Source organism: Schistocerca americana, chromosome 5 (assembly GCF_021461395.2).
Source record: "Schistocerca americana isolate TAMUIC-IGC-003095 chromosome 5, iqSchAmer2.1, whole genome shotgun sequence".
Lineage (NCBI taxonomy): Eukaryota > Metazoa > Arthropoda > Insecta > Orthoptera > Acrididae > Schistocerca > Schistocerca americana.
In genome coordinates, this window is record NC_060123.1 from 694,902,164 (window position 1) to 694,974,252 (window position 72,089).

Sequence of the window (72,089 nt, forward strand, 5' to 3'; positions counted from 1 at the left end):
ACTGGACTCACAGGAGAGGTTCAAATTATAGAATGAAAGAGTGTCAGTCGTCTTGTACTTATGTCGGCATTGTGCTTTTGTATTAAATTCGGATGCAATTTCTGTGTTTCATCGTCAATAAGAAGGTCCAAGTATACAGTAAACCCTAAGCGAAGCATCGGAATCTAAAACTGTTCTCACAGGGGAGGTTCAAATCATAGAAAGTTAGAGTGTTAGTCCTCTTGTACTTAAGTCGGCATTGTGTCTTTTGTATTAAATTCGGATGCAATTTCGGTGATTCATCGAGACAAAGTATGTCCAAGGGATACAGTAAACCTGATGTGAAGCATCGGAGTCTGAAACTGGACCCACAGGAGAGGTTCAAATCATAGAAGGAAAGAGTGTCAGTCCTTTTGTACTTAAGTCGGCATTGTGCTTTTTGTTTAAATTCGGATGCAATTTCTGTGTTTCATCGTCAACAAGAAGGTCCAAGGGATACAGTAAACCTGAAGTGAAGCATCGGAATCTAAAACTGGACTCACAGGAGAGGTTCAAATCATAGAAAGTTAGAGTGTCAGTCATCTTGTATTTATGTTGGCATTGTGCCTTTTGTATTAAATTCGGATGCAATTTCTGATTTTCATCGACAACTAGAAGGTCCAAGGGATACAGTAAACCTGAAGTGAAACATCGGAATCTAAAACTGGACTCACAGGAGAGGTTCAAATCATAGAAAGTTAGAGTGTCAGTCCTCTAGTACTTAAGTGGGCATTGTGCCTTTTGTATTAAAATCGGATGCAATTTCTGTGTTGCATCGTCAATAAGAAGGTCCAAGGGATACAGTAAACCTGAAATGAAGCATCGGAAACTAAAACTGGACTCACAGTTGAGGTTCAAATCATAGAAACTTAGAGTATCAGTCCTCTTGTACTTCAGTCGGCATTGTGCCTTTTGTGAAACATTCGGATGAAATTTCTGTGTTTGATCGTCAATAAGATGGTCCAAGGTGTACAGTACACCTGAAGTGAAGCATCGGATTCTAAAACTGGACTCACAGGACGGGTTCAAATCATAGAAAGTTAGAGTGTCAGTCCTCATGTACTTAATTTGGCATTGTGCCTTTTGTATCAAATTCGGATGCTATTTCTGTGTTTCATCGTCAATAAGAAGGTCCAAGGGATACAGTAAACCTGAAGTGAAGCATCGGAAACTAAAACTGGACTCACAGGAGAGGTTCAAATCATAGAAAGTTAGAGTGTCAGTCCTCTAGTACTTAAGTCGGCATTGTGCCTTTTGAATTACATTCAGATGGAATTTCTTTGATTCATCGTCAATTAGTAGGTCCAAGGGATACAGTAAACCTGAAGTGAAGCATCGGAATCGAAACTTGAATCACAGGAGAGGTTCAAATCATAGATAGATAGAGTGTCAGTCCTCTTGTACATAAGTCGGCATTGTGTATTTTGTATTAAATTCGGATGCAATTTCTGTGTTTCATTGTCACTAAGAAGGTCCAAGGGATACAATTAACCTGAAGTGAAGCGTCGCAAACTAAAACTGGACTCACAGGAGAGGTTAAAATCATAGAAAATAAGAGTGTCAGTCCTCTTGTACGTAAGTCGGCATTGAGCCTTTTGTATTAAATTCGGATGCAATATCTGTGTATCATCGTCAATAAGAAGGTCCAAGGGATACAGTAAACCTGAAGTGAAGCATCGGAATCGAAAACTGGACTCACAGGAGAGGTTCAAATCATAGATAGTTAGTGTGTCAGTCCTCTTGTACATAAGTCGCCATTGTGCCTTTGTATAAAATTTGCATGCAATTTCTGTGTTTTATCGTCAATGAGAAGGTCCAAGGGATACAGTAAAACTGAAGTGAAGAATCTTAATCGACAACTGGACTCACAGGAGAGGTTCAAATCATAGAAATTTAGAGTGTCACTCCTCTTGTACATGAGTCGTCATTGAGCCTTTTGTATAAAGATTGGGAGGCAATTTCTGTGTATCATCGTCAATAAGAAGGTCCAAGGGATACAGCAAACCTGAAGTGAAGCATCGGAATCTACAACTGGACTCACAGGAATTGTGCAAATCATAGAAAGTTAGAGTGTCAGTCCTCTTGCACTTAAGTCGGCTTTGTGCCTTTTGTATTAAATTCAGATGGAATTTCTGTGTTCCATCGTCAATAAGGAGGTCCAAGGAATACACTAAACCTGAAGTGAAGCATCGGAATCGATAATGGACTCACAGGAGTGGTTCAAATTATAGAAAGTACGAGTGTCAGTCCTCTTGTACTTAAGTCGGCATTGTGCCTTTCGTATTAAATAAGGATGCAATTTCTGTTTTTCATCGACAATAAGAAGGTCCAAGGGATACACTAAACCTGACGGGAAGCATCGGAATCGATACTGGACTCACAGGAGTGGTTCAAATTATAGAAAGTAAGATTGTCAGTCCTCTTGTACTTAAGTCGGCATTGTGCCTTTTGTATTAAATTCAGATGTAATTTCTGTGTTTCATCGTCAATAAGAATGTCCAAGGGATATAGTAAAGCTGAAGAGAAACATAGGAACCTAAAACTGGACTCACAGGAGATGTTCAAATCATAGAAAGTTAGAGTGTCAGTCCTCTTGTACTTAAGTCGGCATTGTGCTTTTTGTATTAAATTCAGATGGAATTTCTGTGTTTCATCGTCAATAAGGAGATCGAAGGGATACAGTAAAACTGAAGTGAAGCATCGGAATCGATACTGGACTCACGGGAGTGTTTCAAATCATAGAAAGTTAGAGTGTCAGTCCTCTTGTACTTAAGTCGGCATTGTGCCTTTGGTATTAAATTCAGATGGAATTTCTGTGTTTCATCGTCAATAATGAGGTCCAAGGGATACAGTAAACCTGAAGTGAAGCATCGGAAACTAAAACTGGACTCACAGGAGAGGTTCAAATTATAGAATGAAAGAGTGTCAATCGTCCTGTACTTATGTCGGCATTGGGCCTTTTGTATTAAATTTGCATGCAATTTCTGTGTTTCATTGTCAATAAGAAGGTCCAAGGGATACAGTAAATCTGAAGTGAAGCATCGGAATCTAAAACTGGACTCACAGGAGAGGTTCAAATCATAGAAAGTTAGAGTGTCGGGCGTCTTGTCCTTAAGACGGCATTGTGCTTTTGTATTAAATTCGGATGCAATTTCTGTGTTTCATCGTCAATAAGAAGGTCCAAGGTATACAGTAAACCCTAAGCGAAGCATCGGAATCTAAAACTGTTCTCACAGGAGAGGTTCAAATCATAGAAAGTTAGAGTGTTAGTCCTCTTGTACTTAAGTCGGCATTGTGCCTTTTGTATTAAATTCGGATGCAATTTCGGTGATTCATCGAGACTAAGTAGGTCCAAGGGATACAGTAAACCTGATGTGAAGCATCGGAATCTAAAACTGGACCCACAGGAGAGGTTCAAATCATAGAAGGAAAGAGTGTCAGTCCTTTTGTACTTAAGTCGGCATTGTGCCTTTTGTTTAAATTCGGATGCAATTTCTGTGTTTCATCGTCAATAAGAAGGTCCAAGGGATACAGTAAACCTGAAGTGAAGCATCGGAATCTAAAACTGGACTCACAGGAGAGGTTCAAATCATAGAAAGTTAGAGTGTCAGTCATCTTGTATTTATGTCGGCATTGTGCCTTTTGTATTAAATTCGGATGCAATTTCTGTTTTTCATCGACAACTAGAAGGTCCAAGGGATACAGTAAACCTGAAGTGAAACATCGGAATCTAAAACTGGACTCACAGGAGAGGTTCAAATCATAGAAAGTTAGAGTGTCAGTCCTCTAGTACTTAAGTGGGCATTGTGCCTTTTGTATTAAAATCGGATGCAATTTCTGTGTTGCATCGTCAATAAGAAGGTCCAAGGGATACAATAAACCTGAAGTGAAGCATCGGAAACTAAAACTGGACTCACAGTTGAGGTTCAAATCATAGAAACATAGAGTTTCAGTCCTCTTGTACTTAAGACGGCATTGTGCCTTTTGTGAAAAATTCGGATGGTATTTCTGTGTTTGATCGTCAATAAGATGGTCCAAGGTGTACAGTACACCTGAAGTGAAGCATCGGATTCTAAAACTGGACTCACAGGAGGGGTCCAAATCATAGAAAGTTAGAGTGTCAGTCCTCATGTACTTAATTTGGCATTGTGCCTTTTGTAACAAATTCGGATGCTATGTCTGTGTTTCATCGTCAATAAGAAGGTCCAAGGGATACAGTAAACCTGAAGTGAAGCATCGGAAACTAAAACTGGACTCACAGGAGAGGTTCAAATCATAGAAAGTTAGAGTGTCAGTCCTCTAGTACCTAAGTCGGCATTGTGCCTTTTGAATTACATTCAGATGGAATTTCTGTGATTCATCGTCAATTAGTAGGTCCAAGGGATACAGTAAACCTGAAGTGAAGCATCGGAATCGAAAACTGGACTCACAGGAGAGGTTCAAATCATAGATAGTTAGAGTGTCACTCCTCTTGTACATAAGTCGCCATTGTGCCTTTGTATAAAATTCGCATGCAATTTCTGTGTTTTATCGTCAATGAGTAGGTCCAAGGGATACAGTAAAACTGAAGTGAAGAATCTTAATCGAAAACTGGACTCACAGGAGAGGTTCAAATCATAGAAAGTTAGAGTGTCAGTCCTCTTATACATGAGTCGTCATTGAGCCTTTTGTATAAAGATTGGGAGGCAATTTCTGTGTATCATCGTCAATAAGAAGGTCCAAGGGATACAGCAAACCTGAAGTGAAGCATCGGAATCTAAAACTGGACTCACAGGAATTGTGCAAATCATAGAAAGTTAGAGTGTCAGTCCTCTTGCACTTCAGTCGGCTTTGTGCCTTTTGTATTAAATTCAGATGGAATTTCTGTGTTCCATCGTCAATAAGGAGGTCCAAGGAATACACTAAACCTGAAGTGAAGCATCGGAATCGATACTGGACTCACAGGAGTGGTTCAAATTATAGAAAGTAAGAGTGTCAGTCCTCTTGTACTTAAGTCGGCATTGTGCCTTTCGTATTAAATTAGGATGCAATTTCTGTTTTTCATCGACAATAAGAAGGTCCAAGGGATACACTAAACCTGATGGGAAGCATCGGAATCGATACTGGACTCACAGGAGTGGTTCAAGTTATAGAAAGTAAGAGTGTCAGTCCTCTTGTACTTAAGTCGGCATTGTGCCTTTTGTATTAAATTCAGATTGAATTTCTGTGTTTCATCGTCAATAAGAATGTCCAAGGGATATAGTAAAGCTGAAGTGAAACATAGGAACCTAAAACTGGACTCACAGGAGATGTTCAAATCATTGAAAGTTAGAGTGTCAGTCCTCTTGTACTTATGTCGGCATTGAATCCTTTGTATTAATTTCGGATGCAATTTCTGTAGTTCATCGCCAATAAGAAGGTCCAAGGGATACAGTAAACCTGAAGTGAAGCATCGGAATCTAAAACTGGACTCACAGGAGAGGTTCAAATCATAGAAAGTTAGAGGGTCAGTCCTCTTGTACTTAAGTCGGCATTGTGCCTTTCGTATAGAATTCGGATGCAATTTCTGTGTTTCATCTTTAAAAAGAAGGTCCAAGGGATACAGCAAACCTGAAGTGAAGCATCGGAATCTAAAACTGGACTCACAGGAGTGGTTCAAATAATAGAAAGAAAGAGAGTCAGTCCTCTTGTACGTAAGTCGGCATTGTGCCTTTTGTGTTAAATTTGGATGCAATTTCTGTGTTTCATCGTCAATAAGAAGGTCCAAGGGATACAGTAAATCTGAAGTGAAGCATCGGAATCTAAAACTGGACTCACAGGAGAGGTTCAAATCATAGAAAGTTAGAGTGTTAGTCCTCTTGTACTTAAGACGGCATTGTGCCTTTTGTATTAAATTCGGATGCAATTTCGGTGATTCATCGACACTAAGTAGGTCCAAGGGATACAGTAAACCTGAAGTGAAGCATCGGAATCAAAAACTGGACACACAAGAGAGGTTCAAATCATAGAAGGAAAGAGTGTCAGTCCTCTTGTACTTAAGTCGGCATTGTGCCTTTTGTATTAAATTCGGATGCAATTTCTGAGTTTCATCGTCAATAATATGGTCCAAGGGATACAGTAAACCTGAAGTAAATCATCGGAATCTAAAACTGGACTCACAGGAGAGGTTCAAATCATAGAAAGTTAGAGTGTCAGTCCTCTAGTACTTAAGTCGGCATTGTGCATTTTGTATTAAATTCGGATGCAATTTCTGTGTTGCATCGTCAATAGGAAGGTCCAAGGTATACAGTAATCCTGAAGTGAAGCATCGGAAACTAAAACTGGACTCACAGGAGAGGTTCAAATCATAGAAACTTAGAGTGTCAGTCCTCTTGTACTTATGTCGGCATTGTGCCCTTTGTATTAAATTCGGATGCAATTTCTGTGGTTCATCGTCAATAAGAAGGTCCAATGGATACAGTAAACCTGAAGTGAAGCATCGGAATCTGAAACTGGACTCACAGGAGAGGTTCAAATCATAGAAAGTTAGAGGGTCAGCCCGCTTGTACTCAAGTCGGCATTGTGCCTTTTGTTTTAGATTTGGACGAAATTTCTGTGATTCATCGTCAATAAGAAGGTCCAAGGGATGAAGTAAATCTGAAGTGAACCATCGGAATCTAAAACTGGACTCACAGGAGAGGTTCATATCATAGAAAGTTAGAGTGTCGGGCCTCTTGTCCCTAAGAGGGCAGTGTGCCTTTTGTATTAAATTCGGATGCAATTTCTGTGTTTCATCATCAATAAGAAGGTCCAAGGTATACAGTAAACCCTAAGCAAAGCATCGCAAACTAAAACTGTTCTCACAGGAGAGGTTCAAATCATAGAAAGTTAAATTGTTAGTCCTCTTGTACTTAAGTCGGCATTGTGCCTTTTGTATTAAATTCGGATGCTATTTCGGTGATTCATCGACACTAAGTAGGTCCAAGGGATACAGTAAACCTGAAGTGAAGCTTCGGAATCTAAAACGGGACTCACAGGAGAGGTTCAAAACATAGAAGGGAAGAGTGTCAGTCCTCTTGTACTTAAGTCGGCATTGTGCCTTTTGTATTAAATTCGGATGCAATTTCTGTGTTTCATCGTCAATAAGAAGGTCCAAGGGATACAGTAAACCTGAAGTGAAGCATCGGAATCTAAAACTGGACTCACAGGAGGGGTTCAAATCATAGAAAGTTAGAGTGTCAGTGCTCTTGTATTTATGTCCGCATTGTGCCTTTTGTATTAAATTCGGATGCAATTTCTGTTTTTCATCGACAATTAGAAGGTCCAAGGGATACAGTTAACCTGAAGTAAAACATCGGAATCTAAAACTGTACTCACAGGAGTGGATCAAATCATAGAAAGTTAGAGTGTCAGTCCTCTAGTACTTAAGTCGGCATTGTACCTTTTGTATTAAATTCGGATGCAATTTATGTGTTGCATCGTCAATAAGAAGGTCCAAGGGATACAGTAAACCTGAAGTGAAGCATCGGAAACTAAAACTGGACTCACAGGAGTGGTTCAAATAATAGAAAGTTAGAGTGTCAGTCATCTTGTACTTAAGTCGGCATTGTGCCTTTTGTATTAAATTCGGATGCAATTTCTGTGTTTTATCGACAATTAGAAGGTCCAAGGGATACAGTAAACCTGTAGTGAAACATCGGAATCTAAAACTGGACTCACAGGAGTGGTTCAAATCATAGAAAGATAGAGTGTCAGTCCTCTTGTACATAAGTCGGCATTGGTCCTTTTGTATTAAATTCGGATGCAGTTTCAGTGTTTCATCGTCAATAAGAAGGTCCAAGGGATACAGTAAACCTGAAGTGAAGCATCGGAAACTGAAACTGGACTCACAGGAGAGGTTCAATTCATAGAAAGTTAGAGTGTCAGTCCTCTAGTACTTAAGTCGGCATTGTGCTTTTGTATTAAATTCGAATGCAATTTCTGTGTTGCATCGTCAATAAGAAGGTCCAAGGGATACAGTAAACCTGAAGTGAAGCATCGGAAACTAAAACTGGACTCACAGGAGAGGTTAAATCATAGAAAGTTAGAGTGTCAGTCCTCTTGTACTTAAGTCGGCATTGTGCCTTTTGAATTACATTCAGATGGAATTTCTGTGATTCATCGTCAATTAGTAGGTCCAAGGGATACAGTAAACCTGAAGTGAAGCATCGGAATCGAAAACTGGACTCACAGGAGAGGTTCAAATCATAGATAGTTAGAGTGTCAGTCCTCTTGTACATAAGTCGCCATTGTGCCTTTGTATAAAATTCGCATGCAATTTCTGTGTTTTATCGTCAATGAGAAGGTCCAAGGGATACAGTAAAACTGAAGTGAAGAATCTTAATCGAAAACTGGACTCACAGGAGAGGTTCAAATCATAGAAAGTTAGAGTGTCAGTCCTCTTGTACATGAGTCGTCATTGAGCCTTTTGTATAAAGATTGGGAGGCAATCTCTGTGTATCATCGTCAATAAGAAGGTCCAAGGGATACAGCAAACCTGAAGTGAAGCATCGGAATCTAAAACTGGACTCACAGGAATTGTGCAAATCATAGAAAGTTAGAGTGTCAGTCTTCTTGCACTTAAGTCGGCTTTGTGCCTTTTGTATTAAATTCAGATGGAATTTCTGTGTTCCATCGTCAATAAGGAGGTCCAAGGAATACACTAAACCTGAAGTGAAGCATCGGAATCGATACTGGACTCACAGGAGTGGGTTAAATTATAGAAAGTAAGAGTGTCAGTCCTCTTGTACTTAAGTCGGCATTGTGCCTTTCGTATTAAATTAGGATGCAATATCTGTTTTTCATCGTCAATAAGAAGGTCCAAGGGATACAGTAAACCTGAAGTGAAGCATCGGAATCTAAAACTGGACTCACAGGAGAGGTTCAAATCATAGAAAGTTAGAGGGTCGGTCCTCTTGTACTTAAGTCGGCATTGTGCCTTTCGTATAGAATTCGGATACAATTTCTGTGTTTCATCGTTAAAAAGAAGGTCCAAGGGATACAGCAAACCTGAAGTGAAGCATCGGAATCTAAAACTGGACTCACAGGAGTGGTTCAAATAATAGAAAGAAAGAGTGTCAGTCCTCTTGTACTTAAGTCGGCATTGTGCCTTTTGTGTTAAATTTGGATGCAATTTCTGTGTTTCATCGTCAATAAGAAGGTCCAAGGGATACAGTAAATCTGAAGTGAAGCATCGGAATCTAAAACTGGACTCACAGGAGAGGTTCAAATCATAGAAAGTTAGAGTGTTAGTCCTCTTGTACTTAAGACGGCATTGTGCCTTTTGTATTAAATTCGGATGCAATTTCGGTGATTCATCGACACTAAGTAGGTCTAAGGGATGCAGTAAACCTGAAGTGAAGCATCGGAATCAAAAACTGGTTTCACAGGAGAGGTTCAAATCATAGAAGGAAAGAGTGTCCGTCCTCTTGTACTTAAGTCGGCATTGTGCCTTTTGTATTAAATTTGGATGCAATTTCTGTGTTTCATCGTCAATAAAAAGGTCCAAGGGATACAGTAAACCAGAAGTAAAACATCGGAATCTAAAACTGGACTCACAGGAGAGGATCAAATCATAGAAAGTTAGAGTGTCAGTCATCTAGTACTTAAGTCGGCATTGTGCATTTTGTATTAAATTCGGATGCAATTTCTGTGTTGCATCGTCAATAAGAAGGTCCAAGGTATACAGTAAATCTGAAGTGAAGCATCGGAAACTAAAACTGGACTCACAGGAGAGGTTCAAATCATAGAAACTTAGAGTGTCCGTCCTCTTGTACTTAAGTTGGCATTGTGCGTTTTGTGAAAAATTCGGATGAAATTTCTGTGTTTCATCGTCAATAAGAAGGTCCAAGGTGTACACTACACCTGAAGTGAAGCATCGGATTCTAAAACTGGACTCACAGGAGGGGTTCAAATCATAGAAAGTTAGAGTGTCAGTCCTCATGCACTTAATTTGGCTTTGTGCCTTTTGTATCAAATTCGGATGCTATTTCTGTGTTTCATCGACACTAAGAAGGTCCAAGGGATACAGTAAAGCTGAAGTGAAGCATCGGAATCTAAAACTGGACTCACAGGAGAGGTTCAAATCATAGAAAGTTAGAGGGTCAGTCCTCTTGTACTAAAGTCGGCATTGTGCCTTTCGTATTAAATTCGGATGCAATTTCTGTGTTTCATCGTCAAAATGAAGGTCCAAGGGATACAGTAAACCTGAAGTGAAGCATCGGAATCTAAAACTGGACTCACAGGAGGGGTTCAAATCATAGAAAGTTAGAGTGTCAGTCCTCTTGTACTTAAGTCGGCATTGTGCCTTTTGTATTAAATTCAGACGGAATTTCTGTGTTTCATCGTCAATAAGGAGGTCCAAGGAATACAGCAAACCTGAAGTGAAGCATCGGAATCGATACTGGACTCACAGGAGTGGTTCAAATCATAGAAAGTAAGCGTGTCAGTCCTCTTGTACTTAAGTCGGCATTGTGCCTTTCGTATTAAATTCGGATGCAATTTCTGTTTTTCATCGACAATAAGAAGGTCCAAGGGATACACTAAACCTGATGTGAAGCATCGGAATCTAAAACTGGACTCACTGGAGAGGTTCAAATCATAGAAAGTTAGAGTGTCAGTCCTCTTGTACTTATGTCGGCATTGTGCCCTTTGTATTAAATTCGGATGCAATTTCTGTGGTTCATCGTCAATAAGAAGGTCCAAGGGATACAGTAATTCTGAAGTGAAGCATCGGAATCTGAAACTGGACTCACAGGAGAGGTTCAAATCATAGAAAGTTAGAGGGTCAGTCCTCTTGTACTAAAGTCGGCATTGTGCCTTTTGTTTTAGATTTGGATGAAATTTCTGTGTTTCATCGTCAATAAGAAGGTCCAAGGGATACAGTAAATCTGAAGTGAAGCATCGGAATCTAAAACTGGACTAACAGGAGAGGTTCATATCACAGAAAGTTAGAGTGTCGGGCCTCTTGTCCTTAAGACGGCAGTGTGCCTTTTGTATTAATTTCGGATGCAATTTCTGTGTTTCATCGTCAATCAGAAGGTCCAAGGTATACAGTAAACCCTAAGCGAAGGATCGGAAACTAAAACTGTTCTCACAAGAGAGGTTCAAATCGTAGAAAGTTAAAGTGTTAGTCCTCTTGTACTTAAGTCGTCATTGTGCCTTTTGTATTAAATTCGGATGCTATTTCGGTGATTCATCGACACTAAGTAGGTCCAAGGGATACAGTAAACCTGAAGTGAAGGTTCGGAATCTAAAACTGGACTCACAGGAGAGGTTCAAAACATAGAAGGAAAGAGTGTCAGTCCTCTTGTACTTAAGTCGGCATTGTGCCTTTTGTATTAAATTCGGATGCAATTTCTGTGTTTCATCGTCAATAAGAAGGTCCATGGGATACAGTAAACCTGAAGTGAAGCATCGGAATCTAAAACTGGACTCACAGGAGAGGTTCAAATCATAGAAAGTTAGAGTGTCAGTGCTCTTGTATTTATGTCGGCATTGTGCCTTCTGTATTAAATTCGGATGCAATTTCTGTTTTTCATCGACAATTAGAAGGTCCAAGGGATACAGTTAACCTGAAGTAAAACATCGGAATCTAAAACTGGACTCACCGGAGTGGATCAAATCATAGAAAGTTAGAGTGTCAGTCCTCTAGTACTTAAGTCGGCATTGTGCCTTTTGTATTAAATTCGGATGCAATTTATGTGTTGCATCGTCAATAAGAAGGTCCAAGGGATACAGTAAACCTGAAGTGAAGCATCGGAAACTAAAACTGGACTCACAGGAGTGGTTCAAATAATAGAAAGTTAGAGTGTCAGTCCTCTTGTACTTAAGTCGGCATTGTGCCTTTTGTATTAAATTCGGATGCAATTTCTGTGTTTTATCGACAATTAGAAGGTCCAAGGGATACAGTAAACCTGAAGTGAAACATCGGAATCTAAAACTGGACTCACAGGAGTGGTTCAAATAATAGAAAGTTAGAGTGTCAGTCCTCTTGTACTTAAGTCGGCATTGTGCCTTTTGTATTAAATTCGGATGCAATTTCTGTGTTTTATCGTCAATAAGAAGGTCCAAGGTATACAGTAAACCTAAAGTGAAGCATCGGAAACTAAAACTGGCCTCACAGGAGAGGTTCAAATCATTGAAAGTTACAGTGTCAGTCCTCTTGTACTTAAGTCGGCATTGTGCCTTTTGTATTAAATTCGGATGAAATTTCTATGTTTCATCGTCAATAAGAAGGTCCAAGGTATACAGTACACCTGAAGTGAAGCATCGGAATCTGAAACTGGACTCACAGGAGGGGTTCAAATCTTAGAAAGATAGAGTGTCAGTCCTCTTGTACATAAGTCGGCATTGGTCCTTTTGTATTAAATTCGGATGCAATTTCAGTGTTTCATCGTCAATAAGAAGGTCCAAGGGATACAGTAAACCTGAAGTGAAGCATCGGAAACTGAAACTGGACTCACAGGAGAGGTTCAATTCATAGAAAGTTGGAGTGTCAGTCCTCTAGTACTTAAGCCGGCATTGTGCTTTTGTATTAAATTCGGATGCAATTTCTGTGTTGCATCGTCAATAAGAAGGTCCAAGGGATACAGTAAACCTGAAGTGAAGCATCGGAAACTAAAACTGGACTCACAGTTGAGGTTCAAATCATAGAAACTTAGAGTATCAGACCTCTTGTACTTAAGTCGGCATTGTGCCTTTTGTGAAAAATTCGGATGATATTTCTGTGTTTGATCGTCAATAAGATGGTCCAAGGTGTACAGTACACCTGAAGTGAAGCATCGGATTCTAAAACTGGACTCACAGGAGGGGTTCAAATCATAGAAAGTTAGAGTGTCAGTCCTCATGTACTTAATTTGGCATTGTGCCTTTTGTAACAAATTCGGATGCTATTTCTGTGTTTCATCGTCAATAAGAAGGTCCAAGGGATACAGTAAACCTGAAGTGAAGCATCGGAAACTAAAACTGGACTCACAGGAGAGGTTAAATCATAGAAAGTTAGAGTGTCAGTCCTCCTGTACTTAAGTCGGCATTGTGCCTTTTGAATTACATTCAGATGGAATTTCTGTGATTCATCGTCAATTAGTAGGTCCAAGGGATACAGTAAACCTGAAGTGAAGCATCGGAATCGAAAACTGGACTCACAGGAGAGGTTCAAATCATAGATAGTTAGAGTGTCAGTCCTCTTGTACATAAGTCGCCATTGTGCCTTTGTATAAAATTCGCATGCAATTTCTGTGTTTTATCGTCAATGAGAAGGTCCAAGGGATACAGTAAAACTGAAGTGAAGAATCTTAATCGAAAACTGGACTCACAGGAGAGGTTCAAATCATAGAAAGTTAGAGTGTCAGTCCTCTTGTACATGAGTCGTCATTGAGCCTTTTGTATAAAGATTGGGAGGCAATCTCTGTGTATCATCGTCAATAAGAAGGTCCAAGGGATACAGCAAACCTGAAGTGAAGCATCGGAATCTAAAACTGGACTCACAGGAATTGTGCAAATCATAGAAAGTTAGAGTGTCAGTCTTCTTGCACTTAAGTCGGCTTTGTGCCTTTTGTATTAAATTCAGATGGAATTTCTGTGTTCCATCGTCAATAAGGAGGTCCAAGGAATACACTAAACCTGAAGTGAAGCATCGGAATCGATACTGGACTCACAGGAGTGGTTCAAATTATAGAAAGTAAGAGTGTCAGTCCTCTTGTACTTAAGTCGGCATTGTGCCTTTCGTATTAAATTAGGATGCAATATCTGTTTTTCATCGACAATAAGAAGGTCCAAGGGATACACTAAACCTGATGGGAAGCATCGGAATCGATACTGGACTCACAGGAGTGGTTCAAATTATAGAAAGTAAGAGTGTCTGTCCTCTTGTACTTAAGTCGGCATTGTGCCTTTTGTATTAAATTCAGATGGAATTTCTGTGTTTCATCGTCAATAAGAATGTCCAAGGGATATAGTAAAGCTGAAGTGAAACATAGGAACCTAAAACTGGACTCACAGGAGATGTTCAAATCATAGAAAGTTAGAGTGTCAGTCCTCTTGTACTTATGTCGGCATTGAATCCTTTGTATTAATTTCGGATGCAATTTCTGTAGTTCATCGTCAATAAGAAGGTCCAAGGGATACAGTAAACCTGAAGTGAAGCATCGGAATCTAAAACTGGACTCAAAGGAGAGGTTCAAATCATAGAAAGTTAGAGGGTCGGTCCTCTTGTACTTAAGTCGGCATTGTGCCTTTCGTATAGAATTCGGATACAATTTCTGTGTTTCATCCTCAATAAGAAGGTCCAAGGGATACAGCAAACCTGAAGTGAAGCATCGGAATCTAAAACTGGACTCACAGGAGTGGTTCAAATAATAGAAAGAAAGAGTGTCAGTCCTCTTGTACTTAAGTCGGCATTGTGCCTTTTGTGTTAAATTTGGATGCAATTTCTGTGTTTCATCGTCAATAAGAAGGTCCAAGGGATACAGTAAATCTGAAGTGAAGCATCGGAATCTAAAACTGGACTCACAGGAGAGGTTCAAATCATAGAAAGTTAGAGTGTTAGTCCTCTTGTACTTAAGACGGCATTGTGCCTTTTGTATTAAATTGGGATGCAATTTCGGTGATTCATCGACACTAAGTAGGTCCAAGGGATACAGTAAACCTGAAGTGAAGCATCGGAATCAAAAACTGGTTTCACAGGAGAGGTTCAAATCATAGAAGGAAAGAGTGTCAGTCCTCTTGTACTTAAGTCGGCATTGTGCCTTTTGTATTAAATTTGGATGCAATTTCTGTGTTTCATCGTCAATAAAAAGGTCCAAGGGATACAGTAAACCAGAAGTAAAACATCGGAATCTAAAACTGGACTCACAGGAGAGGTTCAAATCATAGAAAGTTAGAGTGTCAGTCATCTAGTACTTAAGTCGGCATTGTGCATTTTGTATTAAATTCGGATGCAATTTCTGTGTTGCATCGTCAATAAGAAGGTCCAAGGTATACAGTAAATCTGAAGTGAAGCATCGGAAACTAAAACTGGACTCACAGGAGAGGTTCAAATCATAGAAACTTAGAGTGTCAGTCCTCTTGTACTTAAGTTGGCATTGTGCGTTTTGTGAAAAATTCGGATGAAATTTCTGTGTTTCATCGTCAATAAGAAGGTCCAAGGTGTACACTACACCTGAAGTGAAGCATCGGATTCTAAAACTGGACTCACAGGAGGGGTTCAAATCATAGAAAGTTAGAGTGTCAGTCCTCATGCACTTAATTTGGCTTTGTGCCTTTTGTATCAAATTCGGATGCTATTTCTGTGTTTCATCGACACTAAGAAGGTCCAAGGGATACAGTAAAGCTGAAGTGAAGCATCGGAATCTAAAACTGGACTCACAGGAGAGGTTCAAATCATAGAAAGTTAGAGGGTCAGTCCTCTTGTACTAAAGTCGGCATTGTGCCTTTCGTATTAAATTCGGATGCAATTTCTGTGTTTCATCGTCAAAATGAAGGTCCAAGGGATACAGTAAACCTGAAGTGAAGCATCGGAATCTAAATCTGGACTCACAGGAGGGGTTCAAATCATAGAAAGTTAGAGTGTCAGTCCTCTTGTACTTAAGTCGGCATTGTGCCTTTTGTATTAAATTCAGACGGAATTTCTGTGTTTCATCGTCAATAAGGAGGTCCAAGGAATACAGCAAACCTGAAGTGAAGCATCGGAATCGATACTGGACTCACAGGAGTGGTTCAAATCATAGAAAGTAAGCGCGTCAGTCCTCTTGTACTTAAGTCGGCATTGTGCCTTTCGTATTAAATTCGGATGCAATTTCTGTTTTTCATCGACAATAAGAAGGTCCAAGGGATACACTAAACCTGATGTGAAGCATCGGAATCTGAAACTGGACTCACAGGAGAGGTTCAAATCATAGAAAGTTAGAGGGTCAGTCCTCTTGTACTAAAGTCGGCATTGTGCCTTTTGTTTTAGATTTGGATGAAATTTCTGTGTTTCATCGTCAATAAGAAGGTCCAAGGGATACAGTAAATCTGAAGTGAAGCATCGGAATCTAAAACTGGACTTACAGGAGAGTTTCATATCACAGAAAGTTAGAGTGTCGGGCCTCTTGTTCTTAAGACGGCAGTGTGCCTTTTGTATTAAATTCGGATGCAATTTCTGTGTTTCATCGTCAATAAGAAGGTCAAAGGTATACAGTAAACCCTAAGCGAAGGATCGGAAACTAAAACTGTTCTCACAGGCGAGGTTCAAATCATAGAAAGTTAAAGTGTTAGTCCTCTTGTACTTAAGTCGTCATTGTGCCTTTTGTATTAAATTCGGATGCTATTTCGGTGATTCATCGACACTAAGTAGGTCCAAGGGATACAGTAAACCTGAAGTGAAGCTTCGGAATCTAAAACTGGACTCACAGGAGAGGTTCAAAACATAGAAGGAAAGAGTGTCAGTCCTCTTGTACTTAAGTCGGCATTGTGCCTTTTGTATTAAATTCGGATGCAATTTCTGTTTTTCATCGACAATTAGAAGGTCCAAGGGATACAGTTAACCTGAAGTAAAACATCGGAATCTAAAACTGGACTCACCGGAGTGGATCAAATCATAGAAAGTTAGAGTGTCAGTCCTCTAGTACTTAAGTCGGCATTGTGCCTTTTGAATTACATTCAGATGGAATTGCTGTGTTTCATCGTCAATAAGAAGGTCCAAGGGATGCAGTAAACCAGAAGTGAAGCATCGGAATCTAAAACTGGACTCACAGGAGAGGTTCAAATCATAGATAGTTAGTGTGTCAGTCCTCTTGTATTTATGTCGGCATTGTGCCTTTTGCATTAAATTCGGATGAAATTTCTGTTTTTCATCGACAATTAGAAGGTCCAAGGGATACAGTAAACCTGAAGTGAAACATCGGAATCTAAAACTGGACACACAGGAACGGTTCAAATAATAGAAAGATAGAGTGTCAGTCCTCTTGTACTTAAGTCGCAATTGTGAATTTTGTATTAAATTCGGATGCAATTTCTGTGTTTTATCGTCAATAAGAAGGTCCAAGGTATACAGTACACCTGAAGTGAAGCATCGGAATCTGAAACTGGACTCACAGGAGGGGTTCAAATCGTAGAAAGATAGAGTGTCAGTCCTCTTGTACATAAGTCGGCATTGTGCCTTTTGTATTAAATTCGGATGCAATTTCAGTGTTTCATCGCCAATAAGAAGGTCCAAGGGATACAGTAAACCTGAAGTGAAGCATCGGAAACTGAAACTGGACTCACAGTAGAGGTTCAATTCATAGAAAGTTAGAGTGTCAGTCCTCTAGTACTTAAGTCGGCATTGTGCTTTTGTATTAAATTCGAATGCAATTTCTGTGTTTCATCGTCAATAAGAAGGTCCAAGGGATACAGTAAACCAGAAGTAAAACATCGGAATCTAAAACTGGACTCACAGGAGAGGTTCAAATCATAGAAAGTTAGAGTGTCAGTCCTCTAGTACTTAAGTCGGCATTGTGCATTTTGTATTAAATTCGGATGCAATTTCTGTGTTGCATCGTCAATAAGAAGGTCCAAGGTATACAGTAAATCTGAAGTGAAGCATCGGAAACTAAAACTGGACTCACAGGAGAGGTTCAAATCATAGAAACTTAGAGTGTCAGTCCTCTTGTACTTAAGTCGGCATTGTGCGTTTTGTGAAAAATTCGGATGAAATTTCTGTGTTTCATCGTCAATAAGAAGGTCCAAGGTGTACACTACACCTGAAGTGAAGCATCGGATTCTAAAACTGGTCTCACAGGAGGGGTTCAAATCATAGAAAGTTAGAGTGTCAGTCCTCTTGTACTTAAGTCGGCATTGTGCCTTTTGTATTAAATTCAGACGGAATTTCTGTGTTTCATCGTCATTAAGGAGGTCCAAGGAATACAGTAAACCTGAAGTGAAGCATCGGAATCGATACTGGACTCACAGGAGTGGTTCAAATCATAGAAAGTGAGCGTGTCAGTCCTCTTGTACTTAAGTCGGCATTGTGCCTTTTGTATTAAATTCGGATGCAATTTCTGTGTTTCATCGTCGATAAGAAGGTCCATGGGATACAGTAAACCTGAAGTGAAGCATCGGAATCTAAAACTGGACTCACAGGAGAGGTTCAAATCATAGAAAGTTAGAGTGTCAGTGCTCTTGTATTTATGTCGGCATTGTGCCTTTTGTATTAAATTCGGATGCAAATTCTGTTTTTCATCGACAATTAGAAGGTCCAAGGGATACAGTTAACCTGAAGTAAAACATCGGAATCTAAAACTGGACTCACAGGAGTGGATCAAATCATAGAAAGTTAGAGTGTCAGTCCTCTAGTACTTAAGTCGGCATTGTGCCTTTTGTATTAAATTCGGATGCAATTTATGTGTTGCATCGTCAATAAGAAGGTCCAAGGGATACAGTAAACCTGAAGTGAAGCATCGGAAACTAAAACTGGACTCACAGGAGAGGTTCAAATCATAGAAAGTTAGAGTGTCAGTCCTCTAGTACTTAAGTCGGCATTGTGCCTTTTGAATTACATTCAGATGGAATTTCTGTGTTTCATCGTAAATAAGAAGGTCCAAGGGATACAGAAAACCTAAAGTGATGCATCGGAATCGAAAACTGGACTCACAGGAGAGGTTCAAATCTTAGAATGTTAGAGTGTCCGTCCACTTGTACTTAAGTCGGTATTGTGCCTTTTGTATTAAATTCGGATGCAATTTCTGTGTTTCATCGTCAATAAGAAGGTCCAAGGGATGCAGTAAACCAGAAGTGAAGCATCGGAATCTAAAACTGGACTCACAGAAGAGGTTCAAATCATAGAAAGTTAGAGTCTCAGCCCTCTTGTATTTATGTCGGCATTGTGCCTTTTGCATTAAATTCGGATGAAATTTCTGTTTTTCATCGACAATTAGAAGGTCCAAGGGATACAGTAAACCTGAAGTGAAACATCGGAATCTAAAACTGGACTCACAGGAGTGATTCAAATAAAAGAAAGTTAGAGTGACAGTCCTCTTGTACTTAAGTCGGCATTGTGCCTTTTGTATTAAATTCGGATGCAATTTCTGTGTTTTATCGTCAATAAGAAGGTCCAAGGTATACAGTAAACCTAAAGTGAAGCATCGGAAACTAAAACTGGCCTCACAGGAGAGGTTCAAATCATTGAAAGTTTGAGTGTCAGTCCTCTTGTACTTAAGTCGGCATTGTGCCTTTTGTATTAAATTCGGATGAAATTTATATGTTTCATCGTCAATAAGAAGGTCCAAGGTATACAGTACACCTGAAGTGAAGCATCGGAATCTGAAACTGGACTCACAGGAGGGGTTCAAATCATAGAAAGATAGAGTGTCAGTCCTCTTGTACATAAGTCGGCATTGTGCCTTTTGTATTAAATTCGGATGCATTTCAGTGTTTCATCGTCAATAAGAAGGTCCAAGGGATACAGTAAACCTGAAGTGAAGCATCGGAAACTGAAACTGGACTCACAGGAGAGGTTCAATTCATAGAAAGTTAGAGTGTCAGTCCTCTAGTACTTAAGTCGGCATTGTGCTTTTGTATTAAATTCGAATGCAATTTCTGTGTTGCATCGTCAATAAGAAGGTCCAAGGGATACAGTAAACCAGAAGTGAAGCATCGGAAACTAAAACTGGACTCACAGGAGAGGTTCAAATCATAGAAACTTAGAGTGGCAGTCCTCTTGTACTTAAGTCGGCATTGTGCCTTCTGTGATAAATTCGGATGAAATTTCTGTGTTTCATCGTCAATAAGAAGGTCCAAGGTATACAGTACACCTGAAGTGAAGCATCGGATTCTAAAACTGGACTCACAGGAGGGGTTCAAGTCATAGAAAGTTAGTGTGTCAGTCCTCATGTACTTAATATGGCATTGTGCCTTTTGTATCAATTTCGGATGCTATTTCTGCGTTTCATCGTCAATAACAAGGTCCAAGGGATACAGTAAACCTGAAGTGAAGCATCGGAAACTAAAACTGGACTCACAGGAGAGGTTCAAATCATAGAAAGTAAGCGTGTCAGTCCTCTTGTACTTAAGTCGGCATTGTGCCTTTCGTATTAAATTCGGATGCAATTTCTGTTTTTCATCGACAATAAGAAGGTCCAAGGGATACACTAAACCTGATGTGAAGCATCGGAATCTAAAACTGGACTCACTGGAGAGGTTCAAATCATAGAAAGTTAGAGTGTCAGTCATCTTGTACTTATGTCGGCATTGTGCCCTTTGTATTAAATTCGGATGCAATTTCTGTGGTTCATCGTCAATAAGAAGGTCCAAGGGATACAGTAATTCTGAAGTGAAGCATTGGAATCTGAAACTGGACTCACAGGAGAGGTTCAAATCATAGAATGTTAGAGAGTCAGTCCTCTTGTACTAAAGTCGGCATTGTGCCTTTTGTTTTAGATTTGGATGAAATTTCTGTGTTTCATCGTCAATAAGAAGGTCCAAGGGATACAGTAAATCTGAAGTGAAGCATCGGAATCTAAAACTGGACTAACAGGAGAGGTTCATATCACAGAAAGTTAGAGTGTCGGGCCTCTTGTCCTTAAGACGGCAGTGTGCCTTTTGTATTAAATTCGGATGCAATTTCTGTGTTTCATCGTCAATAAGAAGGTCCAAGGTATACAGTAAACCCTAAGCTAAGGATCGGAAACTAAAACTGTTCTCACAGGAGAGGTTCAAATCATAGAAAGTTAAAGTGTTAGTCCTCTTGTACTTAAGTCGTCATTGTGCTTTTTGTATTAAATTCGGATGCTATTTCGGTGATTCATCGACACTAAGTAGGTCCAAGGGATACAGTAAACCTGAAGTGAAGCTTCGGAATCTAAAACTGGACTCACAGGAGAGGTTCAAAACATAGAAGGAAAGAGTGTCAGTCCTCTTGTACTTAAGTCGGCATTGTGCCTTTTGTATTAAATTCGGATGCAATTTCTGTGTTTCATCGTCAATAAGAAGGTCCATGGGATACAGTAAACCTGAAGTGAAGCATCGGAATCTAAAACTGGACTCACAGGAGAGGTTCAAATCATAGAAAGTTAGAGTGTCAGTGCTCTTGTATTTATGTCGGCATTGTGCCTTTTGTATTAAATTCGGATGCAATTTCTGTTTTTCATCGACAATTAGAAGGTCCAAGGGATACAGTTAACCTGAAGTAAAACATCGGAATCTAAAACTGGACTCACCGGAGTGGATCAAATCATAGAAAGTTAGAGTGTCAGTCCTCTAGTACTTAAGTCGGCATTGTGCCTTTTGTATTAAATTCGGATGCAATTTATGTGTTGCATCGTCAATAAGAAGGTCCAAGGGATACAGTAAACCTGAAGTGAAGCATCGGAAACTAAAACTGGACTCACAGGAGAGGTTCAAATCATAGAAAGTTAGAGTGTCAGTCCTCTAGTACTTAAGTCGGCATTGTGCCTTTTGAATTACATTCAGATGGAATTTCTGTGTTTCATCGTCAATAAGAAGGTCCAAGGGATACAGTAAACCTGAAGTGAAGCATCGAAATCGAAAACATTAATCACAGGAGAGGTTCAAATCATAGAAAGTTAGCGTGTGTGTCCTCTTGTACTTAAGTCGGCATTGTGCCTTTTGTATTAAATTCAGATGGTATTTCTGTGATTCATCGGAAATAAGAAGGTCCAAGGGATACAGAAAACCTAAAGTGATGCATCGGAATCGAAAACTGGACTCACAGGAGAGGTTCAAATCTTAGAATGTTAGAGTGTCCGTCCACTTGTACTTAAGTCGGTATTGTGCCTTTTGTATTAAATTTGGATGCAATTTCTGTGTTTCATCGTCAATAAGAAGGTCCAAGGGATGCAGTAAACTAGAAGTGAAGCATCGGAATCTAAAACTGGACTCACAGGAAAGGTTCAAATCATAGATAGTTAGTGTGTCAGTCCTCTTGTATTTATGTCGGCATTGTGCCTTTTGCATTAAATTCGGATGAAATTTCTGTTTTTCATCGACAATTAGAAGGTCCAAGGGATACAGTAAACCTGAAGCGAAACATCGGAATCTAAAACTGGACACACAGGAGCGGTTCAAATAATAGAAAGTTAGAGTGTCAGTCCTCTTGTACTTAAGTCGCAATTGTGAATTTTGTATTAAATTCGGATGCAATTTCTGTGTTTTATCGTCAATAAGAAGGTCCAAGGTATACAGTACACCTGAAGTGAAGCATCGGAATCTGAAACTGGACTCACAGGAGGGGTTCAAATCATAGAAAGATAGAGTGTCAGTCCTCTTGTACATAAGTCGGCATTGTGCCTTTTGTATTAAATTCGGATGCAATTTCAGTGTTTCATCGTCAATAAGAAGGTCCAAGGGATACAGTAAACCTGAAGTGAAGCATCGGAAACTGAAACTGGACTCACAGGAGAGGTTCAATTCATAGAAAGTTAGAGTGTCAGTCCTCTAGTACTTAAGTCGGCATTGCGCTTTTGTATTAAATTCGAATGCAATTTCTGTGTTTCATCGTCAATAAGAAGGTACAAGGGATACAGTAAACCAGAAGTAAAACATCGGAATCTAAAACTGGACTCACAGGAGAGGTTCAAATCATAGAAAGTTAGAGTGTCAGTCCTCTAGTACTTAAGTCGGCATTGTGCATTTTGTATTAAATTCGGATGCAATTTCTGTGTTGCATCGTCAATAAGAAGGTCCAAGGTATACAGTAAATCTGAAGTGAAGCATCGGAAACTAAAACTGGACTCACAGGAGAGGTTCAAATCATAGAAACTTAGAGTGTCAGTCCTCTTGTACTTAAGTCGGCATTGTGCGTTTTGTGAAAAATTCGGATGAAATTTCTGTGTTTCATCGTCAATAAGAAGGTCCAAGGTGTACACTACACCTGAAGTGAAGCATCGGATTCTAAAACTGGTCTCACAGGAGGGGTTCAAATCATAGAAAGTTAGAGTGTCAGTGCTCTTGTATTTATGTCGGCATTGTGCCTTTTGTATTAAATTCGGATGCAAATTCTGTTTTTCATCGACAATTAGAAGGTCCAAGGGATACAGTTAACCTGAAGTAAAACATCGGAATCTAAAACTGGACTCACAGGAGTGGATCAAATCATAGAAAGTTAGAGTGTCAGTCCTCTAGTACTTAAGTCGGCATTGTGCCTTTTGTATTAAATTCGGATGCAATTTATGTGTTGCATCGTCAATAAGAAGGTCCAAGGGATACAGTAAACCTAAAGTGAAGCATCGGAAACTAAAACTGGACTCACAGGAGAGGTTCAAATCATAGAAAGTTAGAGTGTCAGTCCTCTAGTACTTAAGTCGGCATTGTGCCTTTTGAATTACATTCAGATGGAATTTCTGTGTTTCATCGTCAATAAGAAGGTCCAAGGGATACAGTAAACCTGAAGTGAAGCATCGGAATCGAAAACAGGAATCACAGGAGAGGTTCAAATCATAGAAAGTTAGCGTGTCTGTCCTCTTGTACTTAAGTCGGCATTGTGCCTTTTGTATTAAATTCAGATGGAATTTCTGTGTTTCATCGTAAATAAGAAGGTCCAAGGGATACAGAAAACCTAAAGTGATGCATCGGAATCGAAAACTGGACTCACAGGAGAGGTTCAAATCTTAGAATGTTAGAGTGTCCGTCCACTTGTACTTAAGTCGGTATTGTGCCTTTTGTATTAAATTCGGATGCAATTTCTGTGTTTCATCGTCAATAAGAAGGTCCAAGGGATGCAGTAAACCAGAAGTGAAGCATCGGAATCTAAAACTGGACTCACAGGAGAGGTTCAAATCATAGAAAGTTAGAGTCTCAGCCCTCTTGTATTTATGTCGGCATTGTGCCTTTTGCATTAAATTCGGATGAAATTTCTGTTTTTCATCGACAATTAGAAGGTCCAAGGGATACAGTAAACCTGAAGTGAAACATCGGAATCTAAAACTGGACTCACAGGAGTGGTTCAAATAATAGAAAGTTAGAGTGTCAGTCCTCTTGTACTTAAGTCGGCATTGTGCCTTTTGTATTAAATTCGTATGCAATTTCTGTGTTTTATCGTCAATAAGAAGGTCCAAGGTATACAGTAAACCTAAAGTGAAGCATCGGAAACTAAAACTGGCCTCACAGGAGAGGTTCAAATCATTGAAAGTTTGAGTGTCAGTCCTCTTGTACTTAAGTCGGCATTGTGCCTTTTGTATTAAATTCGGATGAAATTTCTATGTTTCATCGTCAATAAGAAGGTCCAAGGTATACAGTACACCTGAAGTGAAGCATCGGAATCTGAAACTGGACTCACAGGAGGGGTTCAAATCATAGAAAGATAGAGTGTCAGTCCTCTTGTACATAAGTCGGCATTGTGCCTTTTGTATTAAATTCGGATGCATTTCAGTGTTTCATCGTCAATAAGAAGGTCCAAGGGATACAGTAAACCTGAAGTGAAGCATCGGAAACTGAAACTGGACTCACAGGAGAGGTTCAATTCATAGAAAGTTAGAGTGTCAGTCCTCTAGTACTTAAGTCGGCATTGTGCTTTTGTATTAAATTCGAATGCAATTTCTGTGTTGCATCGTCAATAAGAAGGTCCAAGGGATACAGTAAACCAGAAGTGAAGCATCGGAAACTAAAACTGGACTCACAGGAGAGGTTCAAATCATAGAAACTTAGAGTGGCAGTCCTCTTGTACTTAAGTCGGCATTGTGCCTTCTGTGATAAATTCGGATGAAATTTCTGTGTTTCATCGTCAATAAGAAGGTCCAAGGTATACAGTACACCTGAAGTGAAGCATCGGATTCTAAAACTGGACTCACAGGAGGGGTTCAAGTCATAGAAAGTTAGTGTGTCAGTCCTCATGTACTTAATATGGCATTGTGCCTTTTGTATCAAATTCGGATGCTATTTCTGCGTTTCATCGTCAATAACAAGGTCCAAGGGATACAGTAAACCTGAAGTGAAGCATCGGAAACTAAAACTGGACTCACAGGAGAGGTTCAAATCATAGAAAGTTAGAGTGTCAGTCCTCTAGTACTTAAGTCGGCATTGTGCTTTTGAATTAAATTCAGATGGAATTTCTGTGTGTCATCGTCAATAAGAAGGTCCAAGGGATACAGTAAACCTGAACTGAAGCATCGGAATCGAAAACTGGACTCACAGGAGAGGTTCAAATCATAGAAAGATAGCGTGTCTGTCCTCTCGTACTTAAGTCGGCATTGTGCCTTTTGTATTAAATTCAGATGGAATTTCTGTGTTATATCTTCAATAAGAAGGTCCAAGGGATATAGTAAAGCTGAACTGAAGCATCGGAATCAAAGACTGGACTCACCGGAGAGGTTCAAATCATAGAATGATAGCGTGTCTGTCCTCTTGTACTTAAGTCGGCATTGTGACTTTTGTATTAAATTCGGATGCAATTTCTGTGTTTCATCGTCAATAAGAAGGTGCAAGGGATACAGAAAACCTGAAGTGTAGCATCGGGAGCTAAAACTGGACTCACAGGAGAGGTTCAAATCATAGAAAGTTAGAGTGTCAGTCCTCTAGTACTTACGTCGGCATTGTGCCTTTTGTATTAAACTCGGATGCAATTTCTGTGTTTCATCGTCAATAAGAAGGTCCAAGGGATACAGTACACCTTAAGTGAAGCATCGGAATCTAAAACTGGACTCACAGGAGGGGTTCTAATCATAGAAAGTTAGAGTATCAGTCCTCTAGTACTTAAGACGGCATTGTGCCTTTTGTATTAAATTCGGATGCAATCTCTGTGTTTCATCGTCAATAAGAAGGTCCAAGGGATACAGTAAACCTGAAGTGAAGCATCGGAAACTAAAACAGGTCTCACAGGAGAGGTTCAAATCATAGAACGTTAGAGTGTCGGTCCTCTAGTACATAAGTCGGCATTGTGCCTTTTGTATTAAATTCGGATGAAATTTCTATGTTTCATCGTCAATAAGAAGGTCCAAGGTATACAGTACACCTGAAGTGAAGCATCGGAATCTGAAACTGGACTCACAGGAGGGGTTCAAATCATAGAAAGATAGAGTGTCAGTCCTCTTGTACATAAGTCGGCATTGTGCCTTTTGTATTAAATTCGGATGCAATTTCAGTGTTTCATCGTCAATAAGAAGGTCCAAGGGATACAGTAAACCTGAAGTGAAGCATCGGAAACTGAAACTGGACTCACAGGAGAGGTTCAATTCATAGAAAGTTAGAGTGTCAGTCCTCTAGTACTTAAGTCGGCATTGTGCTTTTGTATTAAATTCGAATGCAATTTCTGTGTTGCATCGTCAATAAGAAGGTCCAAGGGATACAGTAAACCAGAAGTGAAGCATCGGAAACTAAAACTGGACTCACAGGAGAGGTTCAAATCATAGAAACTTAGAGTGGCAGTCCTCTTGTACTTAAGTCGGCATTGTGCCTTCTGTGATAAATTCGGATGAAATTTCTGTGTTTCATCGTCAATAAGAAGGTCCAAGGTATACAGTACACCTAAAGTGAAGCATCGGATTCTAAAACTGGACTCACAGGAGGGGTTCAAGTCATAGAAAGTTAGTGTGTCAGTCCTCATGTACTTAATATGGCATTGTGCCTTTTGTATCAAATTCGGATGCTATTTCTGCGTTTCATCGTCAATAACAAGGTCCAAGGGATACAGTAAACCTGAAGTGAAGCATCGGAATCTAAGACTGGACTCACAGGAGAGGTTCAAATCATAGAAAGATAGCGTGTCTGTCCTCTCGTACTTAAGTCGGCATTGTGCCTTTTGTATTAAATTCAGATGGAATTTCTGTGTTATATCTTCAATAAGAAGGTCCAAGGGATATAGTAAAGCTGAACTGAAGCATCGGAATCAAAGACTGGACTCACCGGAGCGGTTCAAATCATAGAAAGATAGCGTGTCTGACCTCTTGTACTTAAGTCGGCATTGTGACTTTTGTATTAAATTCGGATGCAATTTCTGTGTTTCATCGTCAATAAGAAGGTGCAAGGGATACTGAAAACCTGAAGTGTAGCATCGGGAGCTAAAACTGGACTCACAGGAGAGGTTCAAATCATAGAAAGTTAGAGTGTCAGTCCTCTAGTACTTACGTCGGCATTGTGCCTTTTGTATTAAACTCGGATGCAATTTCTGTGTTTCATCGTCAATAAGGAGGTCCAAGGGATACAGTACACCTTAAGTGAAGCATCGGAATCTAAAACTGGACTCACAGGAGGGGTTCTAATCATAGAAAGTTAGAGTATCAGTCCTCTAGTACTTAAGACGGCATTGTGCCTTTTGTATTAAATTCGGATGCAATCTCTGTGTTTCATCGTCAATAAGAAGGTCCAAGGGATACAGTAAACCTGAAGTGAAGCATCGGACACTAAAACAGGTCTCACAGGAGAGGTTCAAATCATAGAAAGTTAGAGTGTCGGTCCTCTAGTACATAAGTCGGCATTGAGGCTTTTGTATTAAATTCGGATGCAATTTCTGTGTTTCATCGTCAATAAGAAGGTCCAAGGGATACAGTAAACCTGAAGTGAAGCATCGGAAACTAAAACTGGACTCACAGGAGATGTTCAAATCATAGAAAGTGAGAGTGTCTGTCCTCTTGGAGTTAAGTCGGCATTGTGCATTTGTATTAAATTCGGATGAAATTTCTGTGTTTCATCGTCAATAAGAAGGTCCAAGGGATACAGTAAACCTGAAGTGAAGCATCGGAATCTAAAACTGAACTCACTGGAGGGGTTCAAATCATAGAAAGTTAGAGTTTCAGTACTCTAGCACTTAAGTCGGCATTGTGCCTTTTGTATAAAATTCGGATGCAATTTCTGTGTTTCATCGTGAATAAGCAGGTCCAAGGTATACAGTAAACCTGAAGTGAAGCATCGGAAACTAAAACTGGACTCAGAGGAGAGGTTCAAATCATAGAAAGTTAGAATGTCAGTCCTCTTGTACTTAAGTCGCCATTGTGCCTTTCGTATAAAATTCGGATGAAATTTCTGTGTTGCATCGTCAATAAGAAGGTCCAAGGTATACTGTACACCTGAAGTGAAGCATCGTAATCTGAAACTGGACTTACAGGAGAGGTTCAAATCATAGAAAGTTAGAGTGTCAGTCCGCTTGTACGTAAGTCGGCATTGTGCCTTTTGTATTAAATTCGGATGCAATTTCTGTGTTCCATCGTCAATAAGAAGGTCCAAGGGATACAGTAAACCTGAAGTGAAGCATCGGAAACTAAAACTGGACTCACAGGAGAGGTTCAAATCATAGAAAGTTCGAGTGTCATTTTTCTAGTACTTAAGTCGGCATTGTGCCTTTTGTATTAAATTCGGATGAAATTTCTTTGTTTCATCGTCAATAAGAAGGTCCAAGGTATTCAGTACACCTGAAGTGAAGCATCGAAATCTTAAACTGGACTCACATTTTCATATCATAGAAAGTTAGAGTAACAGTCCTCTTGTATTTAAGTCGGCATTGTGCCTTTTGTATTAAATTCGGGTGTAATTTCTGTGTTCCATCGTCAATAAGAAGGTTTAAGGTATACAGTAAACCTGAAGTGAAGCATCGGAATCTAAGACTGGACTCACCGGAGAGGTTCAAATCATAGAAAGATAGCGTGTCTGTCCTCTTGTACTTAAGTCGGCATTGTGCCTTTTGTATTAAATTCAGATGGAATTTCTGTGTTTCATCGTCAATAAGAAGGTCCAAGGGATATAGTAAAGCTGAAGTGAAGCATCGGAATCTAAGACTGGACTCACGGGAGAGGTTCAAATCATAGAAAGAGAGCGTGTCTGTCCTCTTGTACTTAAGTCGGCATTGTGCTCTTTGTGTTAAATTCGGATGCAATTTCTGTGTTTCATCGTCAATAAGAAGGTGCAAGGGATACAGAAAACATGAAGTGTAGCATCGGAAGCTAAAACTGGACTCACAGGAGACTTTCAAATCATAGAAAGTTAGAGTGTCAGTCCCCTAGTACTTACGTCGGCATTGTGCCTTTAATATTAAACTCGGATGCAATTTCTGTGTTTCATCGTCAATAAGAAGGTCCAAGGGATACAGTACACCTTAAGTGAAGCATCGGAATCTAAAACTGGACTCACAGGAGGGATTCTAATCATAGAAAGTTAGAGTATCAGTCCTCTAGTACTTAAGACGGCATTGTGCCTTTTGTATTAAATTCGGATGCAATCTCTGTGTTTCATCGTCAATAAGAAGGTCCAAGGGATACAGTAAACCTGAAGTGAAGCATCGGAAACTAAAACAGGACTCACAGGAGAGGTTCAAATCATAGAAAGTTAGAGTGTCAGTCCTCTAGTACATAAGTCGGCATTGAGGCTTTTGCATTAAATTCGGATGCAATTTCTGTGTTTCATCGTCAATAAGAAGGGCCAAGGGATACAGTAAACCTGAAGTGAAGCATCGGAAACTAACACTGGACACACAGGAGAGGTTCAATTCATAGAAAGTTAGAGTGTCAGTCCTCTAGTACTTAAGTCGGCATTGTGCCTTTTGTATTAAATTCGGATGCCATTTCTGTGCTTCATCGTCAATAAGAAGGTCCAAGGGATACAGTAAACCTGAAGTGAAGCATCGGAATCTAAAACTGGACTCACAGGAGGGGTTCAAATCATAGAAAGTTAGAGTATCAGTCCTCTTGTACTTACGTCGGCATTGTGCCTTTTGTATTAAATTCGGATGAAATTTCTGTGTTTCATCGTCAATAAGAAAGTCCAAGGGATACAGTAAACCTGAAGTGAAGCATCGGAAACTAAAACTGGACTCACAGGAGAGGTTCAAATCATTGAAAGTTAGAGTGTCAGTCCTTCAGTACATAAGTCGGCATTGTGCCTTTTGTATTAAATTCGGATGCAATTTCTGTGTTTCATCGTCAATAAGAAGGTCCAAGGGATACAGTAAACCTGAAGTGAAGCATCGGAAACTAAAACTGGACTCACAGGAGTGGTTCAAATCATAGAAAGTTAGAGTGTCTGTCCTCTTGGAGTTAAGTCGGCATTGTGCATTTGTATTAAATTCGGATGAAATTTCTGTGTTCCATCGTCAATAAGAAGGTCCAAGGCATACAGTAAACCTGAAGTGAAGCATCGGAATCTAAAACTGGACTCACAGGAGGGATTCAAATCATAGAAAGTTAGAGTATCAGTCCTCTTGTACTTAAGTCGGCATTGTGCCTTTTGTGTTAAATTCGGATGAAATTTCTGTATTTCATCGTCAATAAGAAGGTCCAAGGGATACAGTAAACCTGAAGTGAAGCATCGGAAATTTTAACTGGACTCACAGGAGAGGTTCAAATCATTGAAAGTTAGAGTGTCAGTCCTCCAGTACTTAAGTCGGCATTGTGTCTTTTGTATTAAATTCGGATGCAGTTTCTGTGTTTCATCGTCAATAAGAAGGTCCAAGGGATACAGTAAACCTGAAGTGAAACATCGGAAACTAAAACTGGACTCACATTTGTGGTTCAAATCATAGAAAGTTAGAGTGTCAGTCCTCTAGTACTTAAGTGGGCATTGTGAATTTTGTATTAAATTCGGATGCAATTTCTGTGTTTCATCGTCAATAAGAAGGTCCAAGGGATACAGTAAAAATGAAGTGAAGCATCGGAATCTAAAACTGGACTCACTGAAGGGGTTCAAATCATAGAAAGTTAGAGTGTCAGTCCTCTAGCACTTAAGTCGGCATTGTGCCTTTTGTATTAAATTCGGATGCAATTTCTGTGTTTCATCGTGAATAAGCAGGTCCAAGGTTTACAGTAAACCTGAAGTGAAGCATCGGAAACTAAAACTGGACTCACAGGAGAGGTTCAAATCATAGAAAGTTAGAATGTCAGTCCTCTTGTACTTAAGTCGCCATTGTGCCTTTTGTATAAAATTCGGATGAAATTTCTGTGTTGCATCGTCAATATGAAGGTCCAAGGTATACTGTACACCTGAAGTGAAGCCTCGTAATCTGAAACTGGACTCACAGGAGGGGTTCAAATCATAGAAAGTTAGAGTGTCAGTCCGCTTGTACGTAAGTCGGCATTGTGCCTTTTGTATTAAATTCGGATGCAATTTCTGTGTTTCATCGTCAATAAGAAGGTCCAAGGGATACAGTAAATCTGAAGTGAAGCATCGGAAACTAAAACTGGACTCACAGGAGAAGTTCAAATCATAGAAAGTTCGAGTGTCATTCCTCTAGTACTTAAGTCGGCATTGTGCCTTTTGTATTAAATTCGGATGAAATTTCTTTGTTTCATCGTCAATAAGAAGGTCCAAGGTATTCAGTACACCTGAAGTGAAGCATCGGAATCTTAAACTGGACTCACATTTTCATATCATAGAAAGTTAGAGTAACAGTCCTCTTGTATTTAAGTCGGCATTGTGCCTTTTGTATTAAATTCGGGTGTAATTTCTGAGATTCATCGTCAATTAGAAGGTTTAAGGTACACAGTAAACCTGAAGTGAAGCATCGGAATCTAAGACTGGACTCACCGGAGAGGTTCAAATCATAGAAAGATAGCGTGTCTGTCCTCTTGTACTTAAGTCGGCATTGTGCCTTTTGTATTAAATTCAGATGGAATTTCTGTGATTCATCGTCAATAAGAAGGTCCAAGGGATATAGTAAAGCTGAAGTGAAGCATCGGAACTAAAACTGGACTCACCGGAGAGGTTCAAATCATAGAAAGAGAGCGTGTCTGTCCTCTTGTACTTAAGTCGGCATTGTGCTCTTTGTATTAAATTCGGATGCAATTTCTGTGTTTCATCGTCAATAAGAAGGTGCAAGGGATACAGAAATCCTGAAGTGTAGCATCGGAAGCTAAAACTGGACTCACAGGAGAGGTTCAAATCATAGAAAGTTAGAGTGTCCGTCCTCTAGTACTTACGACGGCATTGTGCCTTTTGTATTAAACTCGGATGCAATTTCTGTGTTTCATCGTCAATGAGAAGGTCCAAGGGATACAGTACACCTTAAGTGAAGCATCGGAATCTAAAACTGGACTCACAGGAGGGGTTCTAATCACAGATAGTTAGAATATCAGTCCTCTAGTACTTAAGACGGCATTGTGCCTTTTGTATTAAATTCGGATGCAATCTCTGTGTTTCATCGTCAATAAGAAGGTCCAAGGGATACAGTAAACCTGAAGTGAAGCATCGGAAACTAAAACAGGACTCACAGGAGATGTTCAAATCATAGAAAGTTAGAGTGTCAGTCCTCTAGTACATAAGTCGGCATTGAGGCTTTTGTATTAAATTCGGATGAAATTTCTGTGTTTCATCGGCAATAAGAAGGTCCAAGGGATACAGTAAACCTGAAGTGAAGCATCGGAAACTAAAAGTGGACTCACAGGAGAGGTTCAAATCATAGAAAGTTAGAGTGTCTGTCTTCTAGTACTTACGTCGGCATTGTGCCTTTTGTATTAAATTCGGATGCCATTTCTGTGCTTCATCGTCAATAAGAAGGTCCAAGGGATACAGTAAACCTGAAGTGAAGCATCGGAATCTAAAACTGGACTCACAGGAGGGGTTCAAATCATAGAGAGTTGGAGTATCAGTCCTCTTGTACTTAAGTCGGCATTGTGCCTTTTGTATTAAATTCGGATGAAATTTCTGTATTTCATCGTCAATAAGAAGGTCCAAGGGATACAGTAAACCTGAAGTGAAGCATCGGAAACTAAAACTGGACTCACAGGAGAGGTTCAAATCATTGAAAGTTAGAGTGTCAGTCCTCCAGTACTTAAGTCGGCATTGTGTCTTTTGTATTAAATTTGGATGCAGTTTCTGTGTTTCATCGTCAATAAGAAGGTCCAAGGGATACAGTAAACCTGAAGTGAAACATCGGAAACTAAAACTGGACTCACAGGAGAGGTTCAAATCATAGAATGTTAGAGTGTCAGTCCTCTAGTACTTAAGTCGGCATTGTGCCTTTTGTATTAAATTCGGATGCAATTTCTGTGTTTCATCGTAAATAAGAAGGTCCAAGGGATACAGTAAACCTGAAGTGAAGCATCGGAAACTAAAACTGGACTCACATTTGTGGTTCAAATCATAGAAAGTTAGAGTGTCAGTCCTCTAGTACTTAAGTCGGCATTGTGAATTTTGTATTAAATTCGGATGCAATTTCTGTGTTTCATCGTCAATAAGAAGGTCCAAGGGATACAGTAAAAATGAAGTGAAGCATCGGAATCTAAAACTGGACTCACAGGAGGGGTTCAAATCATAGAAAGTTAGAGTGTCAGTCCTCTAGCACTTAAGTCGGCATTGTGCCTTTTGTGTTAAATTCGGATGCAATTTCTGTGTTTCATCGTGAATAAGCAGGTCCAAGGAATACTGTACACCTGAGGTGAAGCATCGTAATCTGAAACTGGACTCACAGGAGGGGTTCAAATCATAGAAAGTTAGAGTGTCAGTCCGCTTGTACGTAAGTCGGCATTGTGCCTTTTGTATTAAATTCGGATGCAATTTCTGTGTTTCATCGTCAATAAGAAGGTCCAAGGGATACAGTAAACCTGAAGTGAAGCATCGGAAACTAAAACTGGACTCACAGGAGAGGTTCAAATCATAGAAAGTTCGAGTGTCATTCCTCTAGTACTTAAGTCGGCATTGTGCGTTTTGTATTAAATTCGGATGAAATTTCTTTGTTTCATCGTCAATAAGAAGGTCCAAGTTATTCAGTACACCTGAAGTGAAGCATCGGAATCTTAAACTGGACTCACATTTTCATATCATAGAAAGTTAGAGTAACAGTCCTCTTGTATTTAAGTCGGCATTGTGCCTTTTGTATTAAATTCGGGTGTAATTTCTGTGTTTCATCGTCAATAGGAAGGTTTAAGGTATACAGTAAACCTGAAGTGAAGCATCGGAATCTAAGACTGGACTCACCGGAGAGGTTCAAATCATAGAAAGATAGCGTGTCTGTCCTCTTGTACTTAAGTCGGGATTGTGCCTTTTGTATTAAATTCAGATTTAATTTCTGTGTTTCATCGTCAATACGAAGGTCCAAGGGATATAGTAAAGCTGAAGTGAAGCATCGGAATCTAAGACTGGACTCACCGGAGAGGTTCAAATCATAGAAAGATAGCGTGTCTGGCCTCTTGTACTTAAGTCGGCATTGTGCCCTTTGTATTAAATTCGGATGCAATTTCTGTGTTTCATCGTCAATAAGAAGGTGCAAGGGATACCGAAAACCTGAAGTGTAGCATCGGAAGCTAAAACTGGACTCACAGGAGAGGTTCAAATCATAGAAAGTTAGAGTGTCAGTCCTCTAGTACATACGTCGGCATTGTGCCTTTTGTATTAAACTCGGATGCAATTTCTGTGTTTCATCGTCAATAAGAAGGTCCAAGGGATACAGTACACCTTAAGTGAAGCATCGGAATCTAAAACTGGACTCACAGGAGGGGTTCTAATCATAGAAAGTTAGAGTATCAGTCCTCTAGTACTTAAGACGGCATTGTGCCTTTTGTATTAAATTCGGATGCAATCTCTGTGTTTCATCGTCAATAAGAAGGTCCAAGGGATACAGTAAACCTGAAGTGAAGCATCGGAAACTAAAACAGGACTCACAGGAGAGGTTCAAATCATAGAAAGTTAGAGTGTCAGTCCTCTAGTACATAAGTCGGCATTGAGGCTTTTGTATTAAATTCGGATGCAATTTCTGTGTTTCATCGACAATAAGAAGGTCCAACGGATACAGTAAACCTGAAGTGAAGCATCGGAAACTAAAACTGGACTCACAGGAGAGGTTCAAATCGTAGAAAATTAGAGTGTCAATCCTCTAGTACTTAAGTCGGCATTGTGCCTTTTGTATTAAATTCGGATGCCATTTCTGTGCTTCATCGTCAATAAGAAGGTCCAAGGGATACAGTAAACCTGAAGTGAAGCATCGGAATCTAAAACTGTACTCACAGGAGGGGTTCAAATCATAGAAAGTTAGAGTATCAGTCCTCTTTACTTACGTCGGCATTGTGCCTTTTGTATTAAATTCGGATGAAATTTCTGTGTTTCATCGTCAATAAGAAGGTCCAAGGGATACAGTAAACCTGAAGTGAAGCATCGGAAACTAAAACTGGACTCACAGGAGAGGTTCAAGTCATTGAAAGTTAGAGTGTCAGTCCTTCAGTACATAAGTGGGCATTGTGCCTTTTGTATTAAATTCGGATGCAATTTCTGTGTTTCATCGTCAATAAGAAAGTCCAAGGGATACAGTATACCTGAAGTGAAGCATCGGAAACTAAAACTGGACTCACAGGAGAGGTTCAAATCATAGAAACTTAGAGTGTCTGTCCTCTTGGAGTTAAGTCGGCATTGTGCATTTGTATTAAATTCGGATGAAATTTCTGTGTTTCATCGGCAATAAGAAGGTCCAAGGGATACAGTAAACCTGAAGTAAAGCATCGGAAACTAAAACTGGACCCACAGGAGAGATTCAAATCATAGAAAGTTAGAGTGTCTGTCCTCTAGTACTTAAGTCGGCATTGTGCCTTTTGTATAAAATTCGGATGCCATTTCTATGCTTCATCGTCAATAAGAAGGTCCAAGGGATACAGTAAACCTGAAGTGAAGCATCGGAATCTAAAACTGGACTCACAGGATGGGTTCAAATCATAGAAAGTTAGAGTATCAGTCCTCTTCTACTTACGTCGGCATTGTGCCTTTTGTATTAAATTCGGATGCTATTTCTGTGTTTCATCGTCAATAAGAAGGTCCAAGGGATACAGTAAACCTGAAGTGAAGCATCGGAAACTAAAACTGGACTCACAGGAGAGGTTCAAATCATTGAAAGTTAGAGTGTCAGTCCTTCAGTACATAAGTCGGCATTGTGCCTTTTGTATTAAATTCGGATGCAATTTCTGTGTTTCATCGTCAATAAGAAGGTCCAAGGGATACAGTAAACCTGAACTGAAGCATCGGAAACTAAAACTGGACTCACAGGAGAGGTTCAAATCATAGAAAGTTAGAGTGTCTGTCCTCTTGGAGTTAAGTCGGCATTGTGCATTTGTATTCAATTCGGATGAAATTTCTCTGTTTCATCGTCAATAAGATGGTCCAAGGGATACAGTAAACCTGAAGTGAAGCATCGGAAACTAAAACTGGACTCAGAGGAGGGATTCAAATCATAGAAAGTTAGGGTATCAGTCCTCTTGTACTTAAGTCGGCATTGTGCCTTTTGTATTAAATTCGGATGAAATTTCTGTATTTCATCGTCAATAAGAAGGTCCAAGGGATACAGTAAACCTGAAGTGAAGCATCGGAAACTAAAACTGGACTCACAGGAGAGGTTCAAATCATTGAAAGTTAGAGTGTCAGTCCTCCAGTACTTAAGTCGGCATTGTGTGTTTTGTATTAAATTCGGATGCAGTTTCTGTGTTTCATCGTCAATAAGAAGGTCCAAGGGATACAGTAAACCTGAAGTGAAACATCGGAAACTAAAACTGGACTCACAGGAGAGGTTCAAATCATAGAAAGTTGGAGTGTCAGTCCTCTAGTACTTAATTCGGCATTGTGCCTTTTGTATTAAATTCGGATGCAATTTCTGTGTTTCATCGTAAATAAGAAGGTCCAAGGGATACAGTAAACCTGAAGTGAAGCATCGGAAACTAAAACTGGACTCACATTTGTGGTTTAAATCATAGAAAGTTAGAGTGTCAGTCCTCTGGTACTTAAGTCGGCATTGTGAATTTTGTATTAAATTCGGATGCAATTTCTGTGTTTCATCGTCAATAAGAAGGTCCAAGGGATACAGTAAAAATGAAGTGAAGCATCGGAATCTAAAACTGGACTCACAGGAGGGGTTCAAATCATAGAAAGTTAGAGTGTCAGTCCTCTAGCACTTAAGTCGGCATTGTGCCTTTTGTATTAAATTCGGATGCAATTTCTGTGTTTCATCGTGAATAAGCAGGTCCAAGGTATACAGTAAACCTGAAGTGAAGCATCGGAAACTAAAACTGGACTCACAGGGGAGGTTGAAATAATAGAAAGTTAGAATGTCAGTCCTCTTGTACTTAAGTCGCCATTGTGCCTTTTGTATAAAATTCGGATGAAATTTCTGTGTTGCATCGTCAATAAGAAGGTCCAAGGTATACTGTACACCTGAAGTGAAGCATCGTAATCTGAAACTGGACTCACAGGAGGGGTTCAAATCATAGAAAGTTAGAGTGTCAGTCCGCTTGTACGTAAGTCGGCATTGTGCCTTTTGTATTAAATTCGGATGCAATTTCTGTGTTTCATCGTCAATAAGAAGGTCCAAGGGATACAGTAAACCTGAAGTGAAGCATCGGAAACTAAAACTGGACTCACAGGAGAGGTTCAAATCATAGAAAGTTCGAGTGTCATTCCTCTAGTACTTAAGTCGGCATTTTGCCTTTTGTATTAAATTCGGATGAAATTTCTTTGTTTCATCGTCAATAAGAAGGTCCAAGGTATTCAGTACACCTGAAGTGAAGCATCGGAATCTTAAACTGGACTCACATTTTCATATCATAGAAAGTTAGAGTAACAGTCCTCTTGTATTTAAGTCGGCATTGTGCCTTTTGTATTAAATTCGGGTGTAATTTCTGTGTTTCATCGTCAATAAGAAGGTTTAAGGTATACAGTAAACCTGAAGTGAAGCATCGGAATCTAAGACTGGACTCACCGGAGAGGTTCAAATCATAGAAAGATAGCGTGTCTGTCCTCTTGTACTTAAGTCGGGATTGTGCCTTTTGTATTAAATTCAGATGGAATTTCTGTGTTTCATCGTCAATACGAAGGTCCAAGGGATATAGTAAAGCTGAAGTGAAGCATCGGAATCTAAGACTGGACTCACCGGAGAGGTTCAAATCATAGAAAGATAGCGTGTCTGTCCTCTTGTACTTAAGTCGGCATTGTGCCCTTTGTATTAAATTCGGATGCAATTTCTGTGTTTCATCGTCAATAAGAAGGTGCAAGGGATACAGAAAACCTGAAGTGTAGCATCGGAAGCTAAAACTGGACTCACAGGAGAGGTTCAAATCATAGAAAGTTAGAGTGTCAGTCCTCTAGTACATACGTCGGCATTGTGCCTTTTGTATTAACCTCGGATGCAATTTCTGTGTTTTATCGTCAATAAGAATGTCCAAGGTATACAGTACACCTTAAGTGAAGCATCGGAATCTAAAACTGGACTCACAGGAGGGGTTCTAATCATAGAAAGTTAGAGTATCAGTCCTCTAGTACTTAAGACGGCATTGTGCCTTTTGTATTAAATTCGGATGCAAACTCTGTGTTTCATCGTCAATAAGAAGGTCCAAGGGATACAGTAAACCTGAAGTGAAGCATCGGAAACTAAAACAGGACTCACAGGAGAGGTTCAAATCATAGAAAGTAAGAGTGTCAGTCCTCTAGTACATAAGTCGGCATTGAGGCTTTTGTATTAAATTCGGATGCAATTTCTGTGTTTCATCGACAATAAGAAGGTCCAAGGGATACAGTAAACCTGAAGTGAAGCATCGGAATCTAAAACTGGACTCACAGGAGGGGTTCAAATCATAGAGAGTTGGAGTATCAGTCCTCTTGTACTTAAGTCGGCATTGTGCCTTTTGTATTAAATTCGGATGAAATTTCTGTATTTCATCGTCAATAAGAAGGTCCAAGGGATACAGTAAACCTGAAGTGAAGCATCGGAAACTAAAACTGGACTCACAGGAGAGGTTCAAATCATTGAAAGTTAGAGTGTCAGTCCTCCAGTACTTAAGTCGGCATTGTGTCTTTTGTATTAAATTTGGATGCAGTTTCTGTGTTTCATCGTCAATAAGAAGGTCCAAGGGATACAGTAAACCTGAAGTGAAACATCGGAAACTAAAACTGGACTCACAGGAGAGATTCAAATCATAGAATGTTAGAGTGTCAGTCCTCTAGTACTTAAGTCGGCATTGTGCCTTTTGTATTAAATTCGGATGCAATTTCTGTGTTTCATCGTAAATAAGAAGGTCCAAGGGATACAGTAAACCTGAAGTGAAGCATCGGAAACTAAAACTGGACTCACATTTGTGGTTCAAATCATAGAAAGTTAGAGTGTCAGTCCTCTAGTACTTAAGTCGGCATTGTGAATTTTGTATTAAATTCGGATGCAATTTCTGTGTTTCATCGTCAATAAGAAGGTCCAAGGGATACAGTAAAAATGAAGTGAAGCATCGGAATCTAAAACTGGACTCACAGGAGGGGTTCAAATCATAGAAAGTTAGAGTGTCAGTCCTCTAGCACTTAAGTCGGCATTGTGCCTTTTGTGTTAAATTCGGATGCAATTTCTGTGTTTCATCGTGAATAAGCAGGTCCAAGGAATACTGTACACCTGAGGTGAAGCATCGTAATCTGAAACTGGACTCACAGGAGGGGTTCAAATCATAGAAAGTTAGAGTGTCAGTCCGCTTGTACGTAAGTCGGCATTGTGCCTTTTGTATTAAATTCGGATGCAATTTCTGTGTTTCATCGTCAATAAGAAGGTCCAAGGGATACAGTAAACCTGAAGTGAAGCATCGGAAACTAAAACTGGACTCACAGGAGAGGTTCAAATCATAGAAAGTTCGAGTGTCATTCCTCTAGTACTTAAGTCGGCATTGTGCCTTTTGTATTAAATTCGGATGAAATTTCTTTGTTTCATCGTCAATAAGAAGGTCCAAGTTATTCAGTACACCTGAAGTGAAGCATCGGAATCTTAAACTGGACTCACATTTTCATATCATAGAAAGTTAGAGTAACAGTCCTCTTGTATTTAAGTCGGCATTGTGCCTTTTGTATTAAATTCGGGTGTAATTTCTGTGTTTCATCGTCAATAGGAAGGTTTAAGGTATACAGTAAACCTGAAGTGAAGCATCGGAATCTAAGACTGGACTCACCGGAGAGGTTCAAATCATAGAAAGATAGCGTGTCTGTCCTCTTGTACTTAAGTCGGGATTGTGCCTTTTGTATTAAATTCAGATTTAATTTCTGTGTTTCATCGTCAATACGAAGGTCCAAGGGATATAGTAAAGCTGAAGTGAAGCATCGGAATCTAAGACTGGACTCACCGGAGAGGTTCAAATCATAGAAAGATAGCGTGTCTGGCCTCTTGTACTTAAGTCGGCATTGTGCCCTTTGTATTAAATTCGGATGCAATTTCTGTGTTTCATCGTCAATAAGAAGGTGCAAGGGATACCGAAAACCTGAAGTGTAGCATCGGAAGCTAAAACTGGACTCACAGGAGAGGTTCAAATCATAGAAAGTTAGAGTGTCAGTCCTCTAGTACATACGTCGGCATTGTGCCTTTTGTATTAAACTCGGATGCAATTTCTGTGTTTCATCGTCAATAAGAAGGTCCAAGGGATACAGTACACCTTAAGTGAAGCATCGGAATCTAAAACTGGACTCACAGGAGGGGTTCTAATCATAGAAAGTTAGAGTATCAGTCCTCTAGTACTTAAGACGGCATTGTGCCTTTTGTATTAAATTCGGATGCAATCTCTGTGTTTCATCGTCAATAAGAAGGTCCAAGGGATACAGTAAACCTGAAGTGAAGCATCGGAAACTAAAACAGGACTCACAGGAGAGGTTCAAATCATAGAAAGTTAGAGTGTCAGTCCTCTAGTACATAAGTCGGCATTGAGGCTTTTGTATTAAATTCGGATGCAATTTCTGTGTTTCATCGACAATAAGAAGGTCCAACGGATACAGTAAACCTGAAGTGAAGCATCGGAAACTAAAACTGGACTCACAGGAGAGGTTCAAATCGTAGAAAATTAGAGTGTCAATCCTCTAGTACTTAAGTCGGCATTGTGCCTTTTGTATTAAATTCGGATGCCATTTCTGTGCTTCATCGTCAATAAGAAGGTCCAAGGGATACAGTAAACCTGAAGTGAAGCATCGGAATCTAAAACTGTACTCACAGGAGGGGTTCAAATCATAGAAAGTTAGAGTATCAGTCCTCTTTACTTACGTCGGCATTGTGCCTTTTGTATTAAATTCGGATGAAATTTCTGTGTTTCATCGTCAATAAGAAGGTCCAAGGGATACAGTAAACCTGAAGTGAAGCATCGGAAACTAAAACTGGACTCACAGGAGAGGTTCAAGTCATTGAAAGTTAGAGTGTCAGTCCTTCAGTACATAAGTGGGCATTGTGCCTTTTGTATTAAATTCGGATGCAATTTCTGTGTTTCATCGTCAATAAGAAAGTCCAAGGGATACAGTATACCTGAAGTGAAGCATCGGAAACTAAAACTGGACTCACAGGAGAGGTTCAAATCAGAGAAACTTAGAGTGTCTGTCCTCTTGGAGTTAAGTCGGCATTGTGCATTTGTATTAAATTCGGATGAAATTTCTGTGTTTCATCGGCAATAAGAAGGTCCAAGGGATACAGTAAACCTGAAGTAAAGCATCGGAAACTAAAACTGGACCCACAGGAGAGATTCAAATCATAGAAAGTTAGAGTGTCTGTCCTCTAGTACTTAAGTCGGCATTGTGCCTTTTGTATAAAATTCGGATGCCATTTCTATGCTTCATCGTCAATAAGAAGGTCCAAGGGATACAGTAAACCTGAAGTGAAGCATCGGAATCTAAAACTGGACTCACAGGATGGGTTCAAATCATAGAAAGTTAGAGTATCAGTCCTCTTCTACTTACGTCGGCATTGTGCCTTTTGTATTAAATTCGGATGCTATTTCTGTGTTTCATCGTCAATAAGAAGGTCCAAGGGATACAGTAAACCTGAAGTGAAGCATCGGAAACTAAAACTGGACTCACAGGAGAGGTTCAAATCATTGAAAGTTAGAGTGTCAGTCCTTCAGTACATAAGTCGGCATTGTGCCTTTTGTATTAAATTCGGATGCAATTTCTGTGTTTCATCGTCAATAAGAAGGTCCAAGGGATACAGTAAACCTGAACTGAAGCATCGGAAACTAAAACTGGACTCACAGGAGAGGTTCAAATCATAGAAAGTTAGAGTGTCTGTCCTCTTGGAGTTAAGTCGGCATTGTGCATTTGTATTCAATTCGGATGAAATTTCTCTGTTTCATCGTCAATAAGATGGTCCAAGGGATACAGTAAACCTGAAGTGAAGCATCGGAAACTAAAACTGGACTCAGAGGAGGGATTCAAATCATAGAAAGTTAGGGTATCAGTCCTCTTGTACTTAAGTCGGCATTGTGCCTTTTGTATTAAATTCGGATGAAATTTCTGTATTTCATCGTCAATAAGAAGGTCCAAGGGATACAGTAAACCTGAAGTGAAGCATCGGAAACTAAAACTGGACTCACAGGAGAGGTTCAAATCATTGAAAGTTAGAGTGTCAGTCCTCCAGTACTTAAGTCGGCATTGTGTGTTTTGTATTAAATTCGGATGCAGTTTCTGTGTTTCATCGTCAATAAGAAGGTCCAAGGGATACAGTAAACCTGAAGTGAAACATCGGAAACTAAAACTGGACTCACAGGAGAGGTTCAAATCATAGAAAGTTGGAGTGTCAGTCCTCTAGTACTTAATTCGGCATTCTGCCTTTTGTATTAAATTCGGATGCAATTTCTGTGTTTCATCGTAAATAAGAAGGTCCAAGGGATACAGTAAACCTGAAGTGAAGCATCGGAAACTAAAACTGGACTCACATTTGTGGTTTAAATAATAGAAAGTTAGAGTGTCAGTCCTCTGGTACTTAAGTCGGCATTGTGAATTTTGTATTAAATTCGGATGCAATTTCTGTGTTTCATCGTCAATAAGAAGGTCCAAGGGATACAGTAAAAATGAAGTGAAGCATCGGAATCTAAAACTGGACTCACAGGAGGGGTTCAAATCATAGAAAGTTAGAGTGTCAGTCCTCTAGCACTTAAGTCGGCATTGTGCCTTTTGTATTAAATTCGGATGCAATTTCTGTGTTTCATCGTGAATAAGCAGGTCCAAGGTATACAGTAAACCTGAAGTGAAGCATCGGAAACTAAAACTGGACTCACAGGGGAGGTTGAAATAATAGAAAGTTAGAATGTCAGTCCTCTTGTACTTAAGTCGCCATTGTGCCTTTTGTATAAAATTCGGATGAAATTTCTGTGTTGCATCGTCAATAAGAAGGTCCAAGGTATACTGTACACCTGAAGTGAAGCATCGTAATCTGAAACTGGACTCACAGGAGGGGTTCAAATCATAGAAAGTTAGAGTGTCAGTCCGCTTGTACGTAAGTCGGCATTGTGCCTTTTGTATTAAATTCGGATGCAATTTCTGTGTTTCATCGTCAATAAGAAGGTCCAAGGGATACAGTAAACCTGAAGTGAAGCATCGGAAACTAAAACTGGACTCACAGGAGAGGTTCAAATCATAGAAAGTTCGAGTGTCATTCCTCTAGTACTTAAGTCGGCATTTTGCCTTTTGTATTAAATTCGGATGAAATTTCTTTGTTTCATCGTCAATAAGAAGGTCCAAGGTATTCAGTACACCTGAAGTGAAGCATCGGAATCTTAAACTGGACTCACATTTTCATATCATAGAAAGTTAGAGTAACAGTCCTCTTGTATTTAAGTCGGCATTGTGCCTTTTGTATTAAATTCGGGTGTAATTTCTGTGTTTCATCGTCAATAAGAAGGTTTAAGGTATACAGTAAACCTGAAGTGAAGCATCGGAATCTAAGACTGGACTCACCGGAGAGGTTCAAATCATAGAAAGATCGCGTGTCTGTCCTCTTGTACTTAAGTCGGGATTGTGCCTTTTGTATTAAATTCAGATGGAATTTCTGTGTTTCATCGTCAATACGAAGGTCCAAGGGATATAGTAAAGCTGAAGTGAAGCATCGGAATCTAAGACTGGACTCACGGGAGAGGTTCAAATCATAGAAAGATAGCGTGTCTGTCCTCTTGTACTTAAGTCGGCATTGTGCCCTTTGTATTAAATTCGGATGCAATTTCTGTGTTTCATCGTCAATAAGAAGGTGCAAGGGATACAGAAAACCTGAAGTGTAGCATCGGAAGCTAAAACTGGACTCACAGGAGAGGTTCAAATCATAGAAAGTTAGAGTGTCAGTCCTCTAGTACATACGTCGGCATTGTGCCTTTTGTATTAACCTCGGATGCAATTTCTGTGTTTTATCGTCAATAAGAATGTCCAAGGTATACAGTACACCTTAAGTGAAGCATCGGAATCTAAAACTGGACTCACAGGAGGGGTTCTAATCATAGAAAGTTAGAGTATCAGTCCTCTAGTACTTAAGACGGCATTGTGCCTTTTGTATTAAATTCGGATGCAAACTCTGTGTTTCATCGTCAATAAGAAGGTCCAAGGGATACAGTAAACCTGAAGTGAAGCATCGGAAACTAAAACTGGACTCACAGGAGAGGTTCAAATCGTAGAAAGTTAGAGTGTCAGTCCTCTAGTACTTAAGTCGGCATTGTGCCTTTTGTATTAAATTCGGATGCCATTTCTGTGCTTCATCGTCAATAAGAAGGTCCAAGGGATACAGTAAACCTTAAGTGAAGCATCGGAATCTAAAACTGGACTCACAGGAGGGGTTCAAATCATAGAAAGTTTATGTATCAGTCCTCTTGTACTTACGTCGGCATTGTGCCTTTTGTATTAAATTCGGATGAAATTTCTGTGTTTCATCGTCAATAAGAAGGTCCAAGGGATACAGTAAACCTGAAGTGAAGCATCGGAAACTAAAACTGGACTTACAGGAGAGGTTCAAATCATTGAAAAATAGAGTGTCAGTCCTTCAGTACATAAGTCGGCATTGTGCCTTTTGTATTAAATTCGGATGCAATTTCTGTGTTTCATCGTCAATAAGAAAGTCCAAGGGATACAGTATACCTGAAGTGAAGCATCGGAAACTAAAACTGGGTATCACAGGAGAGGTTCAAATCATAGAAAGTTAGAGTGTCTGTCCTCCTGGAGTTAAGTCGGCATTGTGCATTTGTATTAAATTCGGATGAAATTTCTGTGTTTCATCGTCAATAAGAAGGTCCAAGGGATACAGTAAACCTGAAGTGAAGCATCGGAATCTAAAACTGGACTCACAGGAGGGTTTCAAATCATAGAAAGTTAGAGTATCAGTCCTCTTGTACTTAAGTCGGCAGTGTGCCTTTTGTATTAAATTCGGATGAAATTTCTGTATTTCATCGTCAATAAGAAGGTCCAAGGGATACAGTAAACCTGAAGTGAAGCATCGGAAACTAAAACTGGACTCACAGGAGAGGTTCAAATCATTGAAAGTTAGAGTGTCAGTCCTCCAGTACTTAACTCGGCATTGTGTCTTTTGTATTAAATTCGGATGCAGTTTCTGTGTTTCATCGTCAATAAGAAGGTCCAAGGGATACAGTAAACCTGAAGTGAAACATCGGAAACTAAAACTGGACTCACAGGAGAGGTTCAAATCATAGAAAGTTAGAGTGTCAGTCCTCTAGTACTTAAGTCGGCATTGTGAATTTTGTATTAAATTCGGATGCTATTTCTGTGTTTCATCGTCAATAAGAAGGTCCAAGGTATACTGTACACCTGAAGTGAAGCATCGTAATCTGAAACTGGACTCACAGGAGGGGTTCAAATGATAGACAGTTAGAGTGTCAGTCCGCTTGTACGTAAGTCGGCATTGTGCCTTTTGTATTAAATTCGGATGCAATTTCTGTGTTTAATCGTCAATAAGAAGGTCCAAGGGATACAGTAAACCTGAAGTGAAGCATCGGAAACTAAAACTGGACTCACAGGAGAGGTTCAAATCATAGAAAGTTCGAGTGTCATACCTCTAGTACTTATTCGGCATTGTGCCTTTTGTGTTAAATTCGGATGAAATTTCTTTGTTTCTGTGCTTCATCGTCAATAAGAAGGTCCAAGGTATTCAGTACACCTGAAGTGAAGCATCGGAATCTTAAACTGGACTCACAGAGGGGTTCAAATCATAGAAAGTTAGGGTAACAGTCCTCTTGTATTTAAGTCGGCATTGTGCCTTTTGTATTAAATCCGGGTGTAATTCCTGTGTTTCATCGTCAATAAGAAGGTTTAAGGTATACAGAAAACCTGAAGTGAAGCATCTGAATCTAAGACTGGACTCACCGGAGAGGTTCAAATCATAGAAAGATAGCGTGTCTGCCCTCTTGTACTTAAGTCGGCAATGTGCCTTTTGTATTAAATTCGGATGCATTTTCTGTGTTTCATCGTCATTAAAAAGGTGCAAGGGATACAGAAAACCTGAAGTGTAGCATCGGAAGCTAAAACTGGACTCACAGGAGAGGTTCAAATCATAGAAAATTAGAGTGTCAGTCCTCTAGTACTTACGTCGGCATTGTGCCTTTTGTATTAAACTCGGATGCAATTTCTGTGTTTCATCGTCAATAAGAAGGTCCAAGGGATACAGTACACCTTAAGTGAAGCATCGGAATCTAAAACTGGACTCACAGGAGGGGTTCTGATCATAGAAAGTTAGAGTATCAGTCCTCTAGTACTTAAGACGGCATTGTGCCTTTTGTATTAAATTCGGATGCAATCTCTGTGTTTCATCGTCAATAAGAAGGTCCAAGGGATACAGTAAACCTAAAGTGAAGCATCGGAAACTAAAACAGGACTCACAGGAGAGGTTCAAATCATAGAAAGTTAGAGTGTCAGTCCTCTAGTACATTAGTCGGCATTGAGGCTTTTGTATTAAATTCGGATGCAATTTCTGTGTTTCATCGTCAATAAGAAGGTCCAAGGGATACAGTAAACCTGAAGTGAAGCATCGGAAACTAAAACTGGACTCACAGGAGCGGTTCAAATCATAGAAATTTAGAGTGTCAGTCCTCTAGTACTTAAGTCGGCATTGTGCCTTTTGTATTAAATTCGGATGCCATTTCTGTGCTTCATCGTCAATAAGAAGGTCCAAGGGATACAGTAAACCTGATGTGAAGCATCGGAATCTAAAACTAGACTCACAGGAGGGGTTCAAATCATAGAAAGTTAGAGTATCAGTCATCTTGTACTTACGTCGGCATTGTGCCTTTTGTATTAAATTCGGATGAAATTTCTGTGTTTCATCGTCAATAAAAAGGTCCAAGGGATACAGTAAACCTGAAGTGAAGCATCGGAAACTAAAACTAGACTCACAGGAGAGGTTCAAATCATTGAAAGTTAGAGTGCCAGTCCTCCAGTACATAAGTTGGCATTGTGCCTTTTGTATTAAATTCGGATGCAATTTCTGTGTTTCATCGGCAATAAGAAGGTCCAAGGGATACAATAAACCTGAAGTGAAGCATCGGAAACTAAAACTGGACTCACAGGAGAGGTTCAAATCATAGAAAGTTAGAGTGTCTGTCCTCTTGGAGTTAAGTCGGCATTGTGCATTTGTATTAAATTCGGATGAAATTTCTGTGTTTCATCGTCAATAAGAAGGTCCAAGGGATACAGTAAACCTGAAGTGAAGCATCGGAATCTAAAACTGGACTCACAGGAGGGGTTCAAATCATAGAAAATTAGAGTATCAGTCCTCCTGTACTTAAGTCGGCATTGTGCCTTTTGTATTAAATTCGGATGAAATTTCTGTATTTCATCGTCAATAAGAAGGTCCAAGGGATACAGTAAACCTGAAGTGAAGCATCGGAAACTAAAACTGGACTCACAGGAGTGGTTCAAAACATTGAATGTTAGAGTGTCAGTCCTTCAGTACTTAAGTCGGCATTGTGTCTTTTGTATTAAATTAGGATGCAGTTTCTGTGTTTCATCGTCAATAAGAATGTCCAAGGCAAACAGTAAACCTGAAGTGAAGCATCGGAAACTAAAACTGGACTCACAGGAGAGGTTCAAATCATAGAAAGTTAGAGTGTCAGTCCTCTAGTACTTAAGTCGGCATTGTGCCTTTTGTATTAAATTCGGATGCAATTTCTGTGTTTCATCGTAAATAAGAAGGTCCAAGGGATACAGTAAACCTGAAGTGAAGCATCGGAAACTAAAACTGGGCTCACATTTGTGGTTCAAATCATAGAAAGTTAGAGTGTCAGTCCTCTAGTACTTAAGTCGGCATTGTGAATTTTGTATTAAATTCGGATACAATTTCTGTGTTTCATCGTCAATAAGAAGGTCCAAGGGATACAGTAAACCTGAAGTGAAGCATCGGAATCTAAAACTGGACTCACAGGAGAGGTTCAAATCATAGAAAGTTAGAGTGTCATTCCTCTTGTACTTAAATCGCCATTGTGCCTTTTGTATTAAATTCGGATGAAATTTCTGTGTTGCATCGTCAATAAGAAGGTCCAAGGTATACAGTACACCTGAAGTGAAGCATCGTAATCTGAAACTGGACTCACAGGAGGGGTTCTAATCATAGAAAGTTAGAGTGTCAGTCCGCTTGTACGTAAGTCGGCATTGTGCCTTTTGTATTAAATTTGGATGCAATTTCTGTGTTTCATCGTCAATAAGAAGGTCCAAGGGATACAGTAAACCTGAAGTGAAGCATTGGAAACTAAAACTGGACTCACAGGAGAGGTTCAATTCATAGAAAGTTTGAGGGTCAGTCCTCTAGTACTTAAGTCGGCATTGTGCCTTTTGTATTAAATTCGGATGAAATTTCTTTGTTTCATCGCTAATAAGGAGGTCCAAGGTATTCAGTACACCTGAAGTGCAGCATCTGAATCTTAAACTGGACTCACAGTGGGGTTCAAATCATAGAAAGTTAGAGTAACAGTCCTCTTGTATTTAAGTCGGCATTGTGCCTTTTGTATTAAATTCGGGTGTAATTTCTGTGTTTCATCGTCAATAAGAAGGTTTAAGGTATACAGTAAACCTGAAGTGAAGCATCGGAATCTAAGACTGGACTCACCGGAGAGGTTCAAATCATAGAAAGATAGCGCGTCTGTCCTCTTATACTTAAGTCGGCATTGTGACTTTTGTATTAAATTCTGATGCAATTTCTGTGTTTCATCGTCAATAAGAAGGTGCTAGGGATACAGAAAACGTGAAGTGTAGCATCGGAAGCTAAAACTGGACTCACAGGAGAGGTTCAAATCATAGAAAGTTAGAGTGTCAGTCCTCTAGTAATTAAGTCGGCATTGTGCCTTTTGTATTAAATTCGGATGCAATTTCTGTGTTTCATCGTCAATAAGAAGGTCCAAGGGATACAGTAAACCTGAAGTGAAGCATCGGAAACTAAAACTGGACTCACAGGAGAGGTTCAAATCATAGAAAGTTAGAGTGTCAGTCCTCTAGTACTTAAGTCGGCATTGTGCCTTTTGTATTAAATTCGGATGCAATTTCTGTGTTTCATCGTCAATAAGGAGGTGCAAGATATACAGTTAACCTGAAGTGAAGCATTGGAACCTAAAATTGGACTCACAGGAGGGGTTCAAATCATAGAAAGTTAGAGTATCAGTCCTCTAGTACTTAAGTCCGCATTGTGCCTCTTGTATTAAATCGGATGCAATCTCTGTGTTTCATCGTCAATAAGAAGGTCCAAAGGATACAGTAAACCTGAAGTGAAGCATCGGAAACTAAAACTGGACTCACAGGAGAGGTTCAAATCATAGAAAGTTAGAGTGTCAGTCCTCTAGTACATAAGTCGGCATTGTGCCTTTTGTATTAAATTCGGATGCAATTTCTCTGTTACATCGTCAATAAGAAGGTCCAAGGGATACAGTAAACCTGAAGTGAAGCATCGGAAACTAAAACTGGACTCACAGGAGAGGTTCAAATCATAGAAAGTTAGAGTGTCAGTCCTCTGGTACTTAAGTCGGCATTGTGCCTTTTGTATTAAATTCGGATGCAATTTCTGTGCTTGATCGTCAATAAGAAGGTCCAAGGGATACAGTAAACCTGAAGTGAAGCATCGGAATCTAAATCTGGACTCACAGGAAGGGTTCAAATCATAGAAAGTTTGAGTATCAGTCCTCTAGTACTTAATTCGGCATTGTGCCTTTTGTATTAAATTCGGATGCAATTTCTGTGTTTAATCGTCAATAAGAAGGTCCAAGGGATACAGTAAACCTGAAGTGAAGCATCGGAAACTAAAACTGGACTCACAGGAGAGGTTCAAATCATAGAAAGTTCGAGTGTCATACCTCTAGTACTTATTCGGCATTGTGCCTTTTGTGTTAAATTCGGATGAAATTTCTTTGTTTCTGTGCTTCATCGTCAATAAGAAGGTCCAAGGTATTCAGTACACCTGAAGTGAAGCATCGGAATCTTAAACTGGACTCACAGAGGGGTTCAAATCATAGAAAGTTAGGGTAACAGTCCTCTTGTATTTAAGTCGGCATTGTGCCTTTTGTATTAAATCCGGGTGTAATTCCTGTGTTTCATCGTCAATAAGAAGGTTTAAGGTATACAGAAAACCTGAAGTGAAGCATCTGAATCTAAGACTGGACTCACCGGAGAGGTTCAAATCATAGAAAGATAGCGTGTCTGCCCTCTTGTACTTAAGTCGGCAATGCGCCTTTTGTATTAAATTCGGATGCATTTTCTGTGTTTCATCGTCATTAAAAAGGTGCAAGGGATACAGAAAACCTGAAGTGTAGCATCGGAAGCTAAAACTGGACTCACAGGAGAGGTTCAAATCATAGAAAATTAGAGTGTCAGTCCTCTAGTACTTACGTCGGCATTGTGCCTTTTGTATTAAACTCGGATGCAATTTCTGTGTTTCATCGTCAATAAGAAGGTCCAAGGGATACAGTACACCTTAAGTGAAGCATCGGAATCTAAAACTGGACTCACAGGAGGGGTTCTGATCATAGAAAGTTAGAGTATCAGTCCTCTAGTACTTAAGACGGCATTGTGCCTTTTGTATTAAATTCGGATGCAATCTCTGTGTTTCATCGTCAATAAGAAGGTCCAAGGGATACAGTAAACCTAAAGTGAAGCATCGGAAACTAAAACAGGACTCACAGGAGAGGTTCAAATCATAGAAAGTTAGAGTGTCAGTCCTCTAGTACATTAGTCGGCATTGAGGCTTTTGTATTAAATTCGGATGCAATTTCTGTGTTTCATCGTCAATAAGAAGGTCCAAGGGATACAGTAAACCTGAAGCGAAGCATCGGAAACTAAAACTGGACTCACAGGAGCGGTTCAAATCATAGAAATTTAGAGTGTCAGTCCTCTAGTACTTAAGTCGGCATTGTGCCTTTTGTATTAAATTCGGATGCCATTTCTGTGCTTCATCGTCAATAAGAAGGTCCAAGGGATACAGTAAACCTGATGTGAAGCATCGGAATCTAAAACTAGACTCACAGGAGGGGTTCAAATCATAGAAAGTTAGAGTATCAGTCATCTTGTACTTACGTCGGCATTGTGCCTTTTGTATTAAATTCGGATGAAATTTCTGTGTTTCATCGTCAATAAAAAGGTCCAAGGGATACAGTAAACCTGAAGTGAAGCATCGGAAACTAAAACTAGACTCACAGGAGAGGTTCAAATCATTGAAAGTTAGAGTGCCAGTCCTCCAGTACATAAGTTGGCATTGTGCCTTTTGTATTAAATTCGGATGCAATTTCTGTGTTTCATCGGCAATAAGAAGGTCCAAGGGATACAATAAACCTGAAGTGAAGCATCGGAAACTAAAACTGGACTCACAGGAGAGGTTCAAATCATAGAAAGTTAGAGTGTCTGTCCTCTTGGAGTTAAGTCGGCATTGTGCATTTGTATTAAATTCGGATGAAATTTCTGTGTTTCATCGTCAATAAGAAGGTCCAAGGGATACAGTAAACCTGAAGTGAAGCATCGGAATCTAAAACTGGACTCACAGGAGGGGTTCAAATCATAGAAAATTAGAGTATCAGTCCTCCTGTACTTAAGTCGGCATTGTGCCTTTTGTATTAAATTCGGATGAAATTTCTGTATTTCATCGTCAATAAGAAGGTCCAAGGGATACAGTAAACCTGAAGTGAAGCATCGGAAACTAAAACTGGACTCACAGGAGTGGTTCAAAACATTGAATGTTAGAGTGTCAGTCCTTCAGTACTTAAGTCGGCATTGTGTCTTTTGTATTAAATTAGGATGCAGTTTCTGTGTTTCATCGTCAATAAGAATGTCCAAGGCAAACAGTAAACCTGAAGTGAAGCATCGGAAACTAAAACTGGACTCACAGGAGAGGTTCAAATCATAGAAAGTTAGAGTGTCAGTCCTCTAGTACTTAAGTCGGCATTGTGCCTTTTGTATTAAATTCGGATGCAATTTCTGTGTTTCATCGTAAATAAGAAGGTCCAAGGGATACAGTAAACCTGAAGTGAAGCATCGGAAACTAAAACTGGGCTCACATTTGTGGTTCAAATCATAGAAAGTTAGAGTGTCAGTCCTCTAGTACTTAAGTCGGCATTGTGAATTTTGTATTAAATTCGGATACAATTTCTGTGTTTCATCGTCAATAAGAAGGTCCAAGGGATACAGTAAACCTGAAGTGAAGCATCGGAATCTAAAACTGGACTCACAGGAGAGGTTCAAATCATAGAAAGTTAGAGTGTCATTCCTCTTGTACTTAAATCGCCATTGTGCCTTTTGTATTAAATTCGGATGAAATTTCTGTGTTGCATCGTCAATAAGAAGGTCCAAGGTATACAGTACACCTGAAGTGAAGCATCGTAATCTGAAACTGGACTCACAGGAGGGGTTCTAATCATAGAAAGTTAGAGTGTCAGTCCGCTTGTACGTAAGTCGGCATTGTGCCTTTTGTATTAAATTTGGATGCAATTTCTGTGTTTCATCGTCAATAAGAAGGTCCAAGGGATACAGTAAACCTGAAGTGAAGCATTGGAAACTAAAACTGGACTCACAGGAGAGGTTCAATTCATAGAAAGTTTGAGGGTCAGTCCTCTAGTACTTAAGTCGGCATTGTGCCTTTTGTATTAAATTCGGATGAAATTTCTTTGTTTCATCGCTAATAAGGAGGTCCAAGGTATTCAGTACACCTGAAGTGCAGCATCTGAATCTTAAACTGGACTCACAGTGGGGTTCAAATCATAGAAAGTTAGAGTAACAGTCCTCTTGTATTTAAGTCGGCATTGTGCCTTTTGTATTAAATTCGGGTGTAATTTCTGTGTTTCATCGTCAATAAGAAGGTTTAAGGTATACAGTAAACCTGAAGTGAAGCATCGGAATCTAAGACTGGACTCACCGGAGAGGTTCAAATCATAGAAAGATAGCGCGTCTGTCCTCTTATACTAAAGTCGGCATTGTGACTTTTGTATTAAATTCTGATGCAATTTCTGTGTTTCATCGTCAATAAGAAGGTGCTAGGGATACAGAAAACGTGAAGTGTAGCATCGGAAGCTAAAACTGGACTCACAGGAGAGGTTCAAATCATAGAAAGTTAGAGTGTCAGTCCTCTAGTAATTAAGTCGGCATTGTGCCTTTTGTATTAAATTCGGATGCAATTTCTGTGTTTCATCGTCAATAAGAAGGTCCAAGGGATACAGTAAACCTGAAGTGAAGCATCGGAAACTAAAACTGGACTCACAGGAGAGGTTCAAATCATAGAAAGTTAGAGTGTCAGTCCTCTAGTACTTAAGTCGGCATTGTGCCTTTTGTATTAAATTCGGATGCAATTTCTGTGTTTCATCGTCAATAAGGAGGTGCAAGATATACAGTTAACCTGAAGTGAAGCATTGGAATCTAAAATTGGACTCACAGGAGGGGTTCAAATCATAGAAAGTTAGAGTATCAGTCCTCTAGTACTTAAGTCCGCATTGTGCCTCTTGTATTAAATCGGATGCAATCTCTGTGTTTCATCGTCAATAAGAAGGTCCAAAGGATACAGTAAACCTGAAGTGAAGCATCGGAAACTAAAACTGGACTCACAGGAGAGGTTCAAATCATAGAAAGTTAGAGTGTCAGTCCTCTAGTACATAAGTCGGCATTGTGCCTTTTGTATTAAATTCGGATGCAATTTCTCTGTTACATCGTCAATAAGAAGGTCCAAGGGATACAGTAAACCTGAAGTGAAGCATCGGAAACTAAAACTGGACTCACAGGAGAGGTTCAAATCATAGAAAGTTAGAGTGTCAGTCCTCTGGTACTTAAGTCGGCATTGTGCCTTTTGTATTAAATTCGGATGCAATTTCTGTGCTTGATCGTCAATAAGAAGGTCCAAGGGATACAGTAAACCTGAAGTGAAGCATCGGAATCTAAATCTGGACTCACAGGAAGGGTTCAAATCATAGAAAGTTTGAGTATCAGTCCTCTAGTACTTAATTCGGCATTGTGCCTTTTGTATTAAATTCGGATGCAATTTCTGTGTTTCATCGTCAATAAGAAGGTCCAAGGGATACAATAAACCTGAAGTGAAGCATCGGAAACTAAAACTAGACTCACAGGAGGGGTTGAATTCATAGAAAATTAGAGTGTCAGTCCTCTAGTTCTTAAGTCGGCATTGTGCCTTTTGTATTAAATTCGGATGCAATTTCTGTGTTTCACCGTCAATAAGAAGGTCAAAGGGATACAGTAAACCTGAAGTGATGCATCGGAATCTAAAACTGGACTCACAGGAGGGGTTCAGATCATAGAAAGTTAGAGTATCAGTCCTATTGTACTTAAGTCGGCATTGTGCCTTTTTTATTAAATTCGGATGAAATTTCTGTGTTTCATCGTCAATAAGAAGGTGCAAGGGATAGAGAAAACCTGAAGTGTAGCATCGGAAGCTAAAACTGGACTCACAGGAGAGGTTCAAATCATAGAAATTTGGAGTGTCAGTCCTCTAGTAATTAAGTCGGCATTGTGCCGTTTGTATTAAATTCGGATGCAATTTCTGTGTATCATCGTCAATAAGAAGGTCCCAGGGATACAGTAAACCTGAAGTGAAGCATCGGAAACTAAAACTGGACTCACAGGAGAGGTTCAAATCATTGAAAGTTAGAGTTCAGTCCTCTAGTACTTAAGTCGGCATTGTGCCTTTTGTGTTAAATTCGGAAGCAATTTCTGTGTTTCATCGTCAATAAGGAGGTGCAAGGGATACAGTAAACCTGAAGTGAAGCATCGGAATCTAAAACTGGACTCACAGGAGGGGTTCAAATCGTAGAAAGTTAGAGTATCAGTCCTCTAGTACTTAAGTCGGCATTGTGCCTTTTGTATTAAATCGGATGCAATCTCTGTGTTTCATCGTCAATAAGAAGGTCCAAAGGATACAGTAAACCTGAAGTGAAGCATCGGAAACTAAAACTGGACTCACAGGGGAGGTTCAAATCATAGAAAGTTAGAGTGTCAGTCCTCTAGTACTTAAGTCGGCATTGTGCCTTTTGTATTAAATTAGGATGCAATTTCTGTGTTTCATCGTCAAGAAGAAGGTCCAAGGGATACAGTAAACCTGAAGTGAAGCATCGGAAACTAAAACTGGACTCACAGGAGAGGTTCAAATCATAGAATGTTAGAGTGTCAGTCCTCTAGTACTTAAGTCGGCATTGTGCCTTTTGTATTAAATTCGGATGCAATTTCTGTGTTTCATCGTCAACAAGGAGGTCCAAGGGATACAGTAAACCTGAAGTGAAGCATTGGAATCTAAAACTGGACTCACAGGAAGGTTCAAAACATAGAAAGTTAGAGCATCAGTCCTCTTGTACTTAAGTCGGCATTGTGCGTTTTGTATGAAATTCGGATGAAATTTCTGTGTTTCATCGTAAATACGAAGGTCCAAGTGATACAGTAAACCTGATGTGAAGCATCGGAAACTAAACCTGGACTCATAGGTGTGGTTCAAATCATAGAAAGTTAGAGTGTCAGTCCTCTAGTACTTAAGTCGGCATTGTGCCTTATGTATCAAATTCGGATGCAATTTCTGAATTTCATCGTCAATAAGAAGGTCCAAGGTATACAGTAAGCCTCAAGTGAAGCACCGGAAACTAAGACTGGACTCACAGGAGAGGTTCAAATCATAGAAAGTTAGAGTGTCAGTCCTCTTGTACTTAAGTCGGCATTGTGCCTTTTATATTAAATTCGGATTTAATTTCTGTGTTTCATCGTTAATAAGAAGGTCCAAGGGATACAGTACACCTGAAGTGAAGCATCGGAATCTAAAACTGGACTCACAGGAGGGGTTCAGATCGTAGAAAGTAAGAGTATCAGTCCTCTTGTACTTAAGTCGGCATTGTGCCTTTTGTATTAAATTCGGAAGCAATTTCTGTGTTTCATCGTCAATAAGAAGGTGCAAGGGATACAGTACACCTGAAGTGAAGCATCGGAATCTAATACTGGACTCACAGGAGGGGTTCAAATCAGAGAAAGTTAGAGTATCAGTCCTCTAGTACTTAATTCGGCATTGTGCCTTTTGTATTATATTCGGATGCAATTTCTGTGTATCATCGTCATTAAGAAGGTCCAAGGGATACAGTAAACCTGAAGTGAAACATCGGAAGCTAAAACTAGACTCACAGGAGAGGTTCAAATCATAGAAAGTTAGAGTGTCAGACCTCTAGTTCTTAAGTCGGCATTGTGCCTTTGTATTAAATTCGGATGCAATTTCTGTGTTTCATCGTCAATAAGAAGGTCAAAGGGATACAGTAAACCTGAAGTGAAGCATCGGAATCTAAAACTGGACTCACAGGAGGGGTTCAAATCATAGAAAGTTAGAGTGTCAGTCCCCTAGTACTTAAGTCGGCATTGTGCCTTTTGTATTAAATTCGGATGCAATTTTTGTGTTTCATCGTCAATAAGGAGATGCAAGGGATACAGTAAACCTGAAGTGAAGCATCGGAATCTAAAACTGGACTCACAGGAGGGGTTAAAATCATAGAAAGTTAGAGTATCAGTCCTCTAGTACTTAAGTTGGCGTTGTGCCTTTTGTATTACATTCGGATGCAATTTCTGTGTTTTATCGTCAACAAGAAGGTCCAAGGGATACAGTAAACCTGAAGTGAAGCATCGGAATCTAAAACTGGTCTCACAGGAAGGGTTAAAATCATAGAATGTTAGAGTATCATTCCTCTTGTATTTAAGTCGGCATTGTGCCTTTTGTATTATTCGGATGAAATTTCTGTGTTTCTTCGTCAATAGGAAGGTCCAAGGGATACAGTAAACCTGAAGTGAAGCATCGGAAACTAAAACTGGACTCACAGGAGAGGTTCAAATCATAGAAAGTTAGAGTGTCAGTCCTCCAGTACTTAAGTCGGCATTGTGCCTTTTGTATTAAATTCGGATGCAATTTCTGTGTTTCATCGTCAATAAGAAGGTCCAAGGGATACAGTAAACCTGAAGTGAAGCATCGGAAACTAAAACTGGACTCACAGGAGAGGTTCAAATCATAGAAAGTTAGAGCGTCTGTCCTCTTGGACCTAAGTCGGCATTGTGCATTTGTATTAAATTCGGATGCAATTTCTGCGTTTCATCGTCAATAAGGAGGTGCAAGGGATACAGTAAACCTGAAGTGAAGCATCGGAATCTAAAACTGGACTCACAGGAGGGGTTAAAATCGTAGAAAGTTAGAGTATCAGTCCTCTAGTACTTAAGTTGGCGTTGTGCATTTTGTATTAAATTCGGATGCAATTTCTGTGTTTCATCGTCAACAAGAAGGTCCAAGGGATACAGTAAACCTGAAGTGAAGCATCGGAATCTAAAACTGGTCTCACAGGAAGGGTTCAAATCATAGAATGTTAGAGTATCAGTCCTCTTGTATTTAAGTCGGCATTGTGCCTTTTGTATTAAATTCGGATGAAATTTCTGTGTTTCATCGTCAATAGGAAGGTCCAAGGGATACAGTAAACCTGATGTGAAGCATTGGAAACTAAAACTGGACTCACAGGAGAGGTTCAAATCATAGAAAGTTAGAGTGTCAGTCCTCCAGTACTTAAGTCGGCATTGTGCCTTTTGTATTAAATTCGCATGCGATTTCTGTGGTTCATCGTCAATAAGAAGGTCCAAGGGATACAGTAAACCTGAAGTGAAGCATCGGAAACTAAAACTGGACTCACAGGAGAGGTTCAAATCATAGAAAGTTAGAGCGTCTGTCCTCTTGGACTTAAGTCGGCATTGTGCATTTGTATCAAATTCGGATGAAATTTCTGTGTTTCATCGTCAATAAGAAGGTCCAAGGTATACAGTACACCTGAAGTGAAGCATCAGAATCTAAAACTGGACTCGCAGGAGGGGTTCAAATCACAGAAAGTTAGAGTGTCAGTCCTCTTCTACTTAAGTCGGCATTGTGCCTTTTGTATTAAATTCGGCTGCAATTTCTGTGTTTCATCGTAAATACGAAGGTCCAAGGGATACAGTAAACCTGATGTGAAGCATCGGACACTATACCTGGACTCATAGGTGTGGTTCAAATCATAGAAAGTTAGAGTGTCAGTCCTCTAGTACTTAAGTCGGCATTGTGCCTTTTGTATTAAATTCGGATGCAATTTCTGTGTTTCATCGTCAATAAGAAGGTCCAAGGGATACAGTAAAGCTGAAGTGAAGCATCGTAATCTGAAACTGGACTCACAGGAGGGGTTCAAATCATAGAAAGTTGGAGTGTCAGTCCTTTTGTACTTAAGTCGGCATTGTGCCTTTTGTATTAAATTCGGATGCAAATTCTGTGTTTCATCGTCATTAAGAAGGTCCAAGGGATACAGTACACCTGAAGTGAAGCATTGGAATCTAAAACAGGACTCACAGGAGGGGTTCAGATCGTGGAAAGTAAGAGTATCAGTCCTCTTGTACTTAAGTCGGCATTGTGCCTTTTGTATTAAATTCGGAAGCAATTTCTGTGATTCATCGTCAATAAGGAGGTGCAAGGGATACAGTAAACCTGAAGTGAAGCATCGGAATCTAAAACTGGACTCACAGGAGGGGTTCAAATCGTAGAAAGTTAGAGTATCAGTCCTCTAGTACTTAAGCCGGCATTGTGCATTTTGTATTAAATCGGATGCAATCTCTGTGTTTCATCGTCAATAAGAAGGTCCAAAGGATACAGTAAACCTGAAGTGAAGCATCGGAAACTAAAACTGGACTCACAGGGGAGGTTCAAATCATAGAAAGTTAAAGTGTCAGTCCTCTAGTACTTAAGTCGGCATTGTGCCTTTTGTATTAAATTCGGATGCAATTTCTGTGTTTCATCGTCAATAAGAAGGTCCAAGGGATACAGTAAACCTGAAGTGAAGCATCGGAAACTAAAACTGGACTCACAGGAGAGGTTCAAATCATAGAATGTTAGAGTGTCAGTCCTCTAGTACTTAAGTCGGCATTGTGCCTTTTGTACTAAATTCGGATGCAATTTCTGCGTTTCATCGTCAACAAGGAGGTCCAAGGGATACAGTAAACCTGAAGTGAAGCATTGGAATCTAAAACTGGACTCACAGGAAGGTTCAAAACATAGAAAGTTAGAGTATCAGTCCTCTTGTACTTAAGTCGGCATTGTTCGTTTTGTATGAAATTCGGATGAAATTTCTGTGTTACATCGTGAATACGAAGGTCCAAGTGATACAGTAAACCTGATGTGAAGCATCGGAAACTAAACCTGGACTCATAGGTGTGGTTCAAATCATAGAAAGTTAGAGTGTCAGTCCTCTAGTACTTAAGTCGGCATTGTGCCTTATGTATCAAATTCGGATGCAATTTCTGAATTTCATCGTCGATAAGAAGGTCCAAGGTATACAGTAAGCCTCAAGTGAAGCACCGGAAACTAAGACTGGACTCACAGGAGAGGTTCAAATCATAGAAAGTTAGAGTGTCAGTCCTCTTGTACTTAAGTCGGCATTGTGCCTTTTATATTAAATTCGGATTTAATTTCTGTGTTTCATCGTTAATAAGAAGGTCCAAGGGATACAGTACACCTGAAGTGAAGCATCGGAATCTAAAACTGGACTCACAGGAGGGTTTCTGATCGTAGAAAGTAAGAGTATCAGTCCTCTTGTACTTAAGTCGGCATTGTGCCTTTTGTATTAAATTCGGAAGCAATTTCTGTGTTTCATCGTCAATAAGAAGGTGCAAGGGATACAGTACACCTGAAGTGAAGCATCGGAATCTAATACTGGACCCACAGGAGGGGTTCAAATCAGAGAAAGTTAGAGTATCAGTCCTCTAGTACTTAATTCGGCATTGTGCCTTTTGTATTAAATTCGGATGCAATTTCTGTGTATCATCGTCAATAAGAAGGTCCAAGGGATACAGTAAACCTGAAGTGAAACACCGGAAGCTAAAACTAGACTCACAGGAGAGGTTCAAATCATAGAAAGTTAGAGTGTCAGACCTCTAGTTCTTAAGTCGGCATTGTGCCTTTGTATTAAATTTGGATGCAATTTCTGTGTTTCATCGTCAATAAGAAGGTCAAAGGGATACAGTAAACCTGAAGTGAAGCATCGGAATCTAAAACTGGACTCACAGGAGGGGTTCAAATCATAGAAAGTTAGAGTATCAGTCCTATTGTACTTAAGTCGGCATTGTGCCTTTTGTATTAAATTCGGATGCAATTTCTGTGTTTCATCGTCAATAAGAAGGTGCAAGGGATACAGAAAACCTGAAGTGTAGCATCGGAAGCTAAAACTGGACTCACAGGAGAGGTTCAAATCATAGAAAATTGGAGTGTCAGTCCTCTAGTAATTAAGTCGGCATTGTGCCTTTTGTATTAAATTCGGATGCAATTTCTGTGTATCATCGTCAATAAGAAGGTCCAAGGGATACAGTAAACCTGAAGTGAAGCATCGGAAACTAAAACTGGACTCACAGGAGAGGTTCAAATCATAGAAATTTAGAGTGTCAGTCCCCTAGTACTTAAGTCGGCATTGTGCCTTTTGTATTAAATTCGGATGCAATTTCTGTGTTTCATCGTCAATAAGGAGGTGCAAGGGATACAGTAAACCTGAAGTGAAGCATCGGAATCTAAAACTGGACTAACAGGAGGGGTTAAAATCATAGAAAGTTAGAGTATCAGTACTCTAGTACTTAAGTTGGCGTTGTGCCTTTTGTATTAAATTCGGATGCAATTTCTGTGTTTCATCGTCAACAAGAAGGTCCAAGGGATACAGTAAACCAGAAGTGAAGCATCGGAATCTAAAACTGGTCTCACAGGAAGGGTTCAAATCATAGAATGTTAGAGTATCAGTCCTCTTGTATTTAAGTCGGCATTGTGCCTTTTGTATTATTCGGATGAAATTTCTGAGTTTCATCGTCAATAGGAAGGTACAAGGGATACAGTAAACCTGAAGTGAAGCATCGGAAACTAAAACTGGACTCACAGGAAAGGTTCAAATCATAGAAAGTTAGAGTGTCAGTCCTCCAGTACTTAAGTCGGCATTGTGCCTTTTGTATTAAATTCGGATGCAATTTCTGTGTTTCATCGTCAATAAGAAGGTCCAAGGGATACAGTAAACCTGAAGTGAAGCATCGGAAACTAAAACTGGACTCACAGGAGAGGTTCAAATCATAGAAAGTTAGAGCGTCTGTCCTCTTGGACTTAAGTCGGCATTGTGCATTTGTATTAAATTCGGATGAAATTTCTGTGTTTCATCGTCAATAAGAAGGTCCAAGGTATACAGTACACCTGAAGTGAAGCATCGGAATCTAAAACTGGACTCGCAGGAGGGGTTCAAATCACAGAAAGTTAGAGTGTCAGTCCTCTTCTACTTATGTCGGCATTGTGCCTTTTGTATTAAATTCGGATGCAATTTCTGTGTTTCATCGTCAATAAGGAGGTGCAAGGGATACAGTAAACCTGAAGTGAAGCATCGGAATCTGAAACTGGACTCACAGGAGGGGTTAAAATCATAGAAAGTTAGAGTATCAGTCCTCTAGTAGTTAAGTTGGCGTTGTGCCTTTTGTATTAAATTCGGATGCAATTTCTGTGTTTCATCGTCAACAAGAAGGTCCAAGGGATACAGTACACCTGAAGTGAAGCATCGGAATCTAAAACTGGACTCGCAGGAGGGGTTCAAATCACAGAAAGTTAGAGTGTCAGTCCTCTTCTACTTAAGTCGGCATTGTGCCTTTTGTATTAAATTCGGCTGCAATTTCTGTGTTTCATCGTAAATACGAAGGTCCAAGGGATACAGTAAACCTGATGTGAAGCGTCGGACACTATACCTGGACCCATAGGTGTGGTTCAAATCGTAGGAAGTTAGAGTGTCAGTCCTCTAGTACTTAAGTCGGCATTGTGCCTTTTGTATTAAATTCGGATGCAATTTCTGTGTTTCATCGTCAATAAGAAGGTCCAAGGGATACAGTAAACCTGAAGTGAAGCATCGTAATCTGAAACTGGACTCACAGGAGGGGTTCAAATCATAGAAAGTTAGAGTGTCAGTCCTTTTGTACTTAAGTCGGCATTGTGCCTTTTGTATTAAATTCGGATGCAAATTCTGTGTTTCATCGTCATTAAGAAGGTCCAAGGGATACAGTAAACCTGAAGTGAAGCATCGGAAACTAAAACTGGACTCACAGGAGGGGTTAAAATCGTAGAAAGTTAGAGTATCAGTCCTCTAGTACTTAAGTTGGCGTTGTGCCTTTTGTATTAAATTCGGATGCAATTTCTGTGTTTCATCGTCAACAAGAAGGTCCAAGGGATACAGTAAACCTGAAGTGAAGCATCGGAATCTAAAACTGGTCTCACAGGAAGGGTTCAAATCATAGAATGTTAGAGTATCAGTCCTCTTGGACTTAAGTCGGCATTGTGCATTTGTATTAAATTCGGATGAAATTTCTGTGTTTCATCGTCAATAAGAAGGTCCAAGGTATACAGTACACCTGAAGTGAAGGATCGGAATCTAAAACTGGACTCGCAGGAGGGGTTCAAATCACAGAAAGTTAGAGTGTCAGTCCTCTTCCACTTAAGTCGGCATTGTGCCTTTTGTATTAAATTCGGATGCAATTTCTGTGTTTCATCGTCAATAAGGAGGTGCAAGGGATACAGTAAACCTGAAGTGAAGCATCGGAATTTAAAACTGGACTCACAGGAGGGGTTAAAATCGTAGAAAGTTAGAGTATCAGTCCTCTAGTACTTAAGTTGGCGTTGTGCCTTTTGTATTAAATTCGGATGCAATTTCTGTGTTTCATCGTCAACAAGATGGTCCAAGGGATACAGTAAACCTGAAGTGAAGCATCGGAATCTAAAACTGGTCTCACAGGAAGGGTTCAAATCATAGAATGTTAGAGTATCAGTCCTCTTGTATTTAAGTCGGCATTGTGCCTTTTGTATTAAATTCGGATGAAATTTCTGTGTTTCATCGTCAATAGAAAGGTCCAAGGGATACAGTAAACCTGAAGTGAAGCATTGGAAACTAAAACTTGACTCACAGGAGAGGTTCAAATCATAGAAAGTTAGAGCGTCTGTCCTCTTGGACTTAAGTTGGCATTGTGCATTTGTATTAAATTCGGATGAAATTTCTGTGTTTCATCGTCAATAAGAAGGTCCAAGGTATAGAGTACACCTGAAGTGAAGCATCGGAATCTAAAACTGGACTCGCAGGAGGGGTTCAAATCACAGAAAGTTAGAGTGTCAGTCCTCTTCTACTTAAGTCGGCATTGTGCCTTTTGTATTAAATTCGGATGCAATTTCTGTGTTTCATCGTAAATACGAAGGTCCAAGGGATACAGTAAACCTGATGTGAAGCATCGGACACTATACCTGGACTCATAGGTGTGGTTCAAATCATAGAAAGTTAGAGTGTCAGTCCTCTAGTACTTAAGTCGGCATTGTGCCTTTTGTATTAAATTCGGATGCAATTTCTGTGTTTCATCGTCAATAAGAAGGTCCAAGGGATACAGTAAACCTGAAGTGAAGCATCGTAATCTGAAACTGGACTCACAGGAGGGGTTCAAATCATAGAAAGTTAGAGTGTCAGTCCTTTTGTACTTAAGTCGGCATTGTGCCTTTTGTATTAAATTCGGATGCAAATTCTGTGTTTCATCGTCATTAAGAAGGTCCAAGGGATACAGTACACCTGAAGTGAAGCATGGGAATCGAAAACTGGACTCACAGGAGGGGTTCAGATCGTAGAAAGTAAGAGTATCAGTCCTCTTGTACTTAAGTCGGCATTGTGCCTTTTGTATTAAATTGGGAAGCAATTTCTGTGATTCATCGTCAAAAAGGAGGTGCAAGGGATACAGCAAACCTGAAGTGAAGCATCGGAATCTAAAACTGGACTCACAGGAGGGGTTCAAATCGTAGAAAGTTAGAGTATCAGTCCTCTAGAACTTAAGCCGGCATTGTGCCTTTTGTATTAAATCGGATGCAATCTCTGTGTTTCATCGTCAATAAGAAGGTCCAAAGGATACAGTAAACCTGAAGTGAAGCATCGGAAACTAAAACAGGACTCACAGGGGAGGTTCAAATCATAGAAAGTTAAAGTGTCAGTCCTCTAGTACTTAAGACGGCATTGTGCCATTTGTATTAAATTCGGATGCAATTTCTGTGTTTCATCGTCAATAAGAAGGTCCAAGGGATACAGTAAACCTGAAGTGAAGCATCGGAAACTAAAACTGGACTCACAGGAGAGGTACAAATCATAGAATGTTAGAATGTCAGTCCTCTAGTACTTAAGTCGGCATTGTGCCTTTTGTATTAAATTCGGATGCAATTTCTGTGTTTCATCGTCAACAAGGAGGTCCAAGGGATACAGTAAACCTGAAGTGAAGCATTGGAATCTAAAACTGGACTCACAGGAAGGTTCAAAACATAGAAAGTTAGAGTATCAGTCCTCTTGTACTTAAGTCGGCATTGTGCGTTTTGTATGAAATTCGGATGAAATTTCTGTGTTTCATCGTGAATACGAAGGTCCAAGTGATACAGTAAACCTAATGTGAAGCATCGGAAACTAAACCTGGACTCATAGGTGTGGTTCAAATCATAGAAAGTTAGAGTGTCAGTCCTCTAGTACTTAAGTCGGCATTGTGCCTTATGTATCAAATTCGGATGCAATTTCTGAATTTCATCGTCAATAAGAAGGTCCAAGGTATACAGTAAGCCTCAAGTGAAGCACCGGAAACTAAGACTGGACTCACAGGAGAGGTTCAAATCATAGAAAGTTAGAGTGTCAGTCCTCTTGTACTTAAGTCGGCATTGTGCCTTTTATATTAAATTCGGATTTAATTTCTGTGTTTCATCGTTAATAAGAAGGTCCAAGGGATACAGTACACCTGAAGTGAAGCATCGGAATCTAAAACTGGACTCACAGGATGGGTTCTGATCGTAGAAAGTAAGAGTATCAGTCCTCTTGTACTTAAGTCGGCATTGTGCCTTTTGTATTAAATTCGGAAGCAATTTCTGTGTTTCATCGTCAATAAGAAGGTGCAAGGGATACAGTACACCTGAAGTGAAGCATCGGAATCTAATACTGGACTCACAGGAGGGGTTCAAATCAGAGAAAGTTAGAGTATCAGTCCTCTAGTACTTAATTCGGCATTGTGCCTTTTGTATTAAATTCGGTTGCAATTTATGTGTATCATCGTCAATAAGAAGGTCCAAGGGATACAGTAAACCTGAAGTGAAACATCGGAAGCTAAAACTAGACTCACAGGAGAGGTTCAAATCATAGAAAGTTAGAGTGTCAGACCTCTAGTTCTTAAGTCGGCATTGTGCCTTTGTATTAAATTTGGATGCAATTTCTGTGTTTCATCGTCAATAAGAAGGTCAAAGGGATACAGTAAACCTGAAGTGAAGCATCGGAATCTAAAATTGGACGCACAGGAGGGGTTCAAGTCATAGAAAGTTAGAGTATCAGTCCTATTGTACTTAAGTCGGCATTGTGCCTTTTGTATTAAATTCGGATGCAATTTCTGTGTTTCATCGTCAATAAGAAGGTGCAAGGGATACAGAAAACCTGAAGTGTAGCATCGGAAGCTAAAACTGGACTCACAGGAGAGGTTCAAATCATAGAAAATTGGAGTGTCAGTCCTCGAGTAATTAAGTCGGCATTGTGCCTTTTGTATTAATTTCGGATGCAATTTCTGTGTATCATCGTCAATAACAAGGTCCAAGGGATACAGTAAACCTGAAGTGAAGCATCGGAAACTAAAACTGGACTCACAGGAGAGGTTCAAATCATAGAAAGTTAGAGTGTCAGTCTCCTAGTACTTAAGTCGGCATTGTGCCTTTTGTATTAAATTCGGATGCAATTTCTGTGTTTCATCGTCAATAAGGAGGTGCAAGGGATACAGTAAACCTGAAGTGAAGCATCGGAATCTAAAACTGGACTAACAGGAGGGGTTAAAATCATAGAAAGTTAGAGTATCAGTCCTCTAGTACTTAAGTTGGCGTTGAGCCTTTTGTATTAAATTCGGATGCAATTTCTGTGTTTCATCGTCAACAAGAAGGTCCAAGGGATACAGTAATCCTGAAGTGAAGCATCGGAATCTAAAACTGGTCTCACAGGAAGGGTTCAAATCATAGAATGTTAGAGTATCAGTCCTCTTGTATTTAAGTCGGCATTGTGCCTTTTGTATTATTCGGATGAAATTTCTGTGTTTCATCGTCAATAGGAAGGTCCAAGGGATACAGTAAACCTGAAGTGAAGCATCGGAAACCAAAACTGGACTTACAGGAGAGGTTCAAATCATAGAAAGTTAGAGTGTCAGTCCTCTAGTACTTAAGTCGGCATTGTGCCTTTGTATTAAATTCGGATGCAATTTCTGTGTTTCATCGTCAATAAGAAGGTCCAAGGGATACAGTAAACCTGAAGTGAAGCATCGGAAACTAAAACTGGACTCACAGGAGAGGTTCAAATCATAGAAAGTTAGAGCGTCTGTCCTCTTGGACTTAAGTTGGCATTGTGCATTTGTATTAAATTCGGATGAAATTTCTGTGTTTCATCGTCAATAAGAAGGTCCAAGGTATACAGTACACCTGAAGTGAAGCATCGGAATCTAAAACTGGACTCGCAGGAGGGGTTCAAATCACAGAAAGTTAGAGTGTCAGTCCTCTTCTACTTAAGTCGGCATTGTGCCTTTTGTATTAAATTCGGATGCAATTTCTGTGTTTCATCGTAAATACGAAGGTCCAAGGGATACAGTAAAACTGATGTGAAGCATCGGACACTATACCTGGACTCATAGGTGTGGTTCAAATGATAGAAAGTTAGAGTGTCAGTCCTCTAGTACTTAAGTCGGCATTGTGCCTTTTGTATTAAATTCGGATGCAATTTCTGTGTTTCATCGTCAATAAGAAGGTCCAAGGGATACAGTAAACCTGAAGTGAAGCATCGTAATCTGAAACTGGACTCACAGGAGGGGTTCAAATCATAGAAAGTTAGAGTGTCAGTCCTTTTGTACTTAAGTCGGCATTGTGCCTTTTGTATTAAATTCGGATGCAAATTCTGTGTTTCATCGTCATTAAGAAGGTCCAAGGGATACAGTAAACCTGAAGTGAAGCATCGGAAACTAAAACTGGACTCACAGGAGAGGTTCAAATCATAGAAAGTTAGAGTAACAGTCCTCTTGTATTTAAGTCGGCATTGTGCCTTTTGTATCAAATTCGGATGCAATTTCTGAATTTCATCGTCAATAAGAAGGTCCAAGGTATACAGTAAACCTGAAGTGAAGCACCGGAAACTAAGACTGGACTCACAGGAGAGGTTCAAATCATAGAAAGTTAGAGTGTCAGTCCTCTTGTACTTAAGTCGGCATTGTGCCTTTTGTGTTAAATTCGGATTTAATTTCTGTGTTTCATCGTAAATAAGAAGGTCCAAGGGATACAGTACACCTGAAGTGAAGCATTGGAATCTAAAACTGGACTCACAGGAGGGGTTCAGATCGTAGAAAGTAAGAGTATCAGTCCTCTTGTACTTAAGTCGGCATTGTGCCTTTTGTATTAAATTCGGAAGCAATTTCTGTGATTCATCGTCAATAAGAAGGTGCAAGGGATACAGTACACCTGAAGTGAAGCATCGGAATGTAAAACTGGACTCACAGGAGGGGTTCAAATCATAGAAAGTTAGAGTGTCAGTCCTCTAGTTCTTAAGTCAGCATTGTGCCTTTTGTATTAAATTCGGATGCAATTTCTGTGTTTCATCGTCAATAAGAAGGTCAAAGGGATACACTAAACCTGAAGTGAAGCATCGGAATCTAAAACTGGACTCACAGGAGGGCTTCAAATCATAGAAAGTTAGAGTATCAGTAATATTGTACATAAGTCGGCATTGTGCCTTTTGTATTAAATTCGGTTGCAATTTCTGTGTTTCATCGTCAATAAGAAGGTGCAAGGGATACAGAAAACCTGAAGTATAGCATCGGAAGCTAAAACTGGACTCACGGGAGAGGTTCAAATCAAAGAAATTTGGAGTGTCAGTCCTCTAGTAATTAAGTCGGCATTGTGCCTTTTGAATTAAATTCGGATGCAATTTCTGTGTATCATCGTCAATATGAAGGTCCAAGGGATACAGTAAACCTGAAGTGAAGCATCGGAAACTAAAACTGGACTCACAGGAGAGGTTCAAATCATTGAAAGTTAGAGTGTCAGTCCTCCAGTACTTAAGTCGCCATTGTGGCTTTTGTATTAAATTCGGATGCAATTTCTGTGTTTCATCGTCAATAAGAAGGTCCAAGGGATACAGTAAACCTGAAGTGAAGCATCGGAAACTAAAACTGGACTCACAGGAGAGGTTCAAATCATAGAAAGTTAGAGTGTCTGTCCTCTTGGACTTAAGTCGGCATTGTGCATTTGTATTAAATTCGGATGAAATTTCTGTGTTTCATCGTCAATAAGAAGGTCCAAGGTATACAGTACACCTGAAGTGAAGCATCGGAATCTAAAACTGGTCTCGCAGGAGGGGTTCAAATCACAGAAAGTTAGAGTGTCAGTCCTCTTCCACTTAAGTCGGCATTGTGCCTTTTGTATTAAATTCGGATGCAATTTCTGTGTTTCATCGTAAATAAGAAGGTCCAAGGGATACAGTAAACCTGATGTGATGCATCGGAAACTATACCTGGACTAATAGGTGTGGTTCAAATCATAGAAAGTTAGAGTGTCAGTCCTCTAGTACTTAAGTCGGCATTGTGCCTTTTGTATTAAATTCGGATGCAATTTCTGTGTTTCATCGTCAATAATAAGGTCCAAGGGATACAGTAAACCTGAAGTGAAGCATCGTAATCTGAAACTGGACTCACAGGAGGGGTTCAAATCATAGAAAGTTAGAGTATCAGTCCTCTAGTACTTAATTCGGCATTGTGCCTTTTGTATTAAATTGGGATGCAATTTCTGTGTTTCATCGTCAATAAGAAGGTCCAAGGGATACAGTAAACCTGAAGTGAAGCATCGGAAACTAAAACTGGACTCACAGGAGAGGTTCAAATCATAGAATGTTAGAGCGTCAGTCCTCTAGTACTTAAGTCGGCATTGTGCCTTTTGTATTAAATTCGGATGCAATTTCTGTGTTTCATCGTCAACAAGGAGGTCCAAGGGATACAGTAAACCTGCAGTGAAGCATTGGAATCTGAAACTGGACTCACAGGAAGGTTCAAAACATAGAAAGTTAGAGTATCAGTCCTCTTGTACTTAAGTCGGCATTGTGCGTTTTGTATGAAATTCGGATGAAATTTCTGTGTTTCATCGTGAATACGAAGGTCCAAGTGATACAGTAAACCTGATGTGAAGCATCGGAAACTAAAACTGGACTCACAGGAGGGGTTAAAATCGTAGAAAGTTAGAGTATCAGTCCTCTAGTACTTAAGTTGGCGTTGTGCCTTTTGTATTAAATTCGGATGCAATTTCTGTGTTTCATCGTCAACAAGAAGGTCCAAGGGATACAGTAAACCTGAAGTGAAGCATCGGAATCTAAAACTGGTCTCACAGGAAGGGTTCAAATCATAGAATGTAAGAGTATCAGTCCTCTTGGACTTAAGTCGGCATTGTGCATTTGTATTAAATTCGGATGAAATTTCTGTGTTTCATCGTCAATAAGAAGGTCCAAGGTATACAGTACACCTGGAGTGAAGCATCGGAATCTAAAACTGGACTCGCAGGAGGGGTTCAAATCACAGAAAGTTAGAGTGTCAGTCCTCTTCCACTTAAGTCGGCATTGTGCCTTTTGTATTAAATTCGGATGCAATTTCTGTGTTTCATCGTCAATAAGGAGGTGCAAGGGATACAGTAAACCTGAAGTGAAGCATCGGAATCTAAAACTGGACTCACAGGAGGGGTTAAAATGGTAGAAAGTTAGAGTATCAGTCCTCTAGTACTTAAGTTGGCGTTGTGCCTTTTGTATTAAATTCGGATGCAATTTCTGTGTTTCATCGTCAACAAGATGGTCCAAGGGATACAGTAAACCTGAAGTGAAGCATCGGAATCTAAAACTGGTCTCACAGGAAGGGTTCAAATAATAGAATGTTAGAGTATCAGTCCTCTTGTATTTAAGTCGGCATTGTGCCTTTTGTATTAAATTCGGATGAAATTTCTGTGTTTCATCGTCAATAGGAAGGTCCAAGGGATACAGTAAACCTGAAGTGAAGCATCGGAAACTAAAACTGGACTCACAGGAGAGGTTCAAATCATAGAAAGTTAGAGCGTTTGTCCTCTTGGACTTAAGTTGGCATTGTGCATTTGTATTAAATTCGGATGAAATTTCTGTGTTTCATCGTCAATAAGAAGGTCCAAGGTATACAGTACACCTGAAGTGAAGCATCGGAATCTAAAACTGGACTCGCAGGAGGGGTTCAAATCACAGAAAGTTAGAGTGTCAGTCCTCTTCTACTTAACCCTGCTGTTCTGTTCACTTTTACTTGACATATATACTGTTCGGGTCAATATGACCCGACATATCAAAATGCTTTAGAAACATAAATTTTGGTACAGTTTTAGCTATCGACATTGTTGTTCTATTCCAGTACCTTGTTAGTAATAATAATAATAATAATAATAATAATAATAATGGTAATAATAATAATAATAACAATGCATACAACTTTATTGAGGGATATTTTTCATTTAAATATGCACATAAATTTGAAACAACAGACAGTTTCCATTACAGGCATTCAACTTAGAAAGCACTACAGTTTTTCCATACTTCTATTCTTATTGTTGACAGTTTAGACGTAAGTATTGACATTTTCTAACAACAGACAGTTGTCATTACAGATATTCATCTTAGAGCACACTACAGTACAGAACACACTACAGTTTTTTTATTACATTCCAACATAGAAAGCACTACAACTTTAGAATCCTCTCTTCTTACTGATTGTAGTTTAGGCACAAGTATTCACATAAATTTGAAACAACAGAATTTTCAATACAATCATCTTATAAAATACTACAGTTCTTTTCTTACTGCTTGCACTGTGGACACAAGTAGGTTACATGTTTCTTGCAAATATGTTTACTACATTTTCCACACACCATGTTTGTTTTATTGTCATTACTTGATGGACAGAACTTACAGCGTGCACGTTTTGTAGATTTTCTTGTTGTTACCGATTCTGACACACCACCCACATCATTCGGGTTTTGGATGCTTGTGACCATTCTCAAAGAATCTTCTGTTCTTGGGAAATGCGTTCTTGATGCAATATGTTCTTTTATCAGTGACTTTCCAAGTTCCTCCAAGAATATTCTCCTTCTAGTCAATTTGCTTGCATTCCAATTAGGGTCAACCGAAATCCACAAAACGTATGCATTATAAGCAGAAACATCAAGAATATTGTAGAAAACTATCATTGGCCACCTATTACTTTTTCGTTTGCATGTATATGTACCTAATAACTGATCAAGCGTGTCTACAGCACCTTTGGTTGAATTATAGTCCAAAATCATTTTTGGCTTCTTATCAGCCCTGTCACTGATTTCCGCATCATGGTGGAGAGTGCTCATAAGTACAACATTCTTGTGTCTCTTAGGAATATAATTAACCACAGTAGTGTCATTTGTGAAGTAAAATGAAGAGCTGTGTACCTCCTTGTTGGTCATTTTGTGTGGAAGCTCCGGCTTATTTTTCCGTATAGTTCCCAACATAGTCAATTTCCTTTTCAGAAGCAGCTGCCCCAAATTGTACGACGTAAAAAAGTTGTCACACGTGATATTCTGACCACGTAACTCAGAAGTGAGATCAGATACCACCCTCATTCCCTGATTTCTTTCTGGTGCCGCTCCACTCACCTTTCCTGTATAAATTTGGGCTTTCAGTACGTATGAAGTTTTGCTGTCACACATGGTCCATATTTTGATCCCATATTTTGCCGGTTTACTTGGGATATACTGCTTGAATGGACAGCGACCTCTAAATGCTACTAACTGCTCGTCAACAGTAACATTTTCTCCTGGATTATACAGTTTAGGAAGGACCTCTACCCACTTCTCCCAAATACTACGAATTGCGGCAAGTTTGTCAGTACGTCGTCTTTCCTCTCTAGTAGATTTCTTG